The 71,482-nt window shown below is 36.1% G+C and overlaps 5 protein-coding genes and 1 pseudogene across 10 annotated transcripts in view; 4 read left to right on the top strand and 2 right to left on the bottom strand.

Annotated features, from left to right (window-relative positions):
• Positions 1-741, bottom strand: part of LOC144562843 (auxin-responsive protein IAA6-like) — a 3,184-nt gene extending 2,443 nt beyond the window's left edge. Inside the window, exons 1-3 of one of the 2 annotated variants that reach the window (XM_078312145.1) lie at positions 599-735; positions 388-426; positions 1-157 (exon numbers count right to left, since the gene is read on the bottom strand). The exon at positions 1-157 is cut by the window's left edge and continues 153 nt beyond it. In XM_078312145.1, the coding sequence (XP_078168271.1) occupies positions 1-145 (145 nt within the window). In that variant the 5' untranslated portion in view covers positions 146-157; positions 388-426; positions 599-735. Of the gene's footprint in view, positions 158-387; positions 427-598 lie in introns of both variants that reach the window. The other variant, XM_078312144.1, reaches the window with a different exon arrangement.
• A 29,199-nt stretch (positions 742-29,940) lies between these two features.
• Positions 29,941-37,155, top strand: LYK3 (protein kinase family protein / peptidoglycan-binding LysM domain-containing protein). Its single transcript, XM_078312796.1, has 11 exons — positions 29,941-30,671; positions 31,492-31,566; positions 32,842-33,138; positions 33,455-33,600; positions 33,961-34,050; positions 34,226-34,331; positions 34,675-34,826; positions 35,190-35,287; positions 35,623-35,770; positions 36,283-36,390; positions 36,670-37,155. The coding sequence occupies exons 1-11, from the start codon at positions 30,038-30,040 to the stop codon at positions 36,832-36,834; spliced, it is 2,019 nt and encodes a 672-aa protein (XP_078168922.1). The 5' UTR covers positions 29,941-30,037; the 3' UTR covers positions 36,835-37,155.
• A 1,355-nt stretch (positions 37,156-38,510) lies between these two features.
• On the top strand, positions 38,511-46,646 carry MET18 (ARM repeat superfamily protein). 4 transcript variants are annotated; one of them, XM_078312743.1, is made up of 18 exons: positions 38,514-38,723; positions 38,871-38,933; positions 39,014-39,068; positions 39,306-39,403; positions 39,687-39,845; positions 40,226-40,285; positions 40,399-40,578; positions 40,926-40,976; positions 41,106-41,192; positions 41,276-41,888; positions 42,133-42,580; positions 42,865-42,967; positions 43,867-44,591; positions 44,970-45,045; positions 45,338-45,449; positions 45,784-45,860; positions 45,981-46,061; positions 46,150-46,646. In XM_078312743.1, exons 1-18 carry the CDS (start codon positions 38,652-38,654, stop codon positions 46,243-46,245), a joined length of 3,156 nt encoding a protein of 1,051 aa, XP_078168869.1. In that variant the 5' UTR covers positions 38,514-38,651; the 3' UTR covers positions 46,246-46,646. The 4 variants fall into 4 exon arrangements, with proteins under 4 accessions (XP_078168872.1, XP_078168869.1, XP_078168870.1 ...); XM_078312744.1 differs by lacking the exon at positions 39,306-39,403 and having other exon boundaries at positions 38,560-38,723; XM_078312746.1 differs by lacking the exons at positions 45,338-45,449; positions 45,784-45,860; positions 45,981-46,061; positions 46,150-46,646 and adding an exon at positions 45,117-45,259 and having other exon boundaries at positions 38,511-38,723; positions 44,970-45,078.
• Positions 46,647-48,666: 2,020 nt separating this feature from the next.
• On the top strand, positions 48,667-50,508 carry LOC144563017 (cell division cycle 20.2, cofactor of APC complex pseudogene; annotated as a pseudogene). The gene is made up of 3 exons (XR_013514235.1): positions 48,667-48,945; positions 49,072-49,635; positions 49,745-50,508. The product of XR_013514235.1 is annotated as a cell division cycle 20.2, cofactor of APC complex pseudogene (transcript).
• Positions 50,509-58,797: 8,289 nt separating this feature from the next.
• Positions 58,798-64,560, top strand: NADP-ME1 (NADP-malic enzyme 1). Its single transcript, XM_078312741.1, has 20 exons — positions 58,798-59,083; positions 59,492-59,612; positions 59,809-59,883; positions 60,005-60,156; positions 60,268-60,373; positions 60,452-60,517; positions 60,626-60,721; positions 60,851-60,922; positions 61,015-61,098; positions 61,366-61,464; positions 62,439-62,486; positions 62,589-62,642; positions 62,748-62,846; positions 63,011-63,100; positions 63,256-63,333; positions 63,457-63,531; positions 63,635-63,725; positions 63,851-63,979; positions 64,283-64,403; positions 64,451-64,560. The coding sequence occupies exons 1-19, from the start codon at positions 58,851-58,853 to the stop codon at positions 64,369-64,371; spliced, it is 1,857 nt and encodes a 618-aa protein (XP_078168867.1). The 5' UTR covers positions 58,798-58,850; the 3' UTR covers positions 64,372-64,403; positions 64,451-64,560.
• Positions 64,561-65,149: 589 nt separating this feature from the next.
• LOC144563291 (ATP-dependent protease La (LON) domain protein) lies at positions 65,150-70,234 on the bottom strand. Its single transcript, XM_078312742.1, has 11 exons — positions 69,969-70,234; positions 69,685-69,770; positions 69,497-69,574; positions 69,281-69,393; positions 68,733-68,798; positions 68,364-68,465; positions 67,098-67,542; positions 66,510-66,715; positions 65,961-66,124; positions 65,332-65,490; positions 65,150-65,293 (listed from the first exon to the last, which is right to left on the bottom strand). Exons 1-10 carry the CDS (start codon positions 70,130-70,132, stop codon positions 65,337-65,339), a joined length of 1,578 nt encoding a protein of 525 aa, XP_078168868.1. The 5' UTR covers positions 70,133-70,234; the 3' UTR covers positions 65,150-65,293; positions 65,332-65,336.
• Between the last annotated feature and the right edge of the window lie 1,248 nt (positions 70,235-71,482).

Here is a 71,482-nt window from a genome sequence, read left to right as displayed (position 1 = left end):
ATTCTAGCTCTCTTTCATCCTGATCTAACAGTTTATTAGTTAGGTTAGCTGTTTTTTGATTGATTATCGGCTTCCATTCTCTCTCATTTGGGATTAAGTGCAGCAATTTCGGGTATCTCTCTTTTTCCTTTGATTCTTCTTCCATGGAGATCTTGTTCTGTTGATGATTGAAATTGAACAGGTCATATTGGAAAAAAATTAAAGAACAGAAATCGAACAATTCAACAGGCTATCGTCAGTCAAGATACAAAGCACTTTTTTCAACTGAAAGAAAAGAAAAACAAAGAAACCAGAAGAAATACAAGAACAGATTTTTGATTAAGAAAGCACAGAACATATAATACTTGAAACAGAGAAATAGAAAAATAAAATAAAAATACGAGCTACCTGAACAGAAACGCAGATCCACACGCCATAACAATTGAACTAAAGAAAAAAAAAATGAAACAGACACTTTCAAAGTACATGAAGAAGTGAAGAACCATCACATGGAACAAGCAAAACAGCACAAAAATAGAGTCATAGATTATTGCAACAAGAAAAGACAATGAATGAAAAAAAGAAGAAGAAAGAATTAAAACAGAGAAAAAGTTCTAACCTTTTCACTGTTTCACGCAAACTTCACTCCCCAAGTCTGGTTCGAACTGGAAAGCAAACACAGAATTCAGAAGGTCGGTACGGAGCACCTAAATCGTTGAAAAATCGAATCTGATGGTGAGAAATGCTGCGCGCGAGTTCTTTGGATGCCTTTGAGTCGTTGCTTTCTCTCTCACCTTTTTTCCTTTTCTTTTCTTTTCTTTTCTTTCGTGGGTTGGGTTTCTACTTTCTACTTTTAGAAGTTTGAACCAAAGCGTGTGGCTAAAACTGGGGACAGGCGGGATTGAACTCTGATGAGATGAGAGATTCCCACAGAGAGAAAGAAAGTCACGCTAGTTATAGAATTCCTATTCTCTGCATTAACCCAAAGGGAATCTTTTGAGTTAATGAATCCTGACCATCCGATCTGTTTTAAGATTCGTACACACTAGATCTGCATTAATATTAAAGGGCCCCTATATAATAAGGAGAGACCGGATTGGCTCCGTTTAAAATTCGACGGTTGAGATTCATTGACTCAAAGATTCATTTTTTGAGTTAATTCAGAGGATACGCCATTCCAAGTTAGAGGTTTGCTATACCCGAAACGGGTTAAACCCGTTTTGCCCGGCCCGTACCCATTACCCGTGGTACCCGTACCCGTTGCCCGGGTACAAACGGGTAGACTGGTAGACGGGTACGAGTAATAAACGGACCGGACAACATAATTTTGAAAAAAACCCGTTGTACCCGTACCCGTCTACCCGCCAACCCGTACCCGCCTACCCGTACCCCTATACCCGCCTACCCGTACCCCTATACCCGCCTACCCGTACCCGTACCCGCCAGCCTTTACCCGGTTGCCCGTACCCGTTACCCGTTACCCGTACCCGTCCCCATAACCCGTACCCGACCCAGATTTTGAAATTCAAATTATTTTGAATTTTTCCGCCGGTTCAAGAGGGGCCCGGGCCGGGTCAAATCAAACTCGGCCGGACCCACCCGGGTCACCTCAACCGGTTTTTTTTTTTTTTTTTTTATTTCAAATTTTATTCCCTCTCCATTTTTTTTCTTTAAATACACCCCTCTAATCCTCTTCCTCTCCACATTCTAAATTTCTAATTCAAATTCTCAATCTCTCAACGTCAATCTCAAATTCTCATTTTTCATTATTCTTAATTTTTAAATTTATTGTTTAAAAAACATATGGTTGTAATTTAATTCATTTTACAAATACGCAAACGGAAATAGAGGTTCGCTAAACCCATTACGGAATTACGAAGGTATCGAAATTACAAAGTTCGGCACCTCCCGCAAGATTTTTCCGCGAAATTTAAAGGTTAGATTTATTTTATGTTAGATTAATTTATTTTTGTAGAGTAATTTAAAATTTGATATTAGATTTATTGTTGTAGATAAACGTATAATTTAAATTGAATGTTATATTTAGTTTATGTTAGATTTGTTAGATTTATTTAATTTATGTTAGATTTGTTAGATTTATTGAATGTTAGATTTGTTAGATTTATTGAATGTTAGATTTATTTAATTTATGTTAGATTTGTTAGATTTATTGAATGTTAGATTTATTTAATTTATGTTAGATTTGTTAGATGTGATTATGTGAACTTGTGATATAATTAGATTTATTTTGAATATGTTAGATTTTATTTTTGAAATTCGGATTTATTTTTAATTGGTTAAAAAAATATGTTAGATTCATTTTTGTGAATATGTGAAATATTTTGAATATGTTAGATTTATTTTTGAAAATGATAGATTTATTTTGAATAAGTTATATTTATTTCGAATATGATAGATTTATTATTAACATTTATTTTTTGAATATGTCAAGTAATTGTATTTATTTTTGAATATGTTAGATTTATTTTTAAATAGATTAGATTTTATCTTTGTTTTTTCAAATTATTTTTTTTTCTGTTTTTTTCCTATTTTTCTGTTTTTTTTCTGTTTTTTTTTTAAATATAGTTGTATTTGAAATTCATTATATAACTAGATTAGATTTATTTGTTGAATATGTTAAGTAATTGTATTTATTTTTGAATATGTTAGTTTATTTTTAAATAGATTAGATTTTAATCATTTTATTTTTGTTTTTTCAAATTCTTTTTTTTTTCTGTTTTTTCCTATTTCTTCTGTTTTTCCCAGATTTTTTTAATTTTCTTTGTTTTTTTTTTTTAAAATATAGTTGTATTTGAAATTCATTATATAACTAGGTTAGACCGTTAGATTTATTTGTTGAATATGTTAAGTAATTGTATTCATTTTTGAATATGTTAGGTTTATTTTTAAATAGGTTAGATTTTATCTTTGTTTTTTCAAATTCTTTTTTTTTCTGTTTTTTCTATTTTTTCTGTTTTTTCCGGATTATTTTAATTTTTTTTTAAATATAGTTGTATTTGAAATTCATTATATAACTAGATTAGATTTATTTGTTGAATATGTTAAGTAATTGTATTTATTTTTGAATATGTTAGTTTATTTTTAAATAGATTAGATGTTAATCATTTTTTTTTGTTTTTTCAAATTCTTTTTTTTTTCTGTTTTTTCCTATTTTTTCTGTTTTTCCCAGATTTTTTTAATTTTCTTTGTTTTTTTTTTAAATATAGTTGTATTTGAAATTCATTATATAACTAGGTTAGATTTATTTGTTGAATATGTTAAGTAATTATATTCATTTTTGAATATGTTAGGTTTATTTTTAAGAACAATTATATTACTCCCCCCCCATTCCATGCCCCCACTCTATCTCTCTCCAAATTAGTTTGATCTCATTTCGATCTCGTTCGCATTTCTCACGATTTATGAAAATTTTTGCGAATCTAAAACCACGAACGTTTTCTACGTAATTTTCTCTTTCAAATGAGATCCATGATGACATACTTTCGGACAACTCGTTACAGAAGTATTTATCCCTCATCATGCAAGTATTTATATCTATACAGACATATGAAAATATTACTATCAATTATTATAAGTATTTATATTGACATATGAAAGTATTAATATCATGTATTATAAGTATTTATACTGACATATGAAAGTATTAATATCATGTATTATAAGTATTTATACTGACATATGAAAGTATTACTATCAATTATTATAAGTATTTATACTGACATATGAAAGTATTAATATCAATTATTATAAGTATCTATACTGACATATGAAAGTATTAATATCATGTATTATAAGTATTTATACTGATATATGAAAGTATTAATATCATGTATTATAAGTATTATATGCAAAAAAATACTTTCAAGTATAGATATAAATACTTACACGATGAGGGATAAATACTTCTGTAACGACTTGCTCGAAAGTATGTCATCATGGATCTCATTTGAAAGAGAAAATTACGTAGAAAACGTTCGTGGTTTTAGATTCGCAAAATTTCTCATAGATTGTGAGAAATGTGGACGAGATTGAAATGAGATAAAAAAAACTCACCTCTAAAAACATGCATGGTCCCCCCATGTGATTTGAGATTCCCCCCACCCTCCATGAAAAAAATGTGCATGGTCTCCTAAATACTTTCGTACTTAGAGATAAATACTTTTGTTCTTAGAGATAAATACTTCTGTACGTAAGTATTAATACCTTATGAAAAAAAAATGACAGCTGGAGTTTTTTGGCATTTTGTGCGGGGTTAATTGCGGGGTGGAAGGTGTGGGGTTAATTATCAGCCTCCTATTTTTAAATAGGTTAGATTTTATCTTTGTTTTTTCAAATTCTGTTTTTCCTATTTTTTCTGTTTTTTTCGGATTATTTTAATTTTTTTTTAAATATAGTTGTATTTGAAATTCATTATATAACTAGATTAGATTTATTTGTTGAATATGTTAAGTAATTGTATTTATTTTTGAATATGTTAGTTTATTTTTAAATAGATTAGATGTTAATCATTTTTTTTTGTTTTTTCAAATTCTTTTTTTTTTCTGTTTTTCCCAGATTTTTTTAATTTTTTTTTTTTTTAAAATATAGTTGTATTTGAAATTCATTATATAACTAGGTTAGATTTATTTGTTGAATATGTTAAGTAATTGTATTCATTTTTGAATATGTTAGGTTTATTTTTAAATAGGTTACATTTTATCTTTGTTTTTTCAAATTCTTTTTTTTCTGTTTTTTCCTATTTTTTCTGTTTTTCCCAGATTTTTTTAATTTTTTTTTTCTGTTTTTTTTTTAAATATAGTTGTATTTGAAATTCATTATATAACTAGATTAGATTTATTTGTTGAATATGGTAAGTAATTGTATTTATTTTTGTGAATAGGTTTACATTTTTAAAAAATGTCATCTCATCGTGATTCGGTGCAAGAAGATATCGCGAGAATGTCGGCCGATATTTTTGGCCCCGAAATACCAACTACAAATTATCCACAAGATTATCCACAAAATTATTTTGATAGTTCCTCTCAAATGCCGCCACCTAATTACCCACAACCTCCCCAAAATTATCAAAGAAGAGACCAAATGCTACAAACAAATTATCAACAAAACCCCCAAACGGGTGCACCGTATTATACTTCAAATGATCCAAACATATTCATTCCACAAGAATCACATCAACTACCACCACCGTATGCATATGGAGGCACTTCTTCCGTTGCATCGTCGAGTCAACTCAACCCCCCTATTTCAGGTACTCCTTCGACAAGTGTCACTGAAATTCAAGAAGAAGGTCTCACTCCTCCTCCGCCAATTGTCCCCCGCCCCCCACAACAACCAGCAGCAAAGAAGGCTAGAAGACCTCCCGAATACAACCAATATTGGTTTGAATGGTATGATGTGACCAAAGATGACGACGGTTACTTGAAAACTCTTTATTGTAAGGTAGACCATTGCAAGAAACCTTATTTTGTTTATAAACAAGCTAGTGGTATGAGTAGCTTTAAAAGACATGTTGATGTGCATATTAGAAAGGATGAAAACTATAACCCGAATAATACCGCGCAAATTCAAACCCAAATCACCCCGGATGGTACTTTAACCAACCCAAAATTTGATGAAAAAAGAATGCTTAGTGAATTGGCCCGGTAAATAACCCACAAAGAACAACCAATCAGTATGGGTGGTTGCACAGCCTTTGCCCGGTTGGTCATTCGGGGGTGTGCTCAACCAATGTACAAGAGGATGCATCATAGAAAGTTGGTTGGTGAAATAAAAAAACAGTTTACAACCATAAAAGATGACCTCAAAGGTACATTTGCATATCAATCCAATAAGGTCTCAATTACCTCCGATATATGGACTGCTGGTAAACATGGTGTTACGTTATGAAATTTTTACAATTAAATTCGAATGATTTAAAAGAAAGAATCGATAAATCATGTTAATAAAATGGAAGTTTAAACCTTAATTAAGGTTCCCCTAAATAAGTAAGTTAATTGTGAATTGAAACCGCGTCGAAATTTCGAGATTTCGGAATTTTATAGCCCCAGTGCGGATTAGGTTGACCGCAGTGCGGGTGGAAGCCATCCGCAGTGGCTCAGGCTTTTTCTGGAATTTTGCCAAAAAAATGACTAAGTAGTGAGTGCGGGTGAGGGATCCGCAGTGCGGATGAGTTTAGCCGCACTCATGAATTTCTGTATTGCACTGAATTTTCCTGAAATCGGCTAAGTAGTGAGTGCGGATGAGGGTGAACCGCAGTGCGGATCAGGTTCATCCGCAGTAGGCTCGGACTTTTCCTGGATTCGGCTGACAACCGACTAAGTCTCGAGTGCGGATTAGGTAACCCGCAGTGCGGATTGGCTAATCCGCATTCAGGGTAATTTTAACCCTAAAACCCAAATTAAACCTTCTCTCTCTCTCTCTCTCTTCCACCATTCCCCATTTCTAAGTGAAATTCGTCCAAGAGAGAAGGAAAAGATCCCGTGAGTTTCCGTTTCGTTCAGACTCCCGATTGTTGCGAGAAATCGAGTTTGGAACCGAGAAAGCAGCCGAGGATCTCTCATAACCCTTCTATTTGGTATTTCTTTCTCTCCTTTTTACTTTCGAAACCTCGAATTTTCTCGATTTCTCGGATTCTCGTTTTAAACCCGAGATTTGTGCTCGAATTGCTCGAGGACTAGTTCCTCTACACTTCTTACTAGTTTGTTTGTCATTCTTTTTCCCGATTTCTTCCGATTTATGAAATCTGATTTCTAGGGTTTCGTGCCAAAATTGAAAGTTGGCATAATCGTGATTTGATTTGCTTAACCCGACCAATTAGACTTGTAATCGGTAGGGTTGCCTCCTGATCGTGAATTTTTAGAACAATTAACGGCTGATTTGAGATTTTGACCAAATTAGGGTTAACCAAACGGTGAATCGAATTGATCCGAGAACCAAAGTAGTGAAACGGTGATTGATGGTTACCAAAGTGAAATAGTATAAGGCTAGAGGGCCTAGATGAGATTTTGTGTGGTTTTAGAGGATTTTGGTAAGAAATAATGAACCGAACGAATTGATACCAAAAAAACATAGGAATTGATTAGAGAAGGTATAAGCCCTAGAAGTAACTCGAATAAACCTCTCGATCCTGAACCAATGTTAAACCAAGTATACGCATAATATAGGTGTAGGCTCGGTCGAGCAAGAACTTGCGAGACAATACGAGACGTCCGATCCTTAAAATTAAGCGGTACGCTCGGCATACTAAGGTGCGGGATTCTTGGACTTGTTTGATACTTTATTTTCAGGAATTAAACTGTGTATTCGTTTGTCATGTTGAATATCATTGATTGCATCTGAATTGTGTAAAGCATTTGCATAGCCCAATCAAATTAAACGCGAATTGATGTGACTTGAGTGATTTGCATGCTGGTATGGTTGTAGGTTGTGTCGATCGATTATTATGATCTGATTTGATTGAAAGTCACCACGATTTGATTTGATATGTATGTGAATGGATTTACGAAGTTAAGCACTTGGATCCAATGAATTTGCCAAGTCGGGCTGTATGCTGACTTGGATTCCCAGGATCCTAAATGGCCTTAGGTGAACGGCCCTCGATATTCCCAGTACCGGTTGGGACGAGGGAGGGTGATTATGTTATGAGATGTGTGATTGGAAATCGTGGTTGACTTGTGTAACGTCTATGGCTCGGTAGCATTTTCCTACGTGTTAATGCATTTGAACGGTCGATTGAATATGATGAATATTGGAAACGATTCTAACGTGGATTTTCTTTACATGATTTGAACCAGACCTTAATAAACTGTTAAGCCAAGCGGTTGCAGATGGGTGTCAGATAAAGGGTCCAGCGGTTGGCCATCTGTAGGTGTCAGTAACCCTACAGATGTGGGTTTGATAAAGGTTCAGCTCGAAAGAACATCTGTAATTGCTACAAGCCCTACTGAACTGAGTTAGGAATCGAGTTAAGCCAAAATATATGTTGTGTTTGAGATTCATCTTGGAAATTCCGTAAACTGTGTTTCAGGTTGATTAACTGTTGTCAAGTAGTGGCATTCTGTTATTTATGTTTTCTTATATAACTGTTTGCATTGTTGTTGTTTGGGTTTCATTATTGAATATAGAGTTTGATTGCAAGTCCAATAATTCAAATGTGGCAAATTCGCACTGAGAATTTATTCTCACCCCCACCTTCCCCGTTATTTTACAGGTATTGGTGCGACTGATTCCGGAGAGGCACGAGAGTAGTAGGCCTTAGTAGCTTACCAGTATATGACCCTAGATATCTTTTGTTGTATAGATTTAGGGTAGGCCTCGTGGTTGGTATCCGGATGAGATACTTTTGTTGTATTATATGCTGACCAGACTGTGTACTCTGATATATATATTAGAAACTTGTTTGAATTGCTTGTTGTTTGGTTTGAAATGTGAGTAGCCTTGTAAGCATACACGGCGTTGTATGCTTACGGCGGGGGACTGTTACGACCCGTGGCCGCGGGGTGTGACAGCTCTCTTCGGTGGTATCAGAGCTCAAGGTTTAAACCCTAACCAGACTGATAGGATACGTGAGTGGGGTACGTTATACTTCGGGTCGTCACGGCTAACGACTTGTTCGTTCTATGAGATAAGTATATGCAAATCTAATGACTATTTTCTTCTTATTTAAGAATTATGGAAGGACGTCGAGGTAGGGGACGACCTAGAACCAGGAACCCACTGAACGAACCGATCATTAATGCGAGCGAGGCCGGATCTGCAGGGCCTGAGGTCCAGAGAGTTGATCTTGGACCTGGAGGTGCGCAGAACCGGGACCGAGATCTAGACGATAGGTTGATCGCGGCTTACGAGAGAGGTCGCCAAGCAGAAAGACGTGAGGTGGCACCGGAGGCTCCCCGAGGAGGTCCGGAAGATTTTAGGAGGTTATACGACTCCTTTATGCGCCTTAATCCACCTCGGTTTAATGGCACTGGTGAGTATGCCGCTGCTGAAGAATGGCTCGCGAGCGTTAGTGCGAAGCTAGTTCTATGTAGAGCACCAGAACAAGATATGGTGGAGCTGGCAGAGCAGCAGTTAGAGGAGGGTGCGAGGTTCTGGTGGGATGGAGCCCGACGTAGTTATGTCGGGGAGGAGGCCAAGATTCCGTGGGAGTGGTTTGAACTGCAGTTCACTCGACGGTTTTTGAGTAACATCCAGCGAGAGGCGCTGCGGAGGAAGTTCCTAGACTTAAAGCAGAGTGGGCGAGCAGTGGCGGAGTATAACAATGAGTTCCTTGCCTTGTCCAGGTACGCGATTGATGTGCAGACTGATGTGGTGAGATACCATAGGCAGTACCTGGATGGACTGGATGGAGGGATATCGATGATTGTGGATACCCCTATGGCTACTGAGTTGCAGGCCATGATGGATCACGCTGAGCAAGTGGAGTTGCACAGCAAGAGAAGGAGGTCGGAGATGACAGAGAGGAATGTCAAGCAGAGGGAGGACCAAAACCGACGGTTTAGGTCAAGGGGAGGACCGTCGACAGCTAGACCACCCCCGAGACAGTTTATGGCACCTAGACCCCCTCCGAGGCAGATAGCAGCACCGGTACTCCGGCCGGGCTTCGTTTCTGTGTGGTGCCGTTCATGCAACCAAGCACACTCTGAGATCGATTGCAGACGCCGCAACCAAGCGTGTTACACCTGCGGCAGCATGGAGCATTGGGCAAGAGAGTGCCCGAATGCGGCACTAGGGTTCCAGAGGAACGGCGGTGGCAGAGGGCCCATGGGACGTGGATCTGGTAGACCACCATTCCGTGGTCGAGGTGCGTCACAGACCAGCGGAGGCAGGATTGGAGGTCGAGTGGCTGCCCACGCACTCGGCATAGCAGATGTTGCATATGACGCAACGAGGGCTCTGGAGGAAGGTGAAGGCTCGCAACCATCTGATTCTCGAGCTGATGTGATGACAGGTATACTTTCTATCTCGGATGAGAGTGCCTATTGTTTGATAGATACTGGGTGTAGCCATTCCATTGTATCGAAGGCTTGGGTAGAAAAGTATAACTGGTCAACTGAAACCAATAACCAAGTCCTGAGTGTCCAAACCCCTTTCGGTTCGACTGACCGAAAAATAACCATATGCCGAAACCGAAAAGTCAGAGTTGATGGAAGGGATCTCGAGATAGACCTGTTGGTTATGGAGATCACGGGTTACGACGTTCTATTGGGGATGGATTGGTTAACAAGACATGCCGCAACGATCGACTGTCCGCACCGCAGGATTTGTTTTGTGACCGCAAAAGGTGGTATGTCGTGCATGCTGAACTGTAGGAAGGTTGGAGGGTTGATACCGTGCATCTCGGCTGTGGAAGTTAGGCACCTGATCGATTCAGGGTGCACTGCATATCTGGCAGCAATAGTGTACACTGATACGGAAGTTCCTGAGATGAATACGATTCCGGTGGTGTCGGAGTTCGTGGATGTGTTTCCGGAAGAAATAGTCGGATTACCACCGGAACGAGAAGTGGAGTTTGGCATAGAAGTGGTACCAGGTACGACACCAATTTCAAAGAGTCCGTATCGTATGGCTCCTGCAGAATTGAAGGAACTCAAGGCCCAATTAGAAGAGATGCTGGAAAGCGGGTTTATTAGACCGAGCACATCTCCATGGGGTGCTCCGGTGCTGTTTGTGAAGAAGAAGGATGGTACCTTGCGGTTATGTATCGACTACCGTGAATTGAACAAGGTGACCGTCAAGAATAGATACCCGTTACCCCGAATCGATGACTTGTTTGATCAGCTGCAAGGATCTTCGATCTACTCCAAGATAGACTTGAGAACGGGGTACCACCAGCTGAGAATACGTCCGACTGATGTGGAGAAGACAGCCTTCCGAACGCGCTATGGGCATTACGAATATATGGTGATGCCGTTCGGGCTAACGAACGCTCCGGCTGCATTTATGGACATGATGCAGCGAGTGTTTCACGACCTATTGGATTCAACTGTGGTGGTGTTCATCGATGACATCCTGATATATTCAAGGTCACGTGAGGAGCATGAGGTACATCTGCGGATAGTGTTACAGAGATTGAGGGATCATCAACTATTCGCAAAGTTTTCGAAGTGTGAGTTCTGGCTTGAGAAAGTGGCCTTCCTTGGGCACGTGATATCAGGTGAAGGGTTGGCCGTGGATTCAGAAAAGATTCGGGCGGTGACCGATTGGAAGAGTCCAGAAACAGTTACGGAGATTCGCAGTTTTCTGGGGCTAGCCGGATATTATAGAAGGTTCGTACTTGGATTCTCACAGTTAGCTGCTCCCCTTACGAAGCTTTTGCATAAAGGTGTGAAGTTTGAGTGGGGTGCCACTCAAGATCAAAGTTTTGAGGAGTTGAAGAGTCGGTTGGTAACTGCACCGGTTCTTGCCATGCCCATCACCGACGAGGAGTATACCGTCTACACCGACGCATCCGGATCTGGTTTGGGATGTGTATTGATGCAGAAGGACCATGTTATAGCATATGCTTCTCGGCAGTTACGATCACACGAACAGAATTATCCGACCCATGATCTGGAGCTAGCTGCAGTGATCTTCGCTTTAAAGATTTGGCGGCATTACCTGTATGGAGTGAAGTGCCGTATCTTCACGGATCACCAAAGCTTGAAGTATATCTTCACTCAAAGGGAGTTGAATTTGAGGCAGAGGAGATGGTTGGAGCTGATGAAGGACTACGATCTGGATATCCAGTATCATGCCGGAAAGGCAAACGTGGTAGCAGATGCGCTAAGCAGGAAGAGTCAGATCAATCTGGCATCGATTATCACCAGCGAGACACACCTCCTCGAAGAAATGAGAAGAATGAATCTGCACGTGGGTGCATCCCGTGAGTTTGCATTGGAAACCTCATCTCGATTGATTGGAGCGAGCAATAGTGCAGGTACAGCTACAGTTGCCTCGATTATCTTGGCTGCGGTCGAGGTTCGACCAGAGTTACACGAGCAGATTCGAGCAGCACAACAAGAGGACCCAAAGTGCCAGAAATTCCGACAACATTTCGAGTCAAAGGCAGACTCGCCATTTCAACTCCACGAAGATGGTATTCTGCGGTTCCATGACCGCATATGCGTTCCGAATGTCTCAGAACTGAAGAATCTGATTCTGTCAGAAGCACATGACTCGGGGTATACCATTCACCCTGGTGAAGTCAAGATGTATCAAGATCTAAAGCGATATTTCTGGTGGCCAAAGATGAAAAGGAACGTGCAAAACTATGTGGAGAAATGTCAGGTCTGTCAGCAAGTTAAGGCAGATAGACGGAAGAGGGCAGGCTTACTAAGACCTTTGGAGATACCCATGCGAAAATTCGAGTCTATCACTATGGACTTCGTGACTGGATTTCCGACAACCGTTGGACGATATGATGCCATATGGGTGATAGTGGATCGGTTGACGAAGATTGCACACTTCATTCCACTCCGGATCGAGACATCCGGAAGAGAGCTAGCCGATTTGTTCCTGCAATACCAGTTTAAATACCACGGATGTTCGCGACACATTGTCTCCGACCGAGACACTCGATTTACATCTCACTTTTGGGGAAGCTTTCAAGAAGCCATGGGCACGAAACTGAGATTCAGTACAGCCCATCATCCGCAAACTGACGGTCAATCCGAACGAACGATCCAAACATTGGAGGACATGCTTCGATCCTGTGCTTTAAGTTTCCGAGAATCTTGGATCAACCACTTGTACTTGGTAGAGTTTGCGTACAACAATAGCTACCATTCAAGTATCGGAATGTCACCACAAGAGGCACTTACAGGACAGCAGTGTCGCACACCGCTATGGTGGGGACCCGCAGGTACGTATTCACCTACCGGACCTCAGATGTTAGAAGAGATTGCGGAAAAGACGAAAGTCGTTTTGAGTCGGCTTAAGTCGGCCCAAGAGCGACAAAAGAAATATGCGGATGTGCATAGAAGACCGTTGGAGTTTCAAGAAGGGGATCATGTGTGGCTTCGAGTTTCACCCGTCAGGGGTGTACACCGATTTGGCGTATCAGGCAAGTTAAGTCCTAGATATATTGGACCGTTTCAGATTTTGAGGCGAATGGGACCGGTGGCATATGAGCTTGCATTGCCACCAGCATTGGACCGGGTTCACCCGGTGTTTCATGTGTCACAATTGCGCCGATACGTACGAGATCCGTCTCATTGCATTGATCACTCGGACCTGCATGTCCAAGGTGACTTGTCCTATCAAGAAGAGCCAATGCAGATATTGGACCGAAAAGAACAGCAACTTCGGAGCAAAACGATTAAGCTTGTCTTGGTCAAATGGGGACGCCATTCGACTAAGGAAGCAACGTGGGAACATGAGGAAACCATTCGTGAGAAGTACCCGGAACTATTCAACGACCAAGGTACGCAATTTAGTTCAGAGGACTGAACTCTATTTTAAGGGGGGGAGAAATGTTACGTTATGAAATTTTTACAATTAAATTCGAATGATTTAAAAGAAAGAATCGATAAATCATGTTAATAAAATGGAAGTTTAAACCTTAATTAAGGTTCCCCTAAATAAGTAAGTTAATTGTGAATTGAAACCGCGTCGAAATTTCGAGATTTCGGAATTTTATAGCCCCAGTGCGGATTAGGTTGACCGCAGTGCGGGTGGAAGCCATCCGCAGTGGCTCAGGCTTTTTCTGGAATTTTTCCAAAAAAATGACTAAGTAGTGAGTGCGGGTGAGGGATCCGCAGTGCGGATGAGTTTAGCCGCACTCATGAATTTCTGTATTGCACTGAATTTTCCTGAAATCGGCTAAGTAGTGAGTGCGGATGAGGGTGAACCGCAGTGCGGATCAGGTTCATCCGCAGTAGGCTCGGACTTTTCCTGGATTCGGCTGACAACCGACTAAGTCTCGAGTGCGGATTAGGTAACCCGCAGTGCGGATTGGCTAATCCGCATTCAGGGTAATTTTAACCCTAAAACCCAAATTAAACCTTCTCTCTCTCTCTCTCTCTTCCACCATTCCCCATTTCTAAGTGAAATTCGTCCAAGAGAGAAGGAAAAGATCCCGTGAGTTTCCGTTTCGTTCAGACTCCCGATTGTTGCGAGAAATCGAGTTTGGAACCGAGAAAGCAGCCGAGGATCTCTCAGAACCCTTCTATTTGGTATTTCTTTCTCTCCTTTTTACTTTCGAAACCTCGAATTTTCTCGATTTCTCGGATTCTCGTTTTAAACCCGAGATTTGTGCTCGAATTGCTCGAGGACTAGTTCCTCTACACTTCTTACTAGTTTGTTTGTCATTCTTTTTCCCGATTTCTTCCGATTTATGAAATCTGATTTCTAGGGTTTCGTGCCAAAATTGAAAGTTGGCATAATCGTGATTTGATTTGCTTAACCCGACCAATTAGACTTGTAATCGGTAGGGTTGCCTCCTGATCGTGAATTTTTAGAACAATTAACGGCTGATTTGAGATTTTGACCAAATTAGGGTTAACCAAACGGTGAATCGAATTGATCCGAGAACCAAAGTAGTGAAACGGTGATTGATGGTTACCAAAGTGAAATAGTATAAGGCTAGAGGGCCTAGATGAGATTTTGTGTGGTTTTAGAGGATTTTGGTAAGAAATAATGAACCGAACGAATTGATACCAAAAAAACATAGGAATTGATTAGAGAAGGTATAAGCCCTAGAAGTAACTCGAATAAACCTCTCGATCCTAAACCAATGTTAAACCAAGTATACGCATAATATAGGTGTAGGCTCGGTCGAGCAAGAACTTGCGAGACAATACGAGACGTCCGATCCTTAAAATTAAGCGGTACGCTCGGCATACTAAGGTGCGGGATTCTTGGACTTGTTTGATACTTTATTTTCAGGAATTAAACTATGTATTCGTTTGTCATGTTGAATATCATTGATTGCATCTGAATTGTGTAAAGCATTTGCATAGCCCAATCAAATTAAACGCGAATTGATGTGACTTGAGTGATTTGCATGCTGGTATGGTTGTAGGTTGTGTCGATCGATTATTATGATCTGATTTGATTGAAAGTCACCACGATTTGATTTGATATGTATGTGAATGGATTTACGAAGTTAAGCACTTGGATCCAATGAATTTGCCAAGTCGGGCTGTATGCTGACTTGGATTCCCAGGATCCTAAATGGCCTTAGGTGAACGGCCCTCGATATTCCCAGTACCGGTTGGGACGAGGGAGGGTGATTATGTTATGAGATGTGTGATTGGAAATCGTGGTTGACTTGTGTAACGTCTATGGCTCGGTAGCATTTTCCTACGTGTTAATGCATTTGAACGGTCGATTGAATATGACGAATATTGGAAACGATTCTAACGTGGATTTTCTTTACATGATTTGAACCAGACCTTAATAAACTGTTAAGCCAAGCGGTTGCAGATGGGTGTCAGATAAAGGGTCCAGCGGTTGGCCATCTGTAGGTGTCAGTAACCCTACAGATGTGGGTTTGATAAAGGTTCAGCTCGAAAGAACATCTGTAATTGCTACAAGCCCTACTGAACTGAGTTAGGAATCGAGTTAAGCCAAAATATATGTTGTGTTTGAGATTCATCTTGGAAATTCCGTAAACTGTGTTTCAGGTTGATTAACTGTTGTCAAGTAGTGGCATTCTGTTATTTATGTTTTCTTATATAACTGTTTGCATTGTTGTTGTTTGGGTTTCATTATTGAATATAGAGTTTGATTGCAAGTCCAATAATTCAAATGTGGCAAATTCGCACTGAGAATTTATTCTCACCCCCACCTTCCCCGTTATTTTACAGGTATTGGTGCGACTGATTCCGGAGAGGCACGAGAGTAGTAGGCCTTAGTAGCTTACCAGTATATGACCCTAGATATCTTTTGTTGTATAGATTTAGGGTAGGCCTCGTGGTTGGTATCCGGATGAGATACTTTTGTTGTATTATATGCTGACCAGACTGTGTACTCTGATATATATATTAGAAACTTGTTTGAATTGCTTGTTGTTTGGTTTGAAATGTGAGTAGCCTTGTAAGCATACACGGCGTTGTATGCTTACGGCGGGGGACTGTTACGACCCGTGGCCGCGGGGTGTGACACATGGCCTTGGATACTCTTGTATTACTGGGCATTGGATCGATGATCAGTGGGTATTACAAAAGAGGATATTAAGTTTTCGAGTGTTAGATTCCCCGCACACCGCAAATGTAATTGTTAAATCTATTATTGAGGTTTTACAAGAGTATAACCTTAAGAGGGATATGGCTAACAAGGTTTTTTCAATATCTTTCGATAATGCTAGCAACAACATTGCTTCCATTGAAATTTTTAAACGGTCACTAAACCCGATTATGAATGGTGAAATGTTTCACCAAAAGTGTGATTGTCATATACTTAACCTCGTCATGAAGTCGGGACTTAAAACAGAAGCCATAAAATTATTGATAGTTAAATTTAAGGATGCCCTCAACCACATTGTTTCAAACCATGAAAGAAGACAAGAGTTTGCGAAGTTGTGCGTAACCTATCGAATAAGCAAGTTGAAAGTACCTTGGGATATAGATACCCGTTGGAACTCAACCTATAGGATGTTGAACCGATTCCTTCCTTATAAAGCTGTCATAGGGGAGTTTTTGAGGGGATCCACCCCCTCAGGGAATGCAATTGGAACTCACCGTCGGGGAATGGGACCAACTAGAAAGGCTTTCAACATTCCTAAGAACCTTTTTTGAAGCAACCGTCAAACTATCCTGCTCGTATTCACCGACGGCATTTGAGTTGTTGGGGCAAATCTATCAAATTTCCAAGGTTTATCGTATTTTGGAACAAGCATAAACCCACGATAAATCTCTCACACCGATTGTAGAGGCCATGAAACTAAAATTTCTAAAATATTGGGAAGATGTACCCCTCTTGGCCATTATTGCAAGCTGCCTCAACCCGGCATACAAGAAATATTACACGATCAAAATGGTTGAAGCGTACAAAGATAATCTACATTTAGTCGCAACCGGGGTCGAGGCATACGTGGATGCGAAGTTTGCTGAGATGTTTAACATATACAACTCAAGAATTAGTGGCAACCAGAACCCCTCTTCGTCCCGGGCTGGTCCTAGGTATGAATAAATATACATTATGCTTTTAATCTTTATTATTTATAATATCTACATTATTTGTCCACTAATTTTTTTTTTTAATAGTTCCACTTTCAGGAGCACTAGCAGTAGTGGATTGTTAGCAGATTTTCAATCAGATAGCGAACCGCACGCATCCACAAACGAGTTAGTGAGCTATTTGAATATGCGCAATGAAAATGAAAACGTTGACATCATGACGTGGTGGAAGAGGAATCAAAGGTCTTATCCAACACAAGCGATGATGGCCCGCGACGTCTTTGCCGTACCCGTGTCAACCGTCCTTTCAGAAAGTTGTTTTAGTTCGGCGAACAGGATCCTCTCCGACAAACGCAGTAAATTGGGTCCACATGTTTTTGAAAGACTTGTGTGCTTGAAAGATTGGATTAATGCTGACGAGCGCAACCAACATCAATCTCAAGAATCATCTTCTGCAGCTGATACTGAAGAAAGCGTTAACGAGCCGCAGCCTCAACCTAATTCAGATTCAGACGGTGCGGAAGAAAACGAACAATGGTATATGAATCCAAACTACTAGATAGGTAGTGTCGGTATAATTTTCTAACCTCTTTTAATATTTATGGTTATTTTAAAAATTATAATTTCTAAACATTTCAATTAGTTTTTAAATTATTCATTTTAAATAACAATTACTAACAAAAAAAAAGTTAGAACTCCGCCTATGTTATTTTACATAGCCGGTCCCAAGCCCGGAATAAAGGAGGAGGGTAACTTTTATTTTTTAATCTATTGTTTTCAAATTATTCATAATTATTTTTAATGTAATAAATTAATTTAAGATATTATTATTTATATTTTATTGTTTTAATTATAATGAGAATTTGAAAATAAAATAAAATGACTTGCTTAAAGAAATAAATAAATAGATTTGTACTTAGCCGTATAAATATACAAATTTTCGTACGAATAATTTTTATATATAAGGTACAAATTTTATTCATTTATAAATTATAAAGACGCGACTTGATAATTTCATGTATATATATACTCTATTTGATATCGAACTATTCATATTATAAAAATCGAATTATAAACACGAAATAATATTTATACGACACTGTAAAAAAAAACAGAAAAAAAATATTAAACAAAACGGAAAAAAAAAACAGAAACAAAGACATAAAAAAAAATGGAAAAACAAAACTGAAAAAAAAAACTGAAAAAAAAAAAACTGAAAAAAAAAACTGAAAAAAAAAACTGAAAAAAAACGGAAAAGAAAAACTGAAAAAAAAAACTGAAAAAAAAACGGAAAGAAAAACAGAAAAAAGAAGAAGGAAAAAACAGGAAAAAAAAAAAAAACGGGCGGACCGGACCCGTACCGGCGTACCCGGATACCCGGACCCGTACCCGTCAACCCGCAACGGGTACGGGTAATAAACGGACCGGACATAGGTTTTGGGAAAATTACCCGTTTACCTGTTACGGGTTTTACCCGTACCCGACCTACCCCTTTACCCGTCCTACCCGTTACCCGTAACGGGTAACCCGGAACGGGTCACGGGTAACCCGTTAGCAATTGTCTATTCCAAGTTATAGGGGTTAGTATAAACTAGTTTGAATTTAATTTGTTATGAATTCAAGTTAATTTGTATTTTTTTTAAATGAACATTCAATATTTAAATCAATAAGTTCGAGCTAACTTGATTGAAGTAGGAAACAATCAAAGACTCGAATTATATTTTTACTTTAGATATAAAAGAGTAAAACAAAGGTGTTCTTAGGCTCATTAAGCTTTTTTTGGTAAATGTAAGTCTCAAAACTTATTTAATTGGATTCAAACAATGAATCAAAACCGATGAGTGATACATTTACATGTAAAATTTGTAATATTTTAAATTAATTTAATATAAATTCAAATAGTTAAAAAAAAAAAAAAACACACACATTGAAATTAACTTTTTTTACTGTTTGATTTTATACTAATTCAAAATTTTAATATTTAAGCACATAACTCGTAAAGTAGATCGACTTCAACAAGTTAAATCTCACTTTTAAAGGCAACCGATAAGTTTTGAAGCTTAAGAACATTCTAGTTCTATTTCATAAAATATATTAACTGTACCAATGGATTTCATATTTTGAGCCTGTAAATTCATACGATAATAATTAACATATGTACATATTGAGTTGAATCAGTTTGCAAATTACTTTTGAATGATTCTAGGTCGATTATTTAGTTTAGCAACAATTTAACATTGATTCAGGTCCAGCTAAGTACCAGTAATTATTTGCCACCTCTGACGCAAGTGTGAGAGATAGAAACGTGCTGGGCATTGGACTATTAGCATGACAGCAGCACGCTTATCAAAGCAGAGAGGTGCATGATTGATGGGCTCCTATTTGGTTTTGGCGTCTTTTATATTTTGTGGAATTTAATGCATGCACCGGGTCCAGATGGAGTTGGTATAATTCCTGACACGGCAGACAGCTAGTGAGCCAAACAGTCTTTTGGGAGGTAGATTTTCTAGAGAAGTTATCTTCTGCTTGATTTAATGTGGCCATGCTATGTAAGAACCGTAAAGATGTATTCAGTGTTGTAAATAACGGTATGCAGTCATCGGACAGGAAGCGTACTGCCAAGTGATCAATCAGAAATAATCGATCAATTAGTCGAAAAAATTCATGACCACTGCCAACAACTAATCGACCGATTAATCAGTTTAAATGGACGTTTTTTACAACGCTGGATGTATTGGTCAGTGCTGATTTATCTTTTTCTTCTTCTTTTTAATGATTTTAAATACCAACTAATAATTTTATTGATAAAAAGCGTATTTACAACTAGTCAAATAACTCTAATTTCAAAATCTAAATACATTTATTTTCATTAATTAATCTAAATTACTCTCATCATCTAATCTTATTTATTTACACTTTTAAACATCATAATATATTATTCTCTATCTCTCACCACAGCTGGATCTGCTTTCATCCGATAGTTATTGTGCTCTGACGACCAAATCTACTCACCGCTATGTTATGACACTCACCACTATGCTCCCACAGGATGGCCGGATCTACGCATCGTCACGTTCCAACGACTGAATCTACTAACTTTCTCGCACCGATTGAAATGGATAGACTCCACGCTTCATGTTCAAAACTTCAACGATACTGCATTTTCAGCTCCGATCAACTCCACTTGACTCCCTTCCCTCTCTCTCACTCTTGTTCGCTCGAGAAGGTAGAGATGAGAGAGGGGAGGAAATATCACTATGTTGGATTGAAATCTAATAGATGTGAGAGGGATGAAATGAAAAATGTGAAAAAAAGACACGGCTAGAGTTACTGCTTTACCAAGATCGTCTTTTTTTATTTTGCTCTTCTTATTAGTGTTGAATTAATTCTGAAAAATATGAAATTAATCAACTTTAGTAAATCTTTTTGTGTAATTTAAATATAAGTAAGTTATTATCTACTATAAAGTTAATGTAAACTTTTATTTTAAAAAAATAATCGAGGTTAATATAAATTAACGAAATTTAAGATGAAACATTGACGTAAAGAAGTAGCTTTTAAAAATATATGTATAATTTAATATCTGCCAATTATAGTTTCGATATTTAAAATTGATATATTTTTGCTGCTTATTATATATTTCAAACTTAATTAAACTGTAACAAATATAAATTTATGAGAAAGAAATTGTAACTATTAAAGTAACTACATTTTGAGCTTATCTGGACTATTCCATCGAAATTCGGATCAATTTGATTCGAAATAAAATACACATAATCTCCTTTAATATTTATATCAAAACAGATTTAATGGTCCAAATCTAAATTCAAAATTTGAGTTACTTCAGGTGATACGAAGCATCTATCCTCCGACCAACCTCTGAAATCTCTCCTCATTAACTCATCTACAGTTTTATCTTTTTTATTATCGTTAAGTGGTTGTCATTATTTATTAGTATTGGTCCTTCAATTATTTTGTCTTCAATTTTACTTCCGTGTTATGCCATCGATCGTAACAATTTGTTTAATTAGTTATCGCCACCATCATGCCACCACCATATAAACAAATATTTACACAAGGGGCTGCAATCATGATGACTTGGCAGAACATCATCAAACGAGAGAAAAAAAATTATATAATAAACGAATAAAACATTCTGGTGGTTATCGTAAATGTATATAAATGTGAAGTCGCAGTACAAATATTCAAAGTCAAATTGTCCACGTGTGTGTAACTTCAAAGTCCACTAGTTAAGCAATCCTGTTTTTGTTAGGTGGGCAACTTTCTCTGAATTAACGTTCAGGTAATAATTTAAAATTTGGGACCTTGAAATGCTGATTTGTCACATGAAATTGATGGCACACAAAACTTTCATCTGAGGACAAATATATCGACTGTTTAAATAGCGCCTATTAAGTGAACTTGACTTTAATCAGTGTACACACAATGTTTATCTCATCGTAACGGAATGGTCGAAAAAATAATATTATTGTCATTTTACGCTAATAGCGTTGTGACTTTTTATAGTCCAAAAACACTATAGTGCAGTATACTAAACGCGTTAAATGTGAAATTATCTCTAATAGCGTTGTTACTTGTCTTCATGCTCAGAACAATTATTAAGTTATATTTATAGAATTATCTCTAATTCTCTATATTAAATGTGAAATTATGTTTGCTGTTTTGAATCTCTTATATGCAGTGTTTTAAAATACAGTTTTATTCATACATGTGGAAGGCCACTGCAAACTGCATATGCGGATTTTAAAATAAAAATTCACGTATATATATTCATATTCATATTCATATATTTGAATTCATTTTCACATAAATTATAATTAAAATACAATTAAATAGGATAAGATTGCATTATTTAAGTTCAAAAGGCCATGCAGTCCTTTCACAATAGTCCTCCCATGCGGTGTTCACAATAGTGTTTCCACATAATGACATAACCAAATTGAGTTCGGGTCTCAAAGCCAGCCAACAAGCAAACAATACAAAACTACATGGCCGCATATTCGGACCGCATATATGCAGCCGCATGCTCAAAACCGCATGGAAGGACTGCATGGCCATTCTGAGCACGGCTGTCGACTGCATAGGCATATGCAGCCCATGCGGCTGCATTTTAAAACACTGCTTATATGTGCTCTTCACATGCATTTGAATGTGTTTGCACTTAATATGTAAGTTGTTCGTAACTAAATTAACAAATATTTATATCTAGTGTGCAAAATATTTTGTACTTTTTTTAAAGAATAATTATGAAGACATTCAAGTAAAAAGTTTGGTCTAATGAGTACAAAATGTTAAGAATTTTATTTCTAATAATGTAGGATAAAAATGCCTTTTTAGATAATTATCAACATATTTGTTGCGCAGGTAAGGATGTAATAACGAAACAAAATTAAAAAAAAAATTAGAAATGCAATACAAGAATCCAGGAATGGAATTGGCTTTGCTAATTAACAGTTTCGTTTAACATCGATAGATAATTCACCGCTGTAGCTTTAGTTTTTTTCTCCTGCTAGATAATTTTAGCCAAGTTCTGGGGAAAGGGATATATATTGTCAATAATTATTTCTTACAACCATGACAACGATTAAATCATTGTTAAATTACCCATTGCAATTAATGGCGTCATTTTATTAATTATTTAATTAGCCCACATGTATTTGTTTTATTAGATTACCAATTTTCAGCCTTTCAAAAAATAATTCCAGTCCAATATTCAAGGCCGAACAAATCCAGTCCCAAGTCAAATTTAACGCGTCTATTTATGGGCCCAGAGAAAAAGCCCAATAAATTGTTTCTTTCTTTATTTTCAGACAGAGGTTTAATAGCCCAACCCCACGATCCATTTATTCATCTTGGCATTTTGTAATTCATCTTAGTCCAAAAAGAAAGCACAGACCCAAATCGTTTCATCTATTTATTTTTCAGTTAAGACCCTCAGACAAGGAACTATTACAGAAACCATAGGGATTTGCTGCATAAACCTCAAGAAAATGACGGATTGACAAATGGTTCCCGCTTACACTTTGGCATACCAGAATCCGAGAAACGTGTTGGTACCAATTGATATTGACAGAAACCATGACAGATCAAACCATTAAGAAATTCCAGAATTCATGTCAGATTTACGCCAGTACCGAAGCGATCATCATAAAACATCGAGTGCATATCCTCTAAGATATCTCATATTTTGCATGACCAACGTGTCCGGTGCCTATTTGGGATAGCGCAGGGGCCCAGTATTATTTGAGCTTTGAGATTCATGCAGAATGTATTTGAACAGTTGAGATTCTCCAAAAAGTCACGCAGAATGTGAGATATCTCAGAGGATGCAAATTCATAAAACATCAGAGCTAAACCAAACAGGCATTACTGGTACCGCACTTACATGCATAAATTGGTAATGCAATTATCAGTACACTAATAATGTAAAGGTGCAGAACAATTCTCCTGTGTCGAAATAACAAGATAAAATCATATAACTCACTGTACCGCTCATAGCAATAGGCGTCAGTGCAACCGGTTCAAGCATCGCATGTAATAGAATAATCAATAAGCTGACAAGGTAGCTTAACTGAACCAATTTGAGCAGTTGTACCAGTGAGAAATGCATCAAAATAATAAAACGGATCCAGTATAATATTGCAACAATTTGTACTGATTAAGGTTTGTGTCAGACAACAGCAAGATTAAGGATCGCAACATTCATTGATCATTATGCTTTATTGCAGAGAGCAAGAAACGTTCTATTCACTGAATCTGAGATGGTGATCTTATCATTAGTATAATATGTTAGAAATTTATTTTAAAACTCAAAATTTAAATAATATTTATTTTAATATTAACGGTTTTTAACCTTTATGAATTATAGAGCTATTTGTAACTTAATTTCATTGATCCAATGTCTACATAGAAGTTTATTGTTTGTCGCCACAAAAGATCGAACAATAATATATGGGATATGTGCTGGTGAATCAATCCAATATTTATAGGCAAATAAATTATGAAGCGTCAGCTTCAAAATCATTCAATTCATTCCATTGATGAATTTACCCGTTTGAGCTACTATACGACTCATTCATTTTCATTATTATTTGAAACGGTAATGCATAATGAATATGAATTTGAATGTCATTAATACACATATTTGTCTATAAATAACACATGATACTTGAAGAGTTATTATAATCCAATAATCTATTCAACAATTCACATTCTCTTGCTCTTCCTATTAGCTCTATAATTCATAAATTCAATTTCTATTCTCCCACAAATAAATATTTTCTTTATAGAAAACATATTATTCTGCTATCATTGTTGAAAGAAGCTACATCAACCTCTACCACGGTTGCGCCCGCAGGCAAAGGAATACCGGCATAACTTGGAGCAATCTTAACCGATTATTCCTGCGCTTAGGACGGGAAGTTGCCTTAGGTCTGCATTTTGCAGCTCCGGGTAATAAAGTTATTATATTCTTGATTATATTTTTTTAATATAATTGTTATTTATTTAGTGATCAAAATTCAGATTTAAAACTAGTTGGTTAGTTCATATTTTTCCAACATAATATACGACATTTAAAAAAATTTGAAACATATATTTTAAATTCGTAAGTTCTAAATTTTTGTACTATTAAACTCGATTTTTCTAAGTATCTATATTCATAAAACTAAATTAAACATTAATATTTTTTCATAATTCGCAGCAATCGAATTTAACACCATAAATTTTGAAACTCGAAGTAATTATGAATTATTAGAAGTTTTGGAGGTGCCAATTTAACATGTTCCGCTTGAACTTTTTGTAACATTATCCTCTGGACATTTTTTTTTCTTTAAAAAAAATATAACACTTCATTCGTAACTTTTAAAATAGGAAAGTAAAAATATTGAATTACGAGATGTTCAGAATTAAATACTTTTTATTAGGAAAATTGATCAAAAAGTTTTTTGTAAAAACACGAACAAAGTGGAAGTAAGGAGAAGAAAAAGAGGATGAGCGAAAAGGATAAAAATGAAGTTGACTCGTAAAAGACATTTCGTTAAAAAATTAATATGCATCTTTACTTTTATAAAATAAGGTATTTTGTAAAACGTTTTCATTTCGACTTGACCAAAGCAAATGAGTTGTGGTTAGAGAAAGTGTGGTTGTCTGATAGTCATCAGATTAAATTTGGTCGGATAGTTGATGATAGTTGTTTAATATGCCTTAAAATTTATGCGCACTTGATCTGAATCAATCTTAAATTCAGTTTATACGAATTTGAATACTTATTGAACATCTCTAACCGAATTTCGCCTAATGCTCATCAGACTCAGGGGCAGAACTAAGATTTGAATTTGGGGTTGAAATTTTGTGGGGGGTTTTTGGGGGTGCTAATCGGTATGCATCTGTAAACAACAGTGTATAAATGATTGATACATGTATATATGGTTTCAATATTCATAGTTTGATGGGGGTGTCTAGTCAGGAGCGGACTCAGGATTTTCGTCAGAGAGGGGCAAAAAATATCGAATCGGGTTTAAATAGATTATCGGATTTAAACCCATTAACTAATTGAGTACTCGATAAAAAAATAATGTTTTGACTTATATTTTTTAATACCCTAACTTATAATGTCTGATTTTATAACTGATAATTAATATTACCAATCATAATTCGAAAAATTTATTTTGATTTTAACACTAAATTTAACCCGAATTACATTTCAAACATCCAGAGGGGGGCAAAAATATTTCCAGAAAAGAGGCAAAGTCGATAGATCACCACTAAAACTTGAAATCCAGGGAGGGGCAGCTGCCCCCCTCTGTGCTACAGTAAATCCGCCCCTGTATCTAGCCCCCGCTTGCACCCCCCAGTTCCGCCCCTGATCAGACCACCCCTTATTCTTCGTGGTTATCACCTCTCAACTACTTGAAAAGAAAAATATCTTATAAAATTCTCCTTTTGTATTATTATTGATGTAGTTAGGAGTGTTAACAGTAGAAGAAATTATTTTCACGTCATTGTTACGTTAATGAATAAAACTGTCCTTATCTATTTCGATAAATTAAGTGAAAAAAAATCTCATTCATACTCATTTTGTCAAATACGGATCAAATAAATGACTGATAGATGTCATTAACACTCTTAGTTGTAGTTGTCTGTTTACATTGTTAATATATAAGAATTATTACAGTCTTACTTTTTTAAGCAAGCAAAAACCTAGTCGAAATTGTACTCGTGATAACTATTATTAATGTTTATATTGTTACTATAAAAATTATAAGAATTAGTCTTTAATACAGTAACAAAGATATATAATTTCTACATAGAATGTCATGAGTTTAAAATTCAAATAAAAAAAAATTATTTGTTGTAATAATGAAAGTATGAAATATGAAGGCTTGACTTTCATCTTTTTATCAAAATCTTTTTAAGCGAGCAAGAAAAAAAATATAACAGTACAGTTTTGTATGGTATATTATGCTTGAATTAAAGGATACGGTTCTGTCTATTTACCTCGTTTTAACGGTAATAAAATAAAAGTTTATTGGGTTGCCCGTGCTCAAAGCCTCAAACAAGGAACGAACAAAGATACTTGACAGGAGGGTTCGTGCCGATCTCTTTTGGCGGTTCACCGAATCAAAGTTTCCGTTGAATCAAACGCAGCACTGACGACAACGTGGTTGTTAGTACCGTGCAGTCCGAACATGTCTATCGAGAAAGTGAATCAAATGTTTGATAGCGAGGCCCCACATTTTAGGATGTAAAATACGTCGTTGTTGGATTTGATCGACTACTTCTACCACCCGCCACAGGATGGATGTTTCTACCTATGCCGCAATAAATCCTCATTGATGGGCCACGAAGGGACAGCAGATAACAGTTGCGGGCCACAGTGTAGTCCCAGGGCACGTGGAGAAGGAAGGGACTTTTGCCTGGATGGGGCCCACCGCTTATCTTTTATTACTTCAGACTTCAGTATTATTGTTATTCATTATTTTATCATTATAAGTTCCATCAATTTTTTTTTAATCATTATATTTGTAGTTGATTTGAATTCGGATTTTGGATGATTAGTTTAGTTTGGTTTCTGAAAGTCTCGACAGGCTAGGCAATTTTGGCTGGAAGTATCCCAAAAGCGGATTTACTTTTTATATTTTTAAAAGCGTTGTATTTATTATTTCATCAGCTTTCATCCTTGTAGTATCATTTTTACGAATTGCATCTTCTGAAGCAAATTAATGCCGTGAGAAGAGCCAATTTCGTTTCCTTTTTCTTCATCCAAAGAACAATGCACTGAGTATGTTTGTCTGTAGTTAAAGCGGAAAACTTATCTTGCAGACGTCTAGTTCTTGTACTATTTACTTTTCTCTTCTTTCCATGAATCTACAGCCGAGCTAAGCTAGAGTAGAATGCAGGGGAAATGTTAACTGTATATCTCCAGTATATAGTAAAACGGAGAAAGCAAAATAACCTTCCGCTTTCCCACATGACATCACACATCCCGGCCCTCGGATGCCACTGCAATGATACTATTTTCCCAAATTTGCGAGCCTAGTTGGGGATCTCAGGGGTACATTAGTAAATTTATGCTCCGGATAATCTTAACATCCTCGGTTGACGGGGGCAGCTCTTAGCAAGTCAAATCTCTCAGCTTGTCGTTGACGTAATTCTTCTCCAATTCAGTCACTGGAGAGAACACCGTCTCCTGCTTACCAATTAAGGTCATGTTTGGTTGTGCAGTAAAGTTAAACCGGATTAAATTTCTTACTCCAAGCTAAATCGGAGTAAGTTAAACCACCTCTCTAAATAGTGTAAGTTACTCCGGTTTAGCTCAAATCTTACTCCATCTTAAACCGCCTATGTTACTCCTCGTTTGGCTCCTTAAACGTGGAGTAAGGGGTTTACTCCACCTCTTACTCCACAACAAAACATGACCTAAGCGGATACGGAGAAGACTGACTTATTACGGTACCCTAAAACTGGAGAGAATTCTCCCTGTTGTTTTATTGTCTGTGCTGTCTAAAGCTTGTCGTTTTGGCTCCCTTATGATCCCATTAAGCGGTCTAACTAGAACGGATTTATATATTTTAGACCCGTATTCATCGAATAAATCCGTTTATTTTTTTGGGTCCTGTTCCAACTAATCCAAATCTCTCTTTCTGAACTAAATCCGAATCCTAGCGTAGCTGATATCTGACATAGATTGATTCATCCATAGTTAAAAAGTCACTCGACAAATACGAGATTAATTTATACAAAGCAACATACATAAATCCTAACCCACATACAATATCACACTATATCAAATCTAATCGATTAAAATCTCGTAAGTGTAATTGACTGCTAAATACTAGTACCCATAATCTAATCTCGTAAGTGTAATTGACAAGTACCAGTACGGTAGTACCCATATAATACAATTAGAAATTATGTTATTATGAAACCTACACTTGTTCGATGAGCATCGGAATCCGGAACAATTAGGGGTGTAAACGGTTGGATATGGATCGGATAGTGGTCAAATCGTATTCTTTTTTTTAGTTATAATTTTTCGGATACATATATGAATACGGATAGTCTCAGATACGGATAATTAAAAATAAATTGCTAATGTGCACTAGAGTAGAGAATAACATCTAAATATAATTTTTTTATTCATAAATTAGATCTAGTAATTTTTCTTAATAAGTTTTTTGGTTACAAAAAATATATATATATATATGTATATCATATTATCAAAATATTAGTTACTAATTATGTCATAGTGTTATAGTGTTCATCAGAATATATATGTATATACATTTTTAATAAATTATTAGTATGTATATACAATTTAATAAATTATTTTAAGAATATAAGACTATATTTGTTGTGGTTTAGCGGTGTAAATGGTCGAATACAGATAATTACGAATAGTTAAAATTCTTACCATATTTTTATTCATTATAATTTTTCGAATGTGGATATAAATACAGATAGTTTCGAATATGAATACGGATCGGATAATTTAAGTAATTTTATCGAGACGGATGAAACGGATATCCAATCCGTTTACACCCCTAGAACAATGCATCTTTGTTTTTATACAATAAAATGACTATAATATCCTCCCCGGTTATATTGTATTCTAAATTCTCCATTCGGTCCTTCTATACAGACGATTCAATTGGCGGGTTAGCTACCAAGCTTGTGCGTTCAGTTTAATGATTCGACACATCATTTGCAAACAGTTGGAGATTCACGGAATCCGAACAAATCTTTTTCATCGCTTTTAACCCTGCTCATTTTATTTGCTGTACACTCAGTCCGGGTCAGTATCCTCGGAGATATCTCAACTTTTGCGTGATCAACGTGTCCAGTGCCAATTCGGGGGTGATGTAGGGGTCAGTATATGTGTGCTTTGAGATTCGTGTAGAACGTATTTAAACGGTTGGGATTTTCCATAAAGTCAGGCAAAGATTGAGATATCTCAGAGGATACGAATTCCACTCAGTCCTGGGTTCTTACTTCGAATTCGTATCCTCTGCATTAACTCAAAAAGGAATCTTTTGAGTTAATACATCTAGATCGTCCGATAAGTCTTAAAATTCGTGTGTTTTAAATCCGCACTAATATTTAAAGACCCTTTATGTTTTAGTCGGAGGTCGGATGAACTCCGTTTACAATCGGACGGTCAATATGTATTTACTCAAAAGATGATATTTTGATTTAATGTAGACGATGTGGACTCACTTCTGAGTTCTAACTTCTAACCCTGCGCCCACACTCCGCGGTTGTACTGTACACCCCACCTCACTCGTACTCTATCTCAAAAAAAAAAAAAAAAAACCTCACTCGTACTGAGCAAAAAAACAGAGCACTGTCGCCATGACCATCCCTACATCACTCCTCTCTCTCCTTTCCTATCTCTCTTTCTAGAACCTATCAAAAAAATGGCGACAAACGCATCAGTGCATATCCTTCTCCGCCTCCTTCAGATCTCCATTTCTCTCCATCTTCTCATTGTCCCCTCTCTCTCTCTAACCGCCAACCCCACCCCTCTCAACTGCTCCGACCTCTCTCGCATCTGCACCTCCTTCCTTGCCTTTAAACCTGATCCAATGCCCGTTTCAGCCGACCCCACCGCCACCATCCAATCAATGTTCGATGCATCACCGGCCGATGTCTTCACCGATCCCACCAGCAACCCGGGCTACTTCTTTGTCAGAAAGAACTGCTCCTGCCTCTCAGACAGAAAGTACCTCACCAACACCACCCTCACCGTGCCGGCGCAATCAAGTGGTCCCGTCGCAATACTCGTCTCCGACATGTACCACGGACTCGCATTCTTGCCCAACATGACCCGTTTGGCGAAACCCGGTGCAGTTGTGTCACTCCATTTGCTTTGCGGTTGCTCTAACAGGTTGTGGAACTACTTGCTGAGCTATGTGTTAGAGGAAGGGGATTCGGTCGAGTCGCTTGCAAGCCGGTTTGGGGCTAGCATGGATTCAATTGAGACTGTTAACGGGTTAACGGGTCCAGACGGCACTGCGCCCGGAACAGTGCTTTATATTCCTCTTAATTCCGGTGAGTTGTCATTTTTATTTTAAACTTTTACAGTGGACTACTTTTATTCATCGTTTTTTGTTCTTTTCCTAGAGATAGTAAAATATGTTCACGGGAGTGTGGCAGTGGCACAACATCTGAGCTGGATTTGTTAGCTCAAAAGTCTGGGAACTTTTGATTTGGTAAAAATATTTTATACGATTCTAACCGTGAAGGTTCTACAGCAATGCTAGACAACTTATGCTGATTTTTAATGTAGTAATTTGAATTTTTTTTTTCAAGGACAGAACGCATCTTTCAGAATTATGGTGAAGAGGGACCAACTATCACATGCTAGCAGATGGTTGCCAGAAAATAAATAAATGAATGAATGATTTAACTTGCAATTATTGTTTCCTCTTCATACCTACTCTCACATTTATTCACGTTCTACCTAAATTGTACTTAAAATTCATAATTTTGGGAGATCACTAAATAAATTAAAAACATCAATATGACCTCTTTATTCGGTCAAATATTTTGTTCCTTTCTCTAATTATTTGACATTTTAGTTATTTCAGATACCAATAATTACCCAGTTTTGATAATAGTACTTTGTTAGTCTAGTCTATATCAAGGATCAATAACTTTATTTTCATACCTGATCAGTCTATATCGGACATAACATTGTTGTGTACTGGCCCTGCAGCATTTATTTTTTGATTCTTTGTAAGATCATTGGGCACATATATTAACACTCAGTTTAATGTATTAATTTTGTGGCAAACTTTTTTATTTTCTTCAAATGTTAATGTTATCATCGACCTTATATGCATATATTGAATTCTATTTCTTTCTACAGTTCCAGGTCAGCTTTATCTATCATCAGCTCCTTCTCCTGTCCCTTCTCCAGCGCCATTGCCTAGCACATTTGACGGTACAATATATCTGGCTCTTGACTTTTTGCTAACTTTCCGAAACTTCTCTGAAATTATGTTCTTGTTTATGTGTGTTTGTTTGAGCATTTGTGATTTCTTGTCCACACAAACTACTAAAATTTAACGGAAAACAGAAATATTTATTAGGAATTCTTTCAGGACGTTTTGAGCTTTATGGCACATTTTAAAGCTGAAGGCTAAAATGATCCCTTTATATAACTAGTGCTTATTACCTTATTTTAAAGAAGGGTGAGAATAAAGAAGTGCTACCAAATTGTTGGAGGTGCTATCGGCTTGATTAGGATTCAAAAGACCAGTATGTGAATCTTCTTATACCGGGTCACATTGGCCCTAGATATAGGTGGTGCAATAAATATTAGAACATTGGGCTTCAGGTCTGATAGAACAGGTGTATGGTAGTCCTATCCATACCTTAAAAGTAATTATTTGGATCTTGGTCAGGTCAAGGATTACGAGTGCCTTTAAAGGTGAGTACTAATCCACAAAGATGTTCAGTGAATAATTTCAAAAGTAAAATACAATTAGATACCATTTTCAAAAGTAAAATACTAGATATGATGCAAATGGGTTACACGAAGCAGAACTACAATCTACAACAAACATGTGTTAAATTTTTTTCCAAAAGAAGACAGATCCCAAGCTTGATAGAGAGGCATAAGATATTGAAAGTTCCCATTCATAGGCATTCCTTACCTAAGAGGTTGCTGGGATAAAAAAAAATTATTCACAACTTCCTACAAGTCTATGACTAAACATTTACGAGAAAATCATTTAAGTACATTGGATATTCAGGGCATATTGTTATTTATATCAATAATACTTACTAAATTAATTGTAAATTTAATTTTACCTTGCTGTATAGTTGCTAGTTTTTCCCAGTAACTGGTTGGATAGGGCCTGGGTCTGGTAATATAAGACTAGAATGATATCATGGTTGCATCAGGCCTCGGTAGCAGTCATGGTTGGGCCTCAAAACACTAAATCCCCTATGCAGCATATAATATTTCTGGATGTACATATGGATCCATATACTACCTACTGTTAATAGAATCTGGGTCAGCTCTGTGTCGGGTTTTGATCAGATTCAGGTAATCAGTTGAAACGGTGCCTTTACAAACTGATACAATTACCATACTAGCATTCTTTTGTAATTTTGGTATGCTGTTAAAACTTCAGAATTTTCTATTTAAGAATTGTCAACTCCCCAACAACTATTTTTGTTCTTAAATTCTTTATTCTGACTTTTATTGCAGACATGCAAGAGCGTCATACAAAGTTCTCATATGCATGGGTTGTTGGTATCATGGGGGTTGCTCTTGTTCTAATTGCATTGTCGATTCTCTTGCTATTCTTGTGCAAGTATTTCAATTCGCATCTTCGAGATACAAGAAACTGTAGAAAAGTACCCAACCAGCCTGTCCTGCACAAATTCCAACCTCTCAAGAGTTCAAGCTTCCTTTATGGCTCTGGGAGATACTTGTGTTGCAGTTTTGGAGACCTGAAGCAGCCTCATGATGATGCAGCTAACCACCATATGGATATTCCTAGTGGTCAGTTACTAATTGCTTTTATACTTTTAACCTTTGCACTATCTCATTTTTTTTCTTCTTAGGGCTTCTCCCATACTTCTTCCCAAGAATATTATAATTTATACTGGATTAAGGTGCAAGTTGATGGTGCTATACCAATCTTAAAATGGAAGTTTGATACCAATCACATATGGTACCAACCAATATGTACCAATAGGTTCTCAGGCTATTTTAATATGAATATTTATCATATGTTAAAGATATTTTCCGGAAAAATAAAAGAAGTTAAAAAAAGATTTTTTGTGTACCAAAAGTTAATGAGAGGCGTATTTGACAGGTATGATAATTGAAGCCTTTGACAAGGAGAAACCAGTTGTGTTTACATACCAAGAAGTTCTTGGTTCTACAGACTCTTTCTCTGACTCCAATCTGCTTGGCCACGGCACATATGGTTCAGTTTATTATGGTTCTCTTGGAGAACAGGTGTGTATACTTTTATTATATTATATTTGATTCCATATGAATTCCTTTAAAACCTCAAAAGTATCATATATATTCCCATTAATTGAGAAATATTATAAAAGCATGCCCCTAAAGGCCTTGTTTGCCAGCTCCTCTATTACACTTGGAATAGAGAATTGAACGGCCTCAAAACCTTCACCATCTGATTAGAGGACAATTTTGCCTCGAAAAGCAACTCTGTGGAACTGGGCCCATTCCACTACATGGAAAAGACAATATTTTGAGGTTTTATTGGAGCAACATGAATATCTTTTTCCTTAAGTCCGTATAAGATACCCTTACATTATACTTGAAATCAAATATGCCAAAAATTAATTTCAGGAGGTTGCAATAAAAAGAATGACAGCTACAAAAACAAAGGAGTTCATAGCCGAGATGAAAGTTCTTTGCAGGGTTCATCATGCCAACCTGGTACAGTACTTTCTGTGCTTTATTGGTTTTTTTATTTATAAAAATTGTTATTTTTTTATTTAAAAAATTGTTATTTTTTTATTTAAAAAATTGTTATTTTTTTATTTAAAAAATTGTTATTTTTTTTTCAAACTTATAACCTTATGATTTATTTCGCTACCACTATTTTGTCAAGGTAGAATTGATTGGTTATGCTGCTAGCAATGACGAGCTCTTCCTTGTTTATGAATATGCTCAAAAAGGATCTCTCAAAAACCATCTGTATGACCCCCACAACAAGGGTAATACTGACTTTCCTATGAAATTATTACATTTGTGTCTTTCCTGCAACAAGAGATTTCTCCTTTCATTCCTTTTTAGATATTTATTAGCTAAGTTGGATAAGATACTTAACATGAAGTTCTACTACTAAATTTTTCCAATTTTTGCTTTGTATTTTATGATGCTTTTGTTATACTATTTATTGGCCTTACTCTTCAATTGAAGTACAAAAAAAAATGATAAAAATTGAGATAGTCATTTTACCTGTATCCATGTATATACAAAAAAGTTACTTTAAATATCACCTCAGATAAAGTTGACCTAACTGAAATTGAACCTGTGTTATAATTTTTGTTCATATAGGCCAGACATCATTGTCATGGATGTCTAGGGTTCAAATTGCACTGGATGCTGCAAGAGGCCTCGAATACATACATGAACACACAAGAGACCACTATGTTCATAGAGACATCAAGACCAGCAATATATTGCTCGACAGTTCCTTCAGGGCCAAGGTCTTTACACTATTACTATTCTGACCCTCCATTTCAAATTAACAAGTGATTGTAATATGCCCATAAATATCTTTGCCTCTCTTTTTTGCCAATGACTAATTGCTTCGATTAACTTAATTACATGTCATATGTGCCACTTGAGCCTTCCAATGTTTAAAGGCCAATATTGATATCTTTTTGTCATATATTTCACCAATCTACAGGTTTACAAAATTATTATTTTGACCATCAGGTGGATCAATAATTTTAGTTATTGGTTATGTTAATCCCCATTTCCTTTTAGATCAATTTTCAATGCAATTAGTTTACGTGCCCTTTGAGGTTACTGTTCCTAGCTAAATTTTAGCTCTATCTCTTGTGCAGATTTCCGATTTTGGGCTTTCTAAGCTAGTTGTCAAGTCTAGTGATGAAGAGGCTTCAGTAACTAAAGTTGTGGGCACATTCGGTTATTTGGCTCCTGAGTAAGTCTATTTCGACTGATATAAACTTGTCATACGTTATTAGTAGAGGTACGAGTCCCCCCAAAACACTAATTGAGTGGCCCACATACCTCAATTAATACTCAGTTGTGCATGCAATTTAATATCAAGTTGACAGCTATTCTACTCAAGCAACCCTCAATTTCACAATATATGCTTCAATTAAGGATAATTTTAATTTTTCACCAATTTATTTTGGTTGAGTTGATTTCAGTAACTGGCATCAATGACATGGTAACTGTAAACATAGCTGTTCTGTTAATTTAATCAAGAGCATCTTTTTGCAGACCTGAACTGAATTTCTGGTTTTCTTTTAGATATTTGCGGGATGGTCTGGCAACAACAAAAAGTGATGTGTATGCATTTGGTGTGGTGCTATTTGAGCTTATATCTGGAAAAGAGGCCATTACACGTGCAGAAGGGATGAGTAGGGCTAATATTGAAAGGCGGTCTTTAGCCTCAGTTGTAAGTTTTTTGTTTTTGAATTATTTTTTTTAACTGACTTGAAAATCTTCAGATGTGCAGTTAAGGCCCCATTTAGATGAAGCTGAATGACAATGCCTTAATTAACTTCCGATTATTTTATGGAGGCCTCCAATTAAGCACCATATCTCCTTGCTGTGTCTTTTTTGCTTTTTAATAAGTAGGGTTTTCAAAGACCATTACAATTACTGCTAAAACTAAAAAATTAATCCCAAGGACTCGTTATTCCTGAAATTGACTAGTCAAGCCCATTTGGGTGATTAAGCAACAGTCAGTTTCAGTTTTTTAATGTGTTGTTTAATTTTTTTTTTTTTATAGAAGTCACTGAAATTCTAATTGTCCATTTATGTGCCTCATGAAGCTTAATATAGGCTCCATGTGACCTCAATTATGCAATTACACACAAAACAATCCAATAGAAAGACGCACGGGGAAGTGAAAAAAAAATTTGATGCTCCTATTGCTGATTAACTTACTCCATTTGGACTATGCAGATGTTAAATGCTTTGAGAAATACACCTAATTCGATGAGCATGGAAAGCCTGAAAGAGTGCATTGATCCAAATCTTATGGATCTATATCCCCATGATTGTTTATATAAGGTATATGATTTTGCTAGTCACCTCACATGCATCGATCCACTACTAAAGAAACTTAATGTCTCCCCTCAAAAAAATCAAAAGAAAAAGAAAAGAAACTTGATATCTTTACATGAAAAATTCGACTCATGCTGGAAACAATACCGCAGTTCAATTTCAGGTTTTATGTATCTATCATAGGAAACCAGCTCAAATTACAAATCAGCATGTTTCAATTTCAGGTTTTTAATGTCTTGTCACAGAAACTAACAAGATGCTTTTGTTTTCTTTCCTTTTCCTAAGGTGGCAGTGCTTGCAAAACGATGTGTGGATGAAGACCCGATACTTCGGCCAGACATGAAGCAAGTAGTGATTTCTCTGTCACAGATACTTCTCTCCTCTATTGAATGGGAAGCCACACTGGCTGGAAACAGTCAGATTTTCAGTGGCCTTGTGCAAGGGAGGTGACCTATGAATTTTCTTGCTGTATATTTATTGGAGGAAATTACATAAATGGTCCAAAAAGAATCACAGATCTGCCCTCTTGGTCTCCAGATGATATCACACTTTGGTCTGTGTCCTTGGTAAAAAAAGGGGATCTGGTGATAAATGATCCCTAATTTGTTTTATATCATGTTCTTTCTTTTTGTTTATATGAGCTTGCTTGATATCCGGTGCTTATTTAGTTCTGCAGTGGGTGGAACCAGTGAGTGGGCAAGGGGGCTGAGATTATTTACCGCTGAATGGTTGAAATGTGTGCTCGTGTACATTCATATTATTATTTTTTCTCCTATATCTTATCAAAAAAATATGAAGGCATGTTCAATAAGGATGAAGTGTTGATACAGTCCATGGGAAGGCTAGGGCTGGCAACGAGCCAGCTCGGTCCGAGCTAGATCAAGCTCATGGCTCGCTCGTTTTAGCAACGAGTGAGTCATGAGCGAGCCAACATTCGGATCCGAGCTGAAAAAATGACTCATGGCTCGCTTGTTTTGACAACGAGCGAGCCGAGTCAGCTCGTGAAAGTTCGTGGGCCAAAAACCCAAATGTATTAGATAATATAATATAAAGTCAACTACCATAAATTAAGTTTGTAATTAAATTCATACATACTAAAATACTAAATCTTCAAATTCATACAAATATAGTTTACAAAATAAATTCATGCATACTAAATTCACACAAATTCATACTTGGATCGAGCAGGCTCACGAGCGAGTTAGGCTCCAGCTCAAACTTGTTAATTTTGGATCGAGCTAGAGATAAGCTGGCTCGTTAATAGCTCGGTCTACTAACAAACGAGTTGTTAGCGAGCGAGTCAGATATGATTTACAATCGGTCCACGAGCTACGAGCTTTCTTACCACGAGCTAGAGATGACCTAAAAATTCATCTAAACGGGGCCTTAACTCCACGAGCTACGAGCTTTCTTACCACGATTTGTCTTGTCATTATCGTCGAGCATAGCATGTGACCTAAATATTTTAGAATTCGCTTCTCTTTGAAAAATTCCGGTTGTGAAATGGTTGTGCGGCACTGCAGCTAATATCACAATATTTTTTTTTTGGAAAGGTGAATATCATTAGTTGATATTGCATGATTCTTGTTCCGATGAAGGCTGACAATTAGCTAAGTGAGAATTGGTCTTAAGTTAGTGATTAATATTTTGCACAAGAGGTCGCAAATTTGTCTGATCAGACGACCTTTAATAAATATTCAAATATTCAATACATTTCCTCTAAGCGCTCATAAATGCATTTTTTTTTTCTTCAAAATCTATGAAATAGATCAAAAACTACGAATATATATTTTTAAATATATTTACAATGTATTGTGTGGCTTTGTGATGCTTTTAATGAATTATAGTTACATTTATAAATCGAAATTATCAAATAAATCATTAAAAATGATAAATATACTACAATACAGTTGAACATAAATTTAATTTTTCTCAAGTAAAAAAGCAACATCCATTAAAAAACAACTAACGGCCTGAGTCTGGACTCCGGACTGTGTAGAGCCGGAGAGCCATCTTCTGATGTCTCTACGATGCCAGTGGAACAAATTCGCGGTTTCCTGGGACGAGATGGATCGATTCCTTTTCTCGCGGGCTGAACGGGCCTTTTTTAGCAGGATTAATTATTTGGGCCGCGTCAGTTCCGACAGATGTCCTTCTTCCCGCTATGCTAGTAACCTCTCCCTCCACTTCTCCTCTTTCTTCCAGAGGACAAAAAAAAAAGGTCGAGAAACCCTAAACCCTTTCTCTCCTTCATATTGCGAGCAGCAATGGCAGCACCGAGCACGTGGGTCCCTCACATCGAGGCTTTTATCGACTCTTCTCTTACCTCCTCTCAACACGTTCGTGCCTCTTCCCTTCTCATCTCTCTCTCTCTCTTGCAAATCTGATTCGGAAAGTGATTAGTAAAACTACTCACTTCTTCCTCCTTTTTTCTTTCCGAATGCAAGCAAACACGGACATCACATGGCATTTATTAATTTTTACAGGATACTAGTCTTGAGGGTATTGCTGCATTAGTGAAGAAAGGTCTCATCAGTCTTTTAGAAGTGGTGAGATTTTCTATGAAATAAATTGCATAAGTATCCTTTTAGACTTTTCAAAATTTTAATACGAGAATATTTTAAACCAGGTAAGGGAGATGGAGATGTATCTGACTACCAATGATAATGTCATCAGATCAAGAGGTGAAGTTTTATTTGATTGTTACCTTTTCAAATTAAAAGATGCACTAACCACTTGTCCAGTTCGTTGGAATTTCGTGGTGATCGGTGGAAGACCTGTGTTTACTGAGCAGAAATAAAACTTAACTAGCTCAGAACAATCTTTTTCTTTCCTTAATTTGATCAGCATCCTTACTTTTTTATGAAGACTTTGGAGAAAACCTTACTTGAGTAGTTATTATTTTCTTGTTGTTATATCAGGTACCTTACTTCTAGGTGAAGTTCTTACTAGAATTTCACAAAAGACACTGGATCGTACAGCTATAGATAGTTTGTCAGATTTCTTCATATCAAGGCTGGTAATTGCTGATTCATTTTATTTATTAAGAGGCTGACTGTTTTGCTGGATTGTTTATCACGGCACAAACCACATTTTGAAAGCCAGACATGATTTTACACAGCTGTATTGTACCATTTGTAACTTTCACTGTAACTTTACTCTCCACTAATCAACTTTGGATGCATTGTGTAATATGTGATACAACAATTTCTTTTTTCAAATACAATACACCTGAGTCAATTTGGTCTGCTTTAATGCACACATGAAAAACATATGCTCTTACAATACTTGTTTAAACACAGGCTGATTGGGTTGCATTGCGGGGGGTTCTCATTGGCTGCCGTGCCATGTTGTATAGGAAAAAGGAGGTCGGTCGCATTTCTACGATTGATGTAAAGAGATTTTCCAAGTGCTTCTTTGAAGAGGTTGATGTGCGGTCACTTGCAGCAAATGACCGTAAGGTTAGTGCCATTGTTACGTGATCTATTGTACTAGTATTGGTAGGAATTACCATTACCGAAAAGTATGCAGTGCCTTACTAAGTAAAATTCATTGAGAATTAGTTTAAGAAATCAGCAGGACAAAGATCAATGGGAAATAACACTGCTCATACTGTATCAGTACAACTGTGGTCTGGTGTAGAAAAACCTCCACACAGGAAAATAAAATAGTATACTAATGAAAATGTACCTGACCACTTCTAAGATTTGACTGGTACATTGAAAATTCAATCTGTCGGTAAGATGCAATGATCCGTGATCTCAATACTTAGTATTTACTAGGTTAAAGGTTTGAGCAGTATCTGTCAATATATTTTGACTTTTAATAAAACTCACTGCAGTTGTGTTATGAAGTTCTTATTTGCCTCTGCACTGAGCACAAAGAAGTTGCCACAACACAGGTACCATACATTGCATTGTTTCTTAATGCTGACTTCTCTTTTAAGGCCAAAATAGTTTCAGTTTTGAGTTCAAGTTTCAAATTTGTATAAATGAGCATCGTTGGTGGGTGCAGGGAGAGGATCTTGTTTATGAAATCCTTCGCTCAATTGATAATGAAATGGACCCGCCGTGCCTGATGCTGGCTTTCCAATTGGTACAACGTGCCATTTCATTGTTTCCCGTTCTACCCAACATGGTCTATCAGGATGCTTTTGATATACTGAGCAAGTATTTCCCTGTTTATTTCACACACGTAAGTTTTTCTGACATTTTGCTGAATCCTTTGGTTAATAGTTTAATTTTTCTTTTCTTATTCTACCAGTTGTAGAATAATTGACATTGGAGTAAGCTGAGTCAGATAACAATTCCAGCAATACTTGTCCTTCATTGAATTGTTTAGTTTTCTTATGATACTGCCATGTTCTGACTTCTGACCAAACTACTATTGGTACTAGTTTGGTATTGTGATCATGATTTTTTTCTAGTATTCTAGTGTCCCTTGAATATTTCCTGCAATAAAACTCTAAATGCCTTTTGGGGGCAAAAGCACTTAGTTTTTGGTTGTCAATCAGCCTAAATGGTACAGTTTTTTTTAAGCAGGGAGATGCAGGTAATGATGCGTCAAGAGAGGAGCTATCTGATGCATTATTGGTATCATTATATCTTTAATTTCTCAAGATATTTTTGGGAACTAATTGTAAATTATCATTTGGACTTTCTATGCTCGCCGCATATACATTGTTTATGTTGCTTATATCTTTATTGTTCCAACTTTGCCAGAATATCTTTTGTTTCACGCCATATTTTGAGCCGCATGTAATTCCATTTCTCCTAGAGAAACTCTCTACCGCTTTTTCTTTAGCAAAGGTTTGTGCAAGACAGTCCTTGTTATTTTGTTCTGGCAAACATAAACTCTAGATGGTACTAAAGTTTGCTTGTTACTTCCACAGCTTGATTCTCTAAAGTATCTCCAAAAATGCATTTCTTGTTATGGGCCTGACAGAATGGCTGACCATGCCGAGGACATCTGGCACAGCTTAGAAACCATAATTTTCAACAAAGAGGAGGACCAAATTGAAAAGGAGGCAATGGAATGCTTTAAGACCACGGTTTCAGTTCTCATCGCACCTAATAGAGAAACCTTCTTTGGTCTTATTTGTCAAAAAATTGATCTTTTCTTGAATAATATTGCACCAGAAAAACAGTCAGAAGTACATGCTTTGGGAAGCATTTTTGCAATTATATCCAGGCTTTCTGACTATTTGTGCACGAGGGTTTTCCAAAAGTACTTTGCAAGATTGGTCAATTTGTTGGTAGAGTCCACACGAAGCTCTTTGAATGGCGAGGCATTATATCTGGTTTCTGAAATTCTCTCTTCGTGTAGAGGTTTGACTCAGAAGAGTCCTGATTCTACTGAAGTTATTTTAGAGAAAGATTCCTGGTGGAATATTCTGAGGAACTATTCTGATGATCTAACCGCTGCTCTTTTAAAATTAGTTAACACTATAACAAGCATAGAAGATGATGCTTTGGTGGTCAGACAAGAAAATGTTCTTTATGCAGGTAATCCATCTTTTCTCTCTCTTTTGCGTTGAACAACTTTTGAGAAAGCACAATGCCTAATAATTTGCAAAGATAGCCCTACTTTTTCAGTAGCCTTATAACTGTTGTCAGTACTGATAATAGTACATCTAACCGAAGTAAAATGTCAAAACGAACCTCAATGGTTGACAGATGCTCTTATTTTTCCTTGTTGTAGCAAATCTTAATTTTATAACTAACTATTTTTTTCATCTTAATTTCCCAGTAAAGTGCTTAGAAGTCCTGGCAACATTTGCTGAAAGCTACTCGCCTATAGCAGATGAGACTTACATTTCAATTTTGAAATCACTTACACTGATAATTTTTTACATGGACAAAAATAACCTTATCTGGAAGTCAACTCAAGAGGTGTTAATTCAAATCGGTTCAGTAGTTCAAAAATCTATGGACCGAAGAAGGGCAGTGGTTTATACCATGCTGGTTGTGGAGAAGCTGCTCTCTGCTTTTGTAGACTCTACACTTCCTCTTGACGTATCACTTGAGGCACTGTACGGAATTGGTACAGTGGGGAATGATCAAATGAAACAAGTGCTAGAGGTGGTAGAGGAGGCTATTACTGTCAAAATTTCGAAAATTTGTTTGGAGGGAGAATTCAGTCAAGCTGAGACTCTTATATCACTGCTGCAATTTTATTCTGGTCGCATTCTTTTGTGGTACATGTTCTCTTTTAAAAATGATTATAGAAAATGGGAAAAAAAGATAGGGTGGGGTCACTCTTTTCCTGAATAAGCTGATTGGGTGAGATTATAAATTGTTCCTTTTGCTGACGGAGTTCTCTGTTTTTTGCCATACTTTTGACAAACTTATGCTTAAATGTGACTCCGAGGAGCCGTGGTACTTGCATTATGGTCTGCGCAAGTACTTAATAATAATAATAATAACAACAATAGTTTTGAATTTTTATTTGTTTCTGTTATATAAGCTCAGAACATTGCAGGTTACATGATGCTGGTGATGCCGGTGAAGTCACAACGCAATTCGCTCTTCGTATCTGGAATCAAATGAAAGACGAGAATGTCTCCAAAAATATTCATGTGATGGTAAAATTTTTCATGCTTAATATTATTCGTTGATGACAAGAGTATTTGGCTATTCGCCAACCTTTAATATGATCCTACTTTACCTCAATCAAGCATGAAATAAAGTTGACCTTTTGCACTTAGTCCTTACCTTTGCTGGAAGAGCGGTGAATTCACTCTCCCAACGAACCAGGACTTAGGAAATTAGGCTCAGTACAAACCAGTAGGCCTTGCTAGTTGATGTCTTGTGTGGTGTAGTAGTGGAAGCTCAATTCACAAAAAAAAAACTACTAGTTAGGACCAATCCAATACCCTTGAGTTATCCTCAGGCATCGATTTTAAACAATACTAAAGAATAATTTTGAAATTAGATCTTTAGGAATTCTGAGGCCAAAATTTTGAGAAATAAGGACAGACAAATTATTTCCGTCCATAGATAATTTCTTTTGAATCGGGGCCTGGAGATTTAGTCCGTCTTCAAAGTTGGGGACGGAAAAATTGTATCCATCCCCTATCCAGACGGTCTTAGATCTCGCCCCAGTTTTATTTTCTCTCTTTTTTTTTATCCTGTTGGTTGTGTCAGAGAAAATAGGTAGGGATAAATTCTGTCATTTCTATTTCTCAAAATTGGTTTTCATAAAGATTTATTATCAAAAATAATTGTTGTTATCTAAAAAAATTTCATCCTCAGTTGTGCATTTAGACACCAACCAGCCCAGAAAGAAAGTGACTGGGCTCAAACATTCATAAACTGGTTTCAGTATAATGAAAGTCATTGATGCTAGTTGTCTTATGTTGTTTCTCAATTGTTTATAGTGCCTATTCTAGAATTGGAGTCTCAATTGTTTAAACTAATAATGCTCTTTCAACACCAGCCCCGCATTTTTTTGTCAGTTTCAGATGATTTCTTTTTCTTTCAGGGTATTTTGGATGCGTTAGTGATGGCAATGAAGCACCTTGTAGCTGTCTCTACAGTGAACCACCAATCCATTATCATAAAAAAATCCCATGAAATAATAGTGAATTCAGTTTCGTGTCCAGCAGAATTATTTACAACTGTTTTCCAAAATCTTGAGCAGTTAGCGTCCAGTCCTCCATCTTCTATTCAAGATTTGAACCTGATATCTCTATTTGCATCGGTTATTACTGCACTTAGTGCGCAGACACCTCTCCCCTGTTCCAATTCAAATTCAAGTTCAGATTTGGTTTCAAACTTATTTCTGTTTTTCCTCCTGAGGGGCCATGTTCCAGCTGCCCAAGCACTTGCTTCCGTAATAAATAAAAATCCAATAGACAATAAAGCCATCGGATTTATTTTATCTATTCTATTAGAGGGAGCTGAGAACAAACAGCTATATAAAAAGGATATTATTCTTGGGTTTGCATGGATTGGAAAGGGCATGGCTATGAGAGGGGATGATAGGTCGAAGGAGATCATCCGATTTCTGCTGAAATTAGTGATTTCAAGTCAGCATGGACTGGACGCTGCCCTGTCTGCGGTCGATGGGTTGCATGTAATTATGGGAGATGCTGAAGGTTGTTTGAGTAAACAATTTCATGCTGTGATAAAACCGTTGTATAAACAACGTCTGTTTTCTACTTTGCTGCCCGTTCTACTCAGCTCAATGAATGAAGCTACTGACAAGTATGTACACAGGTGGAGGTTTAGTACTGTTCCGGTGGACACAGTATCTGCCTGTGTAACCAAAATGGATGATGTGTTGCATAGATAGTGCTATTTTTTTTATTTTATTTTGTGCGTCATGACCCTCATCTAAACCTTAAAAACTAATGAAGTACAAATAACTACTGTGATTCAACTGGTATATAAATGTTAGGGTTACATCTAAACTGTATATTTTGTGACACACCCGTTTCTTTACCAAGGTTCTCTTGGAAGGAGGATGAATGTATCAGTATTTTAGAACAAAATATTTATGATTTACCTGCTTGCCATTTTTGTACTTGAGAGGTTACAACTTAAAACTCTGTCTACTTATAATTTTTCTTGTGGTTTGATCAGGGAAGCGGTCTGTCGAGCTTTTGGGTATGTTATTTCTGACGCTCCTCTTGCAGCAGTCATTGGTGAAGCTCACAAGGTCATCTTTTTGTGAACTGTCACACACATATGCGTGCACATACACTCACAGACACATGCATTTATGTAAAGCCAGAAACACACACACACAGACATGCATTTATGTAAAGCCAGATCCAGAAAAAGAAATGAGAAAATGAAATTAAAAAATAAGAGAAAAAACAGTGTTAGTTTATTACTTCTTGTCTGTGATTTATTAGGAATGCTTATGCAATATGCATTGGTCATACATCCGTTCAGTTTTTCATGCATCTGTTGTTTCTTCTTTTCTAACCTTTTTGTTTTATATTCAGATATTACCTGCTGTGGCAGATAGCATAATTGCACTTAGTACAGATATTCAGAATAAAGATATAGTATATAGCCTCTTGTTGGTCTTATCTGGAATTTTAATGGATTCAACCGGTGAGACTACTATTATTTTTATTGAAATTACTGTTCTTTTATTTATTTATTTTGACTCTGAGTTGAAGTTTTGGCTAAGACTGAAAAGTAGAGCCTTACATAAGACCCTTTCATTGGTATGACCGAAACTAAAGTTATATAAATCCCAAGAATAAAAGAAGCTAAAAGTGGCCAAAGTACTTGTGTTATCACCGAAACAGTGGCCGAGTTTGAGATTGCAATCTGTTGTGCGAACCAAATTGTAAAGTTGGCCATTACATTTCAACACAAGTTTTTGTCAGAATGTGCTTTGTTATTAACTTTGCTTATTATTTATGTTATATTGTTAATGTAGGCAAGGAATCTGTCATAGAAAACCTACGTATAGTTACTGGTGTTCTCACACGGCTTGTTTCCTATCCTCACTTGATGGTAACTTCACAGGAGCTTAATAAATTTTGATAATTTTGCTTGACTCATTTCATTTACTATGTTGTTATTTAATTATTTATCTTGTTATTCGTTTGTTGTTTTATTCAATTGTTTTTGTAGCTTGTTCGCGAGACAGCAATCCAATCCCTCACCTCAATGTCGATTCTTCCCCATTCAAAAATTTACCCTGTCAAACCACAGGTGATTGTTTGTGGATTTATGCTTTAATACAAATATTCATGTCAAACGATTATTAATTAATGTTTTTATACTCAAAATTATAATATAGGTATTAAAGGCTGTAACAAGTGCCCTTGATGATAAGCGAAGGGCTGTTCGTCGGGAAGCTGTCAGATGCCGACAAGCATGGTCAAGAGGCAATTAGATTGTTAGTAATTGTAAAACTTGACTGAATTGCTGTTATACAATTTTTTTGTTGACATTTTAATCAACTTTGTCCTATGCGAGGATTTGACGGGGGGGTTTTATTTAACTGAAAGTTTTGACAGAGCTAGTTTGTTCATAGGATTTATTTGTACCTGCAGCCCGACTGCCCGAGAGAGAGATTTGTCTATATGTAAATATCTCAGCAAGTAGGGATTACTTTCAGAAAAAAAAAAGTTTCCAGTTGAGCTGCACCGGTTTGTTCATAGAAAAACAAACAAATGTTGCAATTTCCATGATATCATGCTGTTTTAGAAAAATATATTGGAGGTCACAAAAAACAATATGTATTTCAGATAAGAACAGAATGTTTAGCATTGAATATTTATTTTGGCATGCTAAGATAAGTTATATTTTTTTCTATGTGCGCTTTTGGTACAAGTCAGATCTGTGTAAAATTAAGAAACGATGCGTGATTTATATTGGAGGTTGGACTGACAGCATATTTTACGATGCATTTTTTGGAAAAAAAAAGTTCTACATTTCTTGGTAAAGTATGTACTAAATGTCATCATATTTTATATGAATCACCGCAAAAATGTTAAATTTCTATTTCTAAAAACCGTTTATTGCACCGCTAGGTCTGTATTTCCGTTTCATCAAATGTTTTATAAAGTTATCCTATTCTGGCTTAATTATGGACGTCACTGCCGGACATAGAAATGTATTTTTGTATGTGTGGCTATTTTAGATCCAGCTTGCTTATAAAAAATAACAGCTTCTAAAAATACAACGTTGTTCCTCATTCTCTCACGCATACCTCTCTTTTTAAATTTCACATTGCAACTAGCGTTTCATAATTTCTTGCTTGCTTTCTCTGTTTCTTCCCTTGGACATACCTGAGGAAAAATTCAATATTGTTGTTCTTTTTTTTTTTTTAAATTATATTATACTGTTAGTTATTTAATTATGGACTTAGGGCTCTCAGGTTCTTCAAATTCATCTGAAAGGAGCACCAGACCTATGATCAACAGCAACCGCTCTGTTCTAGATGTTACAAACAGTGTGCACCCTTATCGTCGCCCCCCATTGGCCTCGTCACGCCCCTCATCACGTAGCTCTGTAAGATCTTATCTATCGAAAATACATTTGATCAAATTTTGCTATTTTTTATGAAGCATTAATTGTGATAATTAGTTGAATGGAAAAAACTTATGCACCATACATGTTTTGGCCATTTTGTTGGATCAGGGATTAACTGTGGAGTTAATCTTTGATTCGTAATTGTTTTTGTTGTAGCATGTTCAATTGGTGCTTCCATTTAGGAACCTGTTTTGTTAATTATGTCCCACCAACAGAAATAAAAGGAAAGTACTAATTTAAGAATTAACAAAAGTTTGACTCTTTTTTCAACTTTCCATCCAGATAGTAATTTTGCATGACACTCTTATTAAGTATTCATATCCACTATGCATTCTTTGTTTTCTCTTATGTAATTTCTCATATTAATATAACTTCACGATCATGGAGATAATTTTCTCTGTGCTATCTTCTAAATAAACAGGGAGACAGGTTCATCCCAAACAGGAGCGCGATGAACATGGCTCTAGCACAGGGTCTCCTGACCATACCTACAAAAGATGAGAGAAAATCTGAAATAGTATCGCCTTCTAAGGAAGCATACAGAAAGCTTCTTGCTGACACCATTCTACAAGGAAGAAACCGCATTTTATGTTTTAGCAACCAACCTCCCGCTCCCATTCAATCTTTTCCAGACCCTTGTTCGACTCAGCCGATAAGGAAGCTCAGGCGCATTCCTCAGGTACTTTCTTTATTATCTATCTTGCATATTGTTACTAGATTTAAACATCTCAAGTGGTGACCTTTTCATACCATAATTTCTGATTGGAAATAGGTATGGTATATATAGGGAGAGTATCAACCCCCTTGCCAGATTTTGATTGTATCATGGGACAGATTTAGGCAGGTACAATTACTGGTGCATGGGAGCAGCCGGTACTGGTAAATGGTATGTTAATTCCGTACCATATCGTGTGGGTATGGTATGGTATGACAACACTTGGTTTGCTACATAACTGAATATCGTGTGGGTCTGGTACAGTATGGCAACACATGATTTGATTCTTAACCCAACATCATGGTAAACTGCCAGATTTGCTACATAACTGAATATTGTGTGGGTCTGGTATGGTAACTGAATATCGTGTGGGTCTGGTACAGTATGACAACACTTGATTTGATTCTTAACCCAACGGTAAACTGCCAATTGATTTAACCATCTTTTTTTTTTTTTTGTATATTTCATTCAACTAGTCAAGTTTGTTTTGACTTTTGACTGATTACCTCAATTGTCTGAATAGTGACATCCGTACTTATTCTTTCTTTGTATATTCCTTCTTGAATCCCTCAGCATCCAGAGGACACACTCGCTTTAACCGATATAATAAGCGACATCCGGTGTAACTTGCTTGATTGGGGAAGTAATAACGCACTTGCAGTCGCACGTGGTGACACTATCTACCTGTGGAATGCTACAAATGGGTCTGTATCTGAACTAGTGACAGTTCCTGAAACTTCTGGGCCGGTAACCAGTATCAGCTGGGACCCTGATTGCCGTCGCATTGCCATTGGTCTCAACAATTCTCATGTACTCCTGTATGATCCTACCACCAATAAGACGGTATGTGTATTTTTAATTAATTTCAAGTTGTAAAATCTTTTTCTAGGATGTTCATCCCTGATATCTTGACATGACTCATTGATTTACACTAGGAATCATAATCATTATAAATTTCTCATTCAACAGATAAGTTGTTTTCATGGGATCCACGACGGCTTCGTGGGATCTCTCGCATGGAACAACTATATCCTCACAAGTGGTGACGGAGATGGTACTGTCATCAACAACGACGTGAGGATCCGGTCTAACGTTATCAGCACTTACCATGACCATTTTGATGCAGTATGTGGTCTCAAATGGTCTCCATCAGGAAATTACCTTGCAAGTGGAGGCCATGACAATCTTTTCCACATATACGATGCCTCTAGATCCATGCCTCTCCACCGGTTCAACAACCACACTGACACGGTAAGGGCGCTCGGTTGGTGTCCATTTCAGAATGACCTACTAGCCTCAGGTGGGGGCGAAACCGACCATTGCATTAAAATTTGGAATGTAAGTTCTGGTGCTTGCTTGAACTCGGTGAATACGGGATCAGAAGTGTGCAGTTTGTTGTGGAACAACAATGGGAGAGAACTGTTGACTTCGCACGGGCTTCCGAAGAACTAGCTAGCACTATGGAAATACCCCTCTCTGGTTCAGATGGCCGAGATTACCAGTCACACAGCCCCTGTACTATATCTGACTCAGGTATGTATATGTAGAACATGAAACTTACAAATTGGTCCCAATACATTTAGATTTATTTGTAACTTATGTTTTTTTTTTTTTTTTTTTTTTCTCTTTTTGAAATTTGTAGAGCCCAGATGGATGCACGGTGGCATCCGCATCCGAAGATGAGACTTTAAAACTGTGGAATATTTTTGAAAAATCAACTAAAAGATGTACACCTAGGACTTCACATTCTGTGGGGCCATGTAACATGTACAGCTACATACGATGATAGATAAGGTAATTCAATTTCTTTCTGATTGTGTGATTTCCACAGTGAGGCAAAGAAGCATCAGGTTTTCATGTTAGGTAAGTTTTGGTTTCTATTCAATTTGTTGGTCAATACCACACTGTTACGGTTGTATGTGTCATATTGGATGGTGCAGGACTGAAATTTGACAATTAAGCTGTGTATTTCTGTATGTTAGGTTTCCGTATTCAAAATTGTTGGCAAAGTGCCTGAGATAAAAATAGGAGCTTCTACCATATCACAATCCCTTGTTGGTACCATGGTTTTGGAAATCTATCGGCAGCTCTGATCGGAAAGATAGATTTGATTGCATTGATGATCGATTTGAGATATGGGGGAATGGTATGATGTATATCTTGTGAATTAAAAGAGGAGGAGAAAGAAGATGGATATGTCCTCCAGGTAGGTGGGGCCTGATTGTCAGCTGTCACCGCTACAAACCAATATTTGGGGCGTGGCCGAATATTTAAATTTTTTGTTGGACTACCTTCTATTTTTTTTTTTCCGTTCATTTAATGAAAGGTGCTATTTTTGTAAAATGTAAGGGTTATTTGGAAACTTAAAATAGGCTCCCAATGCAAGATCTAATTGTGAAGATTTTCAGTTACCTTTTACTGAAAAATAGGCTCTTAATGCATGATGTTATGGAGCATTGTGGTTTCACCTGTGATCATAGATGTGCAATGTGCTCCCAATGCAACTTAGAGACTATACTTTGCACCTCTTCTTTACATGTTTATTTGCTGTCAGAATATGGAGGAAAATAGCCATGCTGTTGGGAGAAAAACTGATGCACTCTGATACAACGGTACAGCAGGTATGGCTTAAGTCCATGGCCAAGGTTGGAAGAAATGGCTCCATGACAAATGAGCAATGGGGATCTCTCTATGTTTCTGTGTGCTGGTTGATTCGGAAACAGCATAATTCACGTCTGTTTGGATGATTGAGGCTTAAAGCAAATGAGTTGATTCGGAAACAGCAACTTTATTTTTCCAATAATATATCTATTCGTATTTGTAAAAAAAAAATTAGTTCTCATTTTTTTTTCATTGAATACATTTTTGAACTTCACAAGTAATATGTATTATTAAGTGAACATAGTTTTATATTATGATAATAAATAATTAAATACTAATCGTGTAAAAGCAATCCTATAATTCACTCACAAGTTACAATGATTGGAAGTTTGGAGCTAGCTTTAATCGTTATGTTATTTGAGGATAACACAATAATAAGTCGTGATGTATTAAAAAAAACGATCTAACAAAATGTAGAAAGAGCTAAAACCCAAATTATACTTAAAAATGTTTTCATTGATAGTGAAGATGAATCGATGATTGACGTCTAAAAAATATCTCAAAATTATTAAGTATCTGACAATGCAAGCACAACAATTGTGAACCAAAAAAATCATAGATTCCAATTTAAAATAATAATATTCTGAAAATCAGTTTACCTCCGGTGACGGAGCCGAAGGTCAATTAACCTCAATAAAATTTAAGTATTCTTAAAATTATATACATTTAACATTTTGAACTTCATTAAAATATTCTTTGCAGAACATTCTTAGTTGGCGTTGTTGATAAAAAAAAATTAGTTCACCTGCAACACATCATGCGCCGGAGAACGGAGCACCTTTGGTGGTTCGATTTGCTAATCGAACAAATGAGGATTGCCACTGGTTTTTAGAACTTCTGATGAAAAAACATTTCTCATATATTCTAAAAATTAATTTTTTAATATGCATAAGCAAATATAATCAATTTTTTTTATCAACGTGACATTTTAAAAACAACTACATTAAAACTGATTTCATTAAGAACTAATATTTAATCTAGTGACAAAGACGCATGCTTAATGTGAGAGGTTAAGAGTTCGAAACTCAGATCGGAAATCCTTAAAAGACAATTAATAATAGACTAGATTTTCACCTTTCTATTATTCTATATTAAAAAAAATGATTTCATTAAAAGTTCTCATACATATCAGAAATTAAAAAAGAAATTGTCATGTTTAATTTGTAATTGAAACAAAATTGTTGACATAGATACTCTTTAAGTATTTTCATCTGCTTAGTAATTCATGCTTAGTTGTTAAATTACGAAAAAAGCTTGTTGCCGATAAACTATTACGAGGAGGGATTCAATTACATTTTTTTTGGTGACACCAAATTACACTCTCGATTTTTAAAGTTTACAAAGTTCAAATAGTCAATTCAAACCGTTCAACATAATGGATATATTAAAATGTGCTTGCAGATCAAATTTTAATTTTTTTTGGAATGTTTTACTATTTATTAAGTATTTAATTAACAAAATCGCTATATTTAGGCCATTGAATTTTTGTACCTATCTTAATAAATAGTAAAAAAAATGAAAAAAAAAATAAAAAATTTGATCTACAAGCACATTTAACATATCTATCATGTTAAACGGTTTGGATCTACTGTTTGGACTTTGAAAATATAGAGTGTAATCCGATGTCACGAAAAAAGTGTGTAATTAGATTCTCTCAACTATTATCTAGTGTATCACTAATTTTCAATACCTACTATTGTTTTGTATGAGTTTATTTATTAATTTCTATTTTTTATCATAATATGTAAAATTAATTTTGGTGATCTATAAGGGCGTGTTTGGTAGACGGACGGGAATAGGAATAGGAATGGGATTGCAAAATTTTTGAACTAAATTTTACTGTTCACGTGGGGAAAAAAAATTAAGTCTGAGTGATTTTTTTTTTCCCACGTGAACAGTAAAATCCGAACACGCCCTAAACTTCTTTCGTTCTTCTCAAAAGCATGATCAATGTTATCATAACCGAACCGAACTTTGAACCGCTAAAGCTCTGGTTCAACGGTACACTGGTCAGACCGATGATTTTACCGGTTCAATTGCTGATTTTTTTTAAATATATATAACTTATTATGATATTAACTGAATGGTGACTAATTGATATGCTTTTTTACTACATCATTGATGTGTCCAAATGGTATGGTAAAAAGCTTCAGTACAACGATGTACTTTTTAAACCTTTAATACGTGTTTGAGTTGAATTGCAAGTGCACAATTATATCAAAGTAGTATTTAGGGTATCGAACCGCAGAGAGTACGATAAAAACTTAGTTAAAACTTTACTAATTAATTTCAGAAAATAAAGGAAAGTAAAGTGCAATAAAAGTAAATTGGGGGGGGGGGGGTTGTTCTAACAATTCCTAAATTTGGGTTCAATACCCGAATAGAGAGTTTTTAAAACAATAAGAGTAAATGAATGAAAGAAAGATTGGATTGCTTTCTAGATGAGAATATCTATTCGGTATTTGTTTAAGTTCATGTATGATTTGATGAGGTTTCTAACCTAATATGTCATTAAGGGTCACTTTCGTGAATTAATAACGTGTCTAAGTAATTCGGACTTCACGGTTAGGTTCTTCACCCTAGCTACTTAGACCATAAGCTCTTGTTAGTCTCTCATCTCCTCAAATATTGATACTTCACGATTAAGTCCTTCATACCAATACCCGATTCGATTTGAGATGTCCTAATTAGGGTTTGCCTTCACGGTTAGGTTCTTCACCAAATTCCTAACCTTAATTTCTATTGTTCCGGTTTAGATTACAAATTGGTTACAATCCTAATCTAAACCTAGGGTATTTGCATTCATAATTGGTACTCTCCTCTCGTCCTAACTTCTTTGGATCCTTTGACAAAGAGATACCAAAGCGGGACTACAGCGATTTCAAGTACTAATTATGTAATTAACACAAATAATAAATCACAGAAATTAACATCAAATCCCATAAAACAATCATAACAAAGACAAATAACCGAATAAGATACAATTAAACAAGCTCATGCATTGACCTAAACCCCTAGAGAGAGGACTACTCCCTCATGGAGAGATCCATTACAAAAATTGGCAAAGTAAGAAGAAATGAAATAAAGAAAGTAATTACACCCTTTGACAAATTAAAAACCTCTATCTTGCCGACTTCTTGCTCAGGAAACCCTTCTTTTCCTTGCTTGAAAACTTTCCTTTCTCCAGAATTTATCGCTAAGTATTGTGTATGTGAAGAGAATGAAAGAGGAAGAGATGTGTCCTATGGAGAGAATGAACCCCTTTTTTTATATCCAATGATCATGCCCAATTAAGAGCCTAGAAAGTGGAGTTAGTGGGTGCTATATCTGGATTGTTTCCCAGGATGTCTTGTCCACATTTGGCTGTAAAATGCGTCCATGAAGTGCCAAAAATAGAAACCGTGTTGAAATCATGTAAATTTGGCTTTTCTGCGGCTCCAGTGCGGATGGCCGATCCGCACTACGGGTGGTCTTCATCCGCATTGGCTCTAAGTTTCCTTATTTAATTTATGCGAATTATTTGAATGCGGATGGCAGTGCGGATGGCTGACCCGCACTGCGGGTGGATTCTGCTTCTCTGAAGGTCCTGAAAATCGGCTAAGTATTGAGTGCGGCTGGTCTCATCCTCACTGCGGATGGAAGTTCATCCGCACTAGGCTCGGACTTTTTCCTGCGCAGCGCTTGGATGTTGGAAATGCGGCTAAGTACTCAGTGCGGCTGCTCTGATCCGCACTGCGGGTGACTGGATCCGCATTGGGGGGTATTTTAGCCATTTTTCATCATTTCCTGCAACGAAAAGCCAAACAACCGCAGTAACTTGATTCTAGGTGTATTTAAATCATTTTATATTAAAAATACAAGATATTTGAGGTTGTTTTACGATAAAATCTAGATCAAATGTGTATATAATTTATGCTTATCAATCATCTGATGGTGACTATCAGATATTTCATTAAAATATCATCTTTATTGTTACCAGTGTATACCAGTATGAAGTAGCTCATTTGTTCATAAACCACAAAGTACCCAACCACAGTCAAAGCAACATTATAGTGCTCGTTAATTTGTTTTCATTGGTTTACATTTTACCCCCAAGAAAAAGAAAACTAACTGGAGTCTAAAATGACCTTTTCTACCTTTCTCAATATCATGGCTTTGGGACTATTAGAGTACAGATCAAATAGTTCATTTTAAAAAGAACACAAACAAATCTTTTTTTAATAAAGAACTAGATTTTGAAGTTCTAATTCTTAATGTTTAGAACACTGATAATTTTATTTGGGAACCAACAACACAAATGCAAGCTTTGCTTCAGCTCTGTACACCATTTTACCTTCTACGACCTTTGTAAATGCAATTCTAGTTTCGACAAAAATATACTCACAAGTATTTGATTGAGAGAGAAACAAGTATAGATTTATTACTACACAATTAGACAAAGCAATTGGCAACTCTACCACTCTCATCTAAATGTTATATTAATTTGAGCATTTCATCGAACACCTTTAATGCATTCATCTATTCAATACAATCATCTCAAAAATTCAAGCTTTTCAAGTGCATGGACTACAAATCCAAATTAAATGATCAAATGAGAATATTTACAGTATCTAATGCAAGTTCTTGGGTGATTTCGCTTCAAGTTTATGCCTTCAGAAATCAGAAGGTCCTTGAGCCTATGTGCAATATACCACAAGAAATATCAAGAGATTGAAGGAGAAAGCATGATTGAAATAGAAAGGAGAGCAAATTTCATATTTATTTCCATCTCAGCGTGTGGAGAAAAAGCAAGAAATAGAGAATCCGGCGAAATTGGAAGATTTGCAAAATTATCACTTCTGCAAGAGGAAGAATCTAGCGAAATAGGAAGATATGATTTGAACCGTGGTTTAATCCGGTTTTCTCTAGCGAATTTTTGACATGAACCGACCAATAAAACCACTTTTAACCGATACAACAACAGAAGCAGTAATTGAAAGGAACCGAAACGGACATGTGACCGGTTCCGGTTTTTTCCGGATGAACCGGCCGGTCCAGTCCGGTTCTGATAACACTGAGCATGATCATTGATCACTAGAAGGAAATGAACCCGCGCGCAAAGGTTGGGCCCTACATCCAGTATATTTGAATTTGAAATTTCTTGTTCAAATCAAACGGTTTATTTTTCTCCTAGACGAAATATTGTCCTGCTCCTACCATATCCATCTAATCACAAATTCACAGTCTCAGGAGGGGAATTTTATAAAATGCCCTCATTTCAAAAGTTATCAAACAAAATACCCTCATTTTAAATTTTTTGTCAAAATGCCCTTATGGGTTCCAATTTTATCTCCCTCTTCCCTCCCTTCTCTTCCCTTTCAATAATTTCATTCCCTTCTTTCTCTTCTCCTTCGTGACTTGCTAGAACAAATTGGTGAATACAAACAGAAGTCTTTTTTTTCTACACAAATGCTGATATTCTTTGAATAATTGCTTTTCTCATTTGGTGAATTTATTATTTAGCATAATTTGAAAGAAAAATTGGAAATATTGAATCCCATTTTCAACATTTATCCTTTATGAAAGGGCAAATCGAGATGAAATTGAGCTTCAGTCTCTTATGCTTTTCTCCTTTATGATTATTTTTTTGGACTGTTATTTCAGTTTCTGGTACTGGTTCCAGATCTAATCTGTACCAACGAATACGAGATTATGCTGAGAATTGCTGTTGATACCAAAAACAAAAACAAAAAAAAAAAAAGTTGCTGTGCTGCAGTTTATTTAGCCATCTACTGATTATTGATTTGTTTAACTATTAGCCTTCTCGCTGGTAGGTTTGGTGAAGGATTTTTTGAATTGGTCTTTGTAATTTGTTAAAGAATTCAATTATCTACAAACATATTTTTTAACTGTAGCATTTATTTGTATACGATCAAATGGAAAACAAAAATAATAGGTGGAACTGTAGTGGCTCTACATTTTTTCCCTTTAATTAATTTGGTCCTAAAATTGTTGTGTTGTTCTTTGAATAACTGTAATGGTTTACTAAAGGAGAAATAATAAGTGTAGCGACACCAAAACATTTCAACACGTCACATTCACTGGCAGAAGAGACAGTAGCTACCGGTTTATTATTTTGATTGTGCAGACCGTTCGATCTAGAATATACGGACCAGAACGCACAGAAAGCACAGAAAGCAGTTATTCAAAGAATATCAGCATTTGTGTAGAAAAAAAAGACTTTTGTTTGTTCACCAATTTTATCTGGCAGAGTCACGGAGGAGAGATGAGAAAAAAGGGAATAAAATTATTGAAAGGGAAGAGAGGGGAGGGGAGGGGAGGGGAGAGGGAGATAAAATTAGGGCCCACAAGGGCATTTTGACAAAAAATTTAGGAAGAAGGTAGTTTGTTTGATAACTTTTGAAAGGAGGGCATTTTATACAATTCCCCGTCTCAGGATCCAAATTTGCACGGAATGCATCATCTCTATACAACTTTTGAAGAGCCGACTCTGAACCAATTGCAAATAAATAAATATCAGTCAAGGGGAAAACAAAGGTTGCACAGAAGGTCACAGGCGGTCATAGCGTAGATTTCACACCAAATCAAATCGACCCGCCTAGCTCTATCCCGTTCGCATTACACCTGGCATGTTTACATGTTACATCATAGAAACCAAATGAAAGAATGTACAAATTGTCTTCTATTTTCAAATCAACAAATAAAATATCTCTCTTAATTAATTATTAACAAAATATTTTTGTGGACTCACTTCTCCTCTCTTTCCTCTCTCTCTCACTTCTTCTCATTTATTCTCTATCATTTTTATTTAAAATGAAGAATTATACAACATACCAACAAATATAAAACACATTTCCTTATTACATAATATGTTGTATTTTATTTAAGAAACCAATCACCTTATGTAATTTTTTATTTCAAATAGAGGATTATATAACAAACCATAAAATATAAAACATATCAAGATTGATTTCTTATTTGATGTTGGTGATTAAATTGCTTTCAATGTAAAGATTGTAGTAAAATTAATTATTATTATGTTATTAATATTTTCTACTAGATCCATGAAGTCTGTAGCGAATATTATTTTCTTAATATTTTATACTTTATACATATTAGTGTTTGTGGCACATAAAGGCCAACTTTAAGATTTTTTATAAAATAGGATATATGCATCATATATATCATATTTATAACATTTGATTGTAAATTTAGTTTCGTATTATAAATTATCAAAATTGTCAAAATTGAAAATTTATTAAATAAACTTCTTAACAGTTTCTGTAATGCAACTTCTCAATCTAGAATTTTAGTAAAATTTTGTAATTTTTGTTATTAATATATTTTTAATTGTTAATGCTCAATATTGACAGTCTCTATAGAGCATGAACAAAGTTTGCATTTATTGTTGTTATTATGTTTTATTTTTATTTTTTGTTATATCATTTTTTCAAGCTTGTGTACAGGAATTTTTTTTTTTCAAGATTGCGTACAAGAACAAAATATTAAGAAAATAATATATGGATCTAGTAGAAAATATTAATAACATAATAATAAATAATTTTACTACCATTTTTATATTAAAAGCAATTTAATCACCAACATCAAATAAAAAACCAATCTTGATGTGTTTTATATTTTATGGTCTGTTGTATAATCCTCCATTTGAAATAAAAAATTGTATAAGGAGATTGATTTCTTTAATAAAATACAATAAATTATGCAACAAGGAAATGTGTTTTATATTTGTTGGTATGTTTTTAATTAATTTTTTATTTTAAATAAAAATGATGGAGAGTAAATGAAAAGAAGTGAGAGAAAGAGGAAAGGGAGAAGAAAGTGGAGTTTACATTGGCATCTTATTATTAATTTATGAAGTGAGTAATTTGATTGTTAGTTTGAAAATGAGAGGTAATTTGTACATTCTTCCGAATCAAATCTGCCGACGGGCTTCTATTGAAAAAAAATAAAAGATTACCAAATCCGGGACCCCTTTTGCTCCTTTCCGACCACGTATCGCCATGCAGTGACGCAACATTAATCAATCAATTGTTCAATGCCAAATCCATTTGTTTCTGGAATTTTTCATGTACCTCAAGAAGCATATAAGCGGTGGCTTCCGCACTATAGTCTTACTACACTTGCCTTTTCCCTTGTTGTATCTTTTCACATTTCAAAGGGACTTGATGGAGACCACCGAGATCAGGGGGCTCCACGTGGACACCTCTAGCACCGTTGAAGGAGGCGTAGAGGATGCCTACGGCGAGGATCGGGCCACCGAGGACCAGCTCGTCACTCCCTGGACTGTCTCTATTGTGAGGTTTGATCTACTCTGACATGAAAACTTGAAAATTTAAATAATAGTCTGTTTTATTATTTTGATTTTCGTTCGAGTGAAGATGTAAGGTTGTTCGTTGATACATTACGCTACTAATTGTTTTTTGTGTTAGCTTTATTGTGCTTTGTTTGCACGTTTTTATTTTTACTATCGTGTTTAATTTAAGAAAGGAATTAATTAAATGCAACACCTGAAAAATTGAGGATCGTTTATCTTGTAATAAAAAAATTATTCCTCTCTTTCTTCTTTTAGAAAAATTTTACATATTGGACACTTTACACTTACCACCTCTTTTCTATGAAATCGAAAATACCATGTTAAATTTTGTTTGACTTGTCAGTACTAGACCAGAAGCACAACTTACAAAAAAAGCTGTTTTTTTTTTTACAGTGGCGATGCTCTATTGAGGGATCCACGACACAACAAAGGCTTAGCTTTCACAGAGAAAGAGAGAGATGCTCACTATTTGCGCGGCCTCTTGCCTCCTGCAATTTTGTCCCAAGAACTTCAGGTTCTACATTTGCTATTATTTTGATCATTTTTTTTTGTAAAGAAATCTGGGGGTTTGATTGAATATTTCTCACATTTGGAGGGTTATAGAAACATATGCACCTTTGTGGTTTATGCAAAATATACAAGTTATCTCTTGGTATTATTGGATACACCAAAAAGGAAGTTTCCTTCTCTTATTTGGAATTGTAATACAGGAGAAGAGGCTCGTGCACAGTATAAGACAGTACCAAGCTCCCCTGCAACGGTACATGGCCTTGATGGACCTTGAAGTACGTATATTTGGATGCTAGATGCTCAATCTACTAAGCAAAAAGAAAAAAAAAGAAAAAAAAATACTTGTATTTTTTTTTAATGACTGATGCCAAAATGTGTACCTATGAATTTTATTAGGAGAGAAATGAAAGGCTTTTCTACAAGCTCCTTATTGACAATGTTGAAGAGTTTCTTCCTGTTGTTTACACCCCAACAGTTGGTGAGGCTTGTCAGAAGTATGGGTCCATTTTTAGGCGTCCTCAAGGCCTTTATCTTAGTCTCAAAGAGAGGTATAAAAAATTTAAGAAGTTAAAAGAAAAATTAAATTATATTTAATTAGGAAATTAGGATGGCTTATTGTTGGATGATATCATGATGATGGTCATCATCATTATTTGTAGAGGAAAGATACTAGAAGTGCTGAAGAACTGGAGTGAGAAGAGCATCCAGGTAATTGTGGTCACTGACGGAGAGCGAATTCTGGGTCTTGGTGACCTTGGTTGCCAGGTAAATTTCCAAAATTGCTCTCTTATATTGGTAATTTTTTAAAACCAGGTAAATCACTGAAATATTTGTTACTGACAGGGTATGGGGATACCTGTGGGCAAGCTCGCACTATACACTGCCCTTGGTGGGGTCCGACCTTCTGCGGTAAAAACTTCATACTTGGTTTAATAATACCATTCTGATAAGTTTTGCCTATTATGTGGTAAAGTTCATTAAATGATTTCATTTTTTTTTATTCTTTTGTTTTTTTAGTGCTTACCTATTACAATAGATGTGGGGACGAACAATGAAGAGCTGCTAAAGGATGAGTTTTACATTGGATTAAAGCAACGAAGAGTAGTTGATCAGGTTCTCTCTTTTCCATGTCTCCATTTTTTATTTTTTATTTTTCATTAGCATTTAAGCCCACTGATTTCTTTTTCTCTTTTCCTGAAATCCATTCTGAAATCGTGTTTTTTTCCCCATGTTGGGTATCAGGAGTATAGAGAATTTCTTCATGAGTTTATGACAGCTGTTAAGCAAAATTATGGTGAAAAAGTTCTCATTCAGGTATGTTGATATTTGATCATAAGTGATTTTTGTTACCAATAAACTTTTGTATTTTATTGAACATACATAGTTTTGTTGAAATTTCTGTCCAGTTTGAAGATTTTGCAAACCATAATGCATTCAACCTTCTTTCAAGATATCGCTCGACTCACCTAGTCTTCAATGATGACATACAGGTTAGTATTGCGTTCAAATTGAGAACCATTCGGTTAGTGAAGTTTCAACCTTCTTTCTTCTCTCTGTTTCAAATATTTTGGATAAGAGGCTATTTGATGTTGTACAGTATCCAACCTGCACCATATGGCTTACCATGTCAGGGAGTACAGATATAATGTTCACTTCTTTTTAAATAAAAAGGAACCCCTGAATTTTTGCTTGCTTATTAAGAAATCCTTGCTTCTGGGAGTGTTTTCTTAAAAAATACAATATTTCGAGTATTCCAGGGTACATCCGCTGTTGTTCTTGCTGGGATTATTGCAGCTCTAAAGTTTGTTGAGGGGAGCTTGTCAGATCACACTTATCTATTCCTGGGTGCTGGAGAGGTTTGTCTATTTCCAATTTTACATATTTCACCTCAATGTTTCATGCTATCTTGCAAAGGTACCTTTTATTACTAAATTCCCCATGTGACCCCTTCCCTGTTTACATGTGGAGCCATATTTGGTTTTCCTTATTGTAAATAAAAGCACACATCTCTTTAATAAATGTTCTTATATGGTTTAATTCATTTAATCGACGTTTTGATGTTAATGGGGCTATATAAAAATTTCAACAATAATTATCACATATGCCCCTCAGAACCAAGGAATATCATGACTCAATCTCCTTGTGTCTCTTCAGAAGTACAATATAATCCTTCGAGTAGAACTAGGGTGTGATGTGCTCACCAAATTCTTTGGCGAGCATAACTCCATAATCTATCAGATTGACTTCAAACGAGACGAATCCAAACCATTGAGACCGATCTACTTCACGAGTGATGTGCGTACATTCAAAATTTTGAAATTTTCGAATTCATTTAGTCCAAAGTCAAACGGTAAAAATTGATAAAAAATGAATGATCGAAAATGAAGTTTTAGAATTTATTTTAATGCAATCATTTTTCATCAATTTTGACCGCTTGACTTTGTACTAAATAAATTCAAAAATTTCAAAATTTTGCATTTACGCGCATCACTCGTGAAGTAGATCGGTCTCAACGGTTTGGATTCGTCTCGTTTGAAGTCAACTTGATAGATTATGAAGTTGTGCTCACCAAAGGGTTTGGTGAGCACAACACACCCTAGTTCTACTCTAATCCTTCTATTCTTTTCCATTAGAAAATCTGAGAATAAAGAGGGATACTCTTGGTGTCTTTGAGTGACTAATTATGAAGGATATAAATGTTATTTGCATGTATTTTTCATGGCATTTATTATGTTTTGTTTTAATATATCTTGTTTTGGGGGTGCACACTTCTATTATGTGGCCTTTTGATTATACACATGGAATTACCCTATGTTTTGTAACGCTGTAGGCTGGGACAGGAATTGCTGAATTAATCGCGTTTGAAATATCTAAGCAGGTATTTTTGCTTTGTTTGTTTTGCGCTGTTTGTGCGTTTTCCTTCTTTATTGATACTTTTGAGAAAAAACTTGCTGTAATTTTGACTGCTGGCTTGATTTAGACAAATGCTCCACTGGAAGAAGCTCGCAAGAAAATTTGGCTTGTAGATTCTAAGGTTGGTGATTAAAAAAAAATTCTTTGTTGGTGCATTGAGATGATACTTCTTTTTGTGGTATTCTTTCTATTACTCGGTAATGCAACCATTCAATTGGAATTTCAGGGATTAATTGTGACCTCACGGATTGATTCGCTTCAAAACTTCAAGAAACCTTGGGTGCATGAGCATGAGCCTGTTAAAAACCTAGCAGATGCCATCAAGGTGTAAAAAAATCATAAAATTTTATATTGCACATTTTTATCTTTCTTTCAGTAAATATGCTAATTTCATGTTTTTTTGCATGCCGTAACCCTGATTTTTTTGCTATTTATTAGATCTTTACATTTATCTTTTGTTTATTTTACTTCTTTTTCCTGCCTACCTAGGCTATAAAGCCGACCGTATTAATTGGCGCATCTGGGATTGGACAAGCTTTCACACAAGAGATTATCGAATCCATGGCTTCTATTAATGAGGTATTATATTTTGCTTGCTTTTCATATTTTGATACTCTGCAGAGTACCTAAAACAGCAACAGTCATTCTAAATTATTTCCCAAAATGTTTTACTCTGATTTTGTAAAAGGAGTATCATCTGAAATTTTGTTATATTTTTTGCTCAAATCAAACAGAAACCTGTTATTCTTGCCCTCTCAAATCCAACCTCACAATCCGAATGCACAGCTGAACAAGCATATACATGGAGTAAGGTATTATCATATTCCATTGAACTTTTAGGCTATGTGAAATACAAAACCCTCTATTTATTACTGGCTCTAGTTAGGTATACATTGTATATCATTATTGAACATCTGGTTTTTCATTTAATTCAGGGGTGTGCTATATTTGCTAGTGGCAGCCCATTTGATCCGGTTGAGTATAATGGAAAGATTTATGTCCCTGGCCAGGTTATTTTCTTTATATCATTTGCTTCAATTTTTATTTGATTTATTTTGTTTCCTGAATCTGTCTGAATTGTTGCTAATTTCACTGTTGTTATTATTATTCCAGGCGAACAATGCATACATTTTCCCTGGATTTGGACTTGGTTTGGTGATCTCAGGGACAATTCGGGTACACGATGAACTGCTTCTTTCTGCCGGTATTTAGTCATTTAATTTATTTTTTCATCAACTTACTGTATCTTTCTATAAATGGTTAACCCTAAGCTATCATGGTTTCATTAAAGAAAGGCATAAATAAAGTACTCTCTTTTAATTGAAACAGCTGAAGCACTGGTACAACAAGTAACACAGGAGAACTTTGATAAGGGAATGATCTACCCTCCCTTTACCAATATCAGAGAAATATCAGCTCATATTGCCGCTAAAGTTGCTGCCAAAGCATATGAACTTGGTTTGTCTTTCTCATATTATACATTTCACTCTTGGTTTTTGTCAAGGATACTCCTATTTAATTAGGATATTTACATAATGGATGAGTAATCGAAGTGGATATATTTTTTCGGGTAGGGAAAAAAAGGAGGGTTACATCAATATAGTTTAGCTGTGTATTGCAGTCGTAGATTGCACAGGATCAGACTGTAGCACTCGCCTTTTAACATAAGCGTAAATGAGAGACTAAAATAGGGGATATTAGTATTTGGACTTAATTGCATTAGTGAAGTGTAATTTTCTCATGTCTTTGCTGCATATGCAGGTCTGGCAACTCGACTACCTTGCCCAAAGGACCTCGTAAAATATGCTAAGAGCTGTATGTACTCGCCCGTTTACCGTTGTTATAGATAAATAAAGAATAGGGTATTGTGTACTACAAATGCTGTTGTTATAGATAAATAAAGAATAGGGTATTGTGTACTACAAATGCCGTTGTTATAGATAAATAAAGAATAGGGTACATTGTACTAGTAAATGTTTGTGAAGTAGTAATTTACGATCCATGATGCCTTTTTTTTAATGTAATAGGAACTTGTATCACTGTATGTATTAATAGTAGTTTTGATCAATAATGATTTCGAACTTCCTCCAAATAACCACTACGTCCTATTAATAGTAGTTTATGATCAATAATGCAACGAGAAACTCAAGTCACTTTGTTACGAATTTCAAATAACCACTACGTCCTATCTTATTGTATTAAGAAAACAAATTTAATAAGCATCCAGCACTGACTAGTCTTTCGGTCATTTTGCAAAAAAAGTGCAAAACAGACGAAATGTTGAGCATTTTTCAAGTTCGATGAAGTGACGTAGAATTCAGTGACAATAGTTTTAAGACTATTTGCGCGTCAGGACCTGGAACTTATAAACCTCAGAAAACAAAGGCCCCGAAGTCAATTATTAAAGGAGATGCCTCAAGAATTCCGAGCTAGTTTACAACACACTAAAAACCTACAATATCATTAGAAATCACTCTATGACACAAAAAGAGCAGACACTCAAGCCAGGGCCTCATAACTAGCTCTCGAAATAGTTTATGTAGCTATATACATGCCTTTAGCACCGTTACTGAACCTTTTTACCAACCATGAATCCATAACGAAAAGAAAAGAAAAGAGAACACACACTAAAAAGCTACAATATCGTTAGAAATCACTCTGTGACGCAAAAAGAGCAGACACACAAAAGCCAGGGCCTCATAACTAGTTCTCGAAATAGTTTATGTAGCTATAAACATGCCTTTAGCACCGTTACTGAACTTTTTAACTCCCGTGAATCCATAACGAAAAGAAAAGAAAAGAGAACTCCCATGTTTCATCTCTGACCGGATTGGATTGCCGTATCATCAGCGACTTGAGAACTGCGTAAACCCCAAAATGATTTGGGGAGTAAATTCTTTTTTACAGCTGTAAAACGCCATCCCATGTTGGTCTCGCATGCCGCGCAATTGGTGATTGTCCATGCGTATCTGCATTGGTGAAAACATATGCATTTATTATGAAGCTTCTCATGTGACACTGTGAGAGCTCATTTATCTCAGATAATATCTAAACAAGAAATGTCCATTGGACCTATTAAACCCCATACAAGTTGCTAACATATGCATCTTTATTTCTTTCTCATACTTAGCCTGATATCAACCTTACAAGACAAAACACCCAATCATCACGACGAAGCATACAACTATATGCCTGTAATCTCCCAATTTTCCAAACATTCTAGACCTTGCAACAACTATTCTATTATACAAGTAGGGAAGAAGGGCGGCGACTTCTGATTTTTGGGTAATTTTAAAAATTAGAGTGTAGTTATAGCTAGCTAATAGTGACCATCTTTTTTATATGAATAAGATAAATTTTTCATTTTGCAGGGGATACAATAAATTGCGCTATATAATATAAAATAATCTATACAATATAAGGTTAGGAAAAGCTATACCCAGGAAACCAGCTGTGCTCCTTAACAGGAACGCCCCTGAGTGCAAGCCCATTAGCATGATAAACTGTTATGACCTCGTGAACAAATCCGTGAGGGTTCACATATGCATTGAGAGGCCCTTCACTAGACATTGTCACCATATCACTTCTTTTGGCTACAAGTGTCTGTCAAGATCGTAAATCAATTAAGGTAAAAGTCAATATATGGTAAAAATTCTGTCCATACCTGTTCACATATGCGTATTTCCACCCTTTGTTTTTCAAAATTTCAGCACCCGAGGTGCTTGTTTCGTTTAAGTCCATTTGTTTATTTCTAAATAAATAAAACAGTCCCATGTCTTCTTACTAAAAACACATTGAGAGGACTATGGGTTACATAGCACAGCATGAGCACGTACCAGCTTCCTGGTAAGGTGCCAACTGCATTATTATCTTTTTCATATCTGTGAATGACTTTGGTTGGTGTGGACCAATACCATCTAACTAAATTTAAAAAAAATTGTATCCCGCAAAACATAAAAGATAAGCAGAGGGGACTTCGAGAAACTACCATGCAATTTTTGCACCGGAGATGATTGAAATCCCTGAGCAGCTGGATCTCTCTCCTCAATCTATACGAAATCCCATTCATCTCCAGTAATTCCTGCCTTGTAGTCTCTGATATTGGCATTTTACTTGCTACGTAAAAAGATAAGTTCTCTGGCCTTCTAACAAGCTCCTCTAAACTAGGTTTTCCTATTATCTCCCTCCATAAGTCTGTATTAAGGTCAGCAAATACCATTCAGATAAAGAACAAATAACAATTGCAATGTGTATCTTATGTTTTATTGCAATTTGAACTTTGTTAAAGCTGATAAATTTGGTTCCTCCCTATAATAAGGTTGCTTTTGGTGCTTATTATTTTGCTAAATTTTCCTTTTACTGAAAGGTTATAACCTGTTTGATTAATAGCAAGGGAAGTTAACAAATCACAGTTGGGTCTTAATTACAACCAAGCAAAAAAATTACAATTGCTTCTTTTAAAATAAGTATAATACACTAGGCACTATTTCTGGATGTTAGCAAATGTACAGTACAATGTATAGAAAATATAAGATACAAGTTACAGAAAACCCTAATCCAGGACTGAAATTCTTACCAGCCACCCTTTGAGCAAGAGAATACGAATCATACATATCATAAACCCACCGAGGCCAGTACGACATTGGCGCTGCAAAGCTGGTACACTTCGGCCTGCTTCTACTGTACCAGCTCTTCCACTTCTCACTCTCATTGGTCCCTCGACACTTCTGGGTTGTATGCATGTCGCAGGAGGGGCCCTCCTCATCAGACTCATCTTCATACGTTTCATTAGTTGAGTCGCTTGAAGGGGAACCGAACAGCCGTTTTCTCCTCTTCTCTTTTGGGGTATTAGAAGATGGAGTCTGATCAAGATCAGTCTCTGCGTCAGTAAATCTAAGCTGTCGGATTGGAGACAAGTTTGAGAAGTGTTTTGGGTTGGAGATTGCGGCTAATTGTGCAAATGCATCTGTTGGAGTTCTTGGAGGTGCTTCTTCTTCTATGATTTGAACTTCTGCACATGGCTGTTGCAAAAGGAGTAAGGGATGATTAAAACATTTTTAAAAGTAATTACTAAACAGAACCCAACATGAGAATATATTTTTCTTTTGATAAATCAAATATTGTTATTTTTGTATTATGTTTTGCTCATTTTGGTTTGAGCCACGATTTTATATCATGGAATTTGATTTTCACGAACAATTTCGAATTGCACATTTTTTTCTGTCTTCTATAAATTTGTGATAGAGATTTTTCTCTATTTTATAGGATGCATTTTGAAAATGTTCAAATTTCGAAATATTCATTTTGAAAACCAAATTGACCAATATTGTATTAATCCATAGAGAATTTGGCAATAGGAAAAAAGGGGAAAAAATAAATGATAAAAAATAGTAAGAAAGATAGTTACGGAAAATTCTATGTTTCTTTCTAAAAAAGATTGGATATTGATAATATAAAAAATATGGGAGGGCCATATGAAAAATAACATCAAAAATATTTTATTTTGAGGATTGTCAAGAATTCTCGAAATATGATAAAATCAATCCAATCTCAAGATATGAGATTGATTTTAAGAATATCAGTGTATATTTGTATAGGAATAATATTATTAATTATCTTAATAAAGATAATTAAAATTATTATTCCTAGATTGAAACCGGTATATTCGATAAGCAAGGTGAAATTTAATCAGATATTATAACCTTGTACATGTGACAAATTTTCCATCTTGCAAAGCACTTATTATATCATATATTATAACCTCAAAAATGAATTCGGTGCACGTCTGTGATTTCTATTAGGGAGGTGGGGGTTTGCACAAGAGTGTTAGGGAGAGACTCACTGTTCCGTCATCATCTATAAAACGACGCCTTAATCTGAAACGTTGTTGCCCTCGAGTGACCACATTAATACTACCATCTTCCAGCCGCCGATATTGCCTTATCTGTTACCATGTTGAAATATCAGTTATGCATCTTTCCTGTGATGATAATATTAGTTCAACATTTGATGATATCAAGAGAGCCTACTGTAGTATATATATCTTTATAACTTGTTCTCTGATGGCATCTAGAAAAGTGAAATTCTCTAATGACCCAAATATACTTGCATTGATTTTTCTTTTTATTAATTTCAGTCTGCAACTTGAATGAATGTGCCAATTAAACATAAACAATAAATGAACTGACAAATATAAACAGGTACACCCCACCTCTGCTGTTGTTCCAACTGCACCAAAATTATATATCGTGTCATCTGAACTTTGATAAAAACGAACCTAAGACAAGTCAAAGGTCACAAACAAGTTTAGAAGTAACAATATTGACATTGACAAGAACAAAGAAGCAAACAAATAACATTGAGGTAAATTTTAACAAATTCCATTTCTTTTGCCAAAAAATAGCCCTTCACTAAGTAGCCAGAGAAATTTAGCATGTAGAACCATGAATATCCCATTCACCTTTAAATGTCACAAAAAGTAATTTAACAAGGAAGGGGCCATACTCAAGCACCACGGCAACATTTGGAATATCTCTAAACCAACAAAGATGCTAAAAAATAACATATTTTGGTTACCCTCAATAAATATACCCAATGACGACCCCCCCCCCCCCCCCCCCCTTCTCCCTCCCTCTCCTCTCTCCCAACACACACACACGTCCGTAAGACTAGACAATTGTTTGTTTCTCTTTTGAATGAGTCAATTTTGGGCATTTAGACAAATGCCACCTTTAGAAAAGGTAGAGCCGAGAAAAATACCACACCAACAGTGCAGGGAGCCTCAGTGTTAGACAATGCCTTCTCAAGAGAACATATGAACCTATACTGGATTACTCTGAGAGGCAATGTAGCCCCAGGAAATAAAACCACACCTGACAAGATAATTCAGTACATGGTTATAGTAGTGTTATATTAGAACAAAATCAATTAACACTACACACAACAATAAATATCAACAATATAAGGTTTGTTTACCTTCAAGATAAAACATAGGCAATTTGATAATTGTTCCTCCTTCCAAAATTGCGAGCCTATTATTGGTATCATCAACCTCTATTTTCACAACAACAACAAAAAAAATACATCAAGTTAGCTCAATTTGTTACAGCAAAAAGGTAAGAGTTAATTATTCAAAAAAGAAAGATGAAAGATGAAATGGGTACCGCCAAGGTATGTATGCATAGAAGCAAGTGAGGTATTGAATGTAATCCCACTAGACGAACCAATTTCTCCACTGTTATGTCCATTTCTGAGCATTGAGAGAGAGAAAATCACGATTTAGCACAGAAGTAAAAACAAAATTTAATCAGGGCAATAAGGCCCTCACTTTTGATCATGTCATAGAAGCTTCAATTCCAGTAAATTCCAATAAAAAGGAGGCTATTGAGTGACAGCGACCTACATATGCCTTCTACATGCTATTTATTTATTGTTTTTAAAAACTAACCTGGGGAGGTCGTCATCGGAGGAAGAGGAGAATTGATTAAAATCTACTTCCTCGATCTGGAGCTCCTCCATGTCGAGCTGCCGTATCTCGTCCATTTGCCGCCTCTCCCTCTCAAGTAGACCCTCCTCCATTTCTCTGTCCCTCTCTCTATCACCGTCGCTCATCTCTATCCTCCTTTACTCGACCTCCCGCTGCGCTACGGAAACTATTTCTCCAACCTCAAATTGGAAGACACTGGACTGGAACAGAACGAAGGAACTGAATTGTGGGTCCGAAATTGCCAGATAAACCTGGTTTATGTTGCAATTTTTTTTTTCACATCAAAAAAAAAAAAAAATCCTCCCATTCAGGACAGCTGGACAGGTTTCCGGATCACCACAGTAACCCAAATTTTGAGTTTAGATATTACCGTTCATCTGAACTCGGAAATGCACGGAGCTCCTTCAATATTCGTGTCATAGAAGTTGAACGGTCCTGATACATATCCAAACTTTGGGTTACTTTAGGGATTCCGAATACGTCAGATACTGAAATTGAAGTGACATCGCGTGCATCGGATGATCGGATCACGGCTTTGAATTCGAATATTCGATACACTTCATTAGGCTTCACACTGGGCTAGGATGATTACCTTCGAGCCCAAATGACAAACAGTCAAAATTATGGACCCAAAAATGAGACAAGGCCCGCAAGAGTTTAGTGTTTTATCGCATATAAACTCAAGAACGGTGTAAGTAGGCGTAACCGGGAGGAGTGCGTATCCTCTGAGATATCTCAACATTTGCGTGACCGACGTGTCCGGTGCCTATTCGGGTGTGATGTAGGGGTCAGTATTATGTGTGCTTTGAGATTCGTGCAGAACGTATTTAAACGGTTGGGATTTTCCATAAAGTCATGCAAAGTTTGAGATATCTCAGAGGATACGAATTCAACCGGGAGAGGGGGCTGTCCGATGCCAAGGGGTGTACAAAAATACTGTCGACCCACCCGACCCGTCTGACCCGTCCGACCCGACCCGTATTTTACTGAGTTGAGATGTTACTGGGTCGGGTACGGGTTGGATTTTGACAAACCCGTTACTCTGGGTTGGATCATGAATTTGCTCTTAATAATCCGTTTATACCCGGACTCGGCATCAAATCTATGGCCCGTACTGACTGGACGCAATGTACCCCATTATACTTTCTTTACAGAAATAGATCCTACTTGTTCCAAGTCATATAATTTGACTCATCTAATTTTGTTTTCTTACTCGGTGAATTTGGTAACTTATAAGGTGATTTAAATTAAATGTATAGTTGAATCAAAATGTAAGTGCTAATTTCATGGTATTCCTGGTAGTACGAGAAAACAAAGGTGGTCAATAATAGTTGTTGCTTGTTACTTTGACAGGATTTTACTATAGAAAGATGAATTAGCAATACACTTCTAGCTGTTAAGTAATTATCTTTAAAAACAGAGCCTCAGATCGTGAAGTTTTAGGTTTAATTTAGATACTGCTTCCATGCTTACGG

This window comes from Carex rostrata, chromosome 12 (genome assembly GCF_964058835.1).
Source record: "Carex rostrata chromosome 12, lpCarRost1.2, whole genome shotgun sequence".
NCBI lineage: Eukaryota > Viridiplantae > Streptophyta > Magnoliopsida > Poales > Cyperaceae > Carex > Carex rostrata.
This window is presented reverse-complemented; position numbering and strand designations above follow the sequence as displayed.

Coding starts and splice junctions, on each gene's coding strand:
- LYK3 (XM_078312796.1), top strand. CDS start 30,038: ATGGCGACAAACGCATCAGTGCATATCCTTCTCCGCCTCCTTCAGATC. Junction 34,051..34,225: donor GGGTTCATCATGCCAACCTG/GTACAGTACTTT, acceptor TATTTTGTCAAG/GTAGAATTGATTGGTTATGC. Junction 34,827..35,189: donor ACAGTTCCTTCAGGGCCAAG/GTCTTTACACTA, acceptor TCTCTTGTGCAG/ATTTCCGATTTTGGGCTTTC.
- MET18 (XM_078312743.1), top strand. CDS start 38,652: ATGGCAGCACCGAGCACGTGGGTCCCTCACATCGAGGCTTTTATCGAC. Junction 38,934..39,013: donor TCATCAGTCTTTTAGAAGTG/GTGAGATTTTCT, acceptor ATTTTAAACCAG/GTAAGGGAGATGGAGATGTA. Junction 40,579..40,925: donor TCCCTGTTTATTTCACACAC/GTAAGTTTTTCT, acceptor TTTTTTAAGCAG/GGAGATGCAGGTAATGATGC.
- NADP-ME1 (XM_078312741.1), top strand. CDS start 58,851: ATGTACCTCAAGAAGCATATAAGCGGTGGCTTCCGCACTATAGTCTTA. Junction 60,722..60,850: donor AACGAAGAGTAGTTGATCAG/GTTCTCTCTTTT, acceptor GTTGGGTATCAG/GAGTATAGAGAATTTCTTCA. Junction 63,101..63,255: donor CCATGGCTTCTATTAATGAG/GTATTATATTTT, acceptor CAAATCAAACAG/AAACCTGTTATTCTTGCCCT.
- LOC144563291 (XM_078312742.1), bottom strand. CDS start 70,132: ATGAGCGACGGTGATAGAGAGAGGGACAGAGAAATGGAGGAGGGTCTA. Junction 68,799..69,280: donor CTCCCTGCACTGTTGGTGTG/GTATTTTTCTCG, acceptor GACTTGTCTTAG/GTTCGTTTTTATCAAAGTTC. Junction 67,543..68,363: donor TTATAGATGATGACGGAACA/GTGAGTCTCTCC, acceptor CTTTTGCAACAG/CCATGTGCAGAAGTTCAAAT.